Genomic DNA, 60,948 nt, shown 5'->3' on the forward strand with positions numbered 1-60,948 from the left:
ATTGGCATTAAAGGGACAGCACTAGGCTGGTTTATCATATTTATCAGATAGATACCAGTTTGCTCATGTCCATGGCGTTCCCTCTTCATACAGTAAGGTTAGCCATCGAGTTCCACAAGGTTCTGTACTTGGACCAATCCTTTTCACCTTGTACATGCTTCCCTTAGGAAACATTATTCGGTAGCATGGAATAATTTTTCATTGTTATGCTGTTGACACTCAGCTTTATTTATCCATGAAACCAGAGGAGACAGAGCAGTTAGTGAAGCTCCAGACCTGTCTTAAAGACATAAAGTCTTGGATGTCTTCAAATTTCCTTCTCCTTAACTCAGGGAAAACTGAGGTCATGGTGTTTGGTCCTGAACCTCTCAGGGATAGATTAGATCACATGACCACAAGCCTCCTCTCCTCTCCTCTCCACCAAGTAGACCAGAGATGTTATTTCTTGTGTAGTTTTTTCTGCGCCCCCCCCCCCCCCATTCATCTACAGGTAGCATAAATATTTCTAATGAAAATATGGACAGATTAAAATCAAGAATCCTGAAAATAATCAGAAATCAGGGAAGGAACTCAACTGATTTGTGGGTCTTTCTGTTCTCATCAAGTTATCTCAGGATTCTTTGCATGCTTCCTTTTTAATGTCCTGCCAAGGAGAAAAAAATGACAAATAAAGCAACAACAAAAATAACATGATTATTATTTTTGTCAATTTGTATTTGAATGTCACTCCCTTCAATTCATTTTTTGGTTTATTTTTCATCTTCAGTAGAGACAACCAGGATATTATAGGATGAGTTTAGAGATTAGTTGGTCATGTGAGCTGGCTGATGGTCCAAGTCTGAGATTTTAGCTTTGCCACATGACTGACCTGATCAGGTTTACAGCTGTTTGATGGAACTTTGGTATGAACTCGTGTTGATGATAATCCTCGAGAGGAGTTCAGATTAATCCAGTTAGCTCAAACCTCAAGAGAAATGTGGTGACATGTGACACAGGAATACTGCTCAGACGTGTCGCAGATCTGTTTTGAATTGCTGACAATGTATCACTTCTCTAACAAAAAACAGTTTGGGACTTTTTCCTAAACGTATATTTAGTTTAACAACCATAACACGTTATCCAAAATTAAGTCATCAGCGCGATTAATGAGTGTGTGTCATTGAGCTATTTCCTTTGTTGAATGCGCCCTCTAGTAGAGATGTGTGGAAATGCGGGGGAAAATCCAGAAATGTGGGGAACTTTTTTTTCTACCACAGTGACTGACACGAGTAACAGTAGCGTACGAAGAACACGTGGTATGAAGAACACGGCGAGAGGCTCCATTTCACATTTTACATTCATTTGTTGTGAATGAGGAAGTAAGAAAATCCGCCGCTGCCTTCGGGTGCTGTTGGCATTTCTGCTTTCACCATCTCCACAAAGCCGGAAATTCGAATTGGTAGTCTTAGTCCGTCACAACATCTTATCAAGTTAATAACCTAGCCTATTTTTCATCGTTAACTGAGCAGGATTTTCAACCTGCGTAGTCGTAGGATTCCAATCTGCTGTATTATCGAGGACTATGGCCAAAGTTCCGACTTTTATTATGAATATGAATGCATCCTGAGCGCCGCGAGTCAGCCCCGATAAACAGAAGCGAGTTGAGACGGAACATTTGGAGTTCGGGCGGATCCGATTTGATCATGAACGGAACGGGCAAGGTGAGAGCGGAGAACGTGTTATTTGAACATAAAGTCTGTCGGCATATTATCCAGACAGAGAGGGTTTTGTGTGTTGTATTTATGTCCACCTCACCAACTTTGGGACTGTGTTGGTATTTAATACTCCTAATTCTGACCTTCTATTGTTGTTTTATGGACATAAATGTGTTTTTGACGTCATGCCCTTCCCCCTCCAGGGACTAAATTATCGATTTATAAGTTTTATTGATATACAGTCAATCAAGGTCACGTTTGTTTTCCAGCCGTGAATGAAAAACGTTTTGGCTTTGGTTCTGAAGCAGGAACTACCAGAACTTTCATACCATCTTGTGTCAGAGAGGTGAGTGACCCAAATAGTATTTGGGTTTTGTATTGAATATCCAAAAAAAAAACAGCAACCGGTCAGTATTTCAATTCAGTAATCTGGTTCAATTCCAACATAACGTCATCCAACCTGTAAAGGTGAAGGTGGTGTGTGCCCATCATGTCCACCATGTCCAACCCCGAGGAGGCTGACACGCTGGCTCCCGAGCTGCCCGCTATGTTTGATGGCATGAAGTTGGCTGCCGTGGCAACCATCCTCTACGTTGTTATCCGCTGTCTGAATCTGAAGAGCAGGACAGAGCCTCCACAGGTCACCTGCCAGGACACAGTGCTGAGCCGCTACCTGCTGAAATCCTGCCCCCTGCTGACCAAAGAGTGAGTTTAACCCGTGGCCCCGCCCACTTGATTGATTAATGAGGGGTCCCACCTGAAACAGAGAACTTGGCCTTTATGTAACAAGACAGTGAGAGTTAAGAAAAATGAGAAGGCTGAGAATACAGGAAACCTGTTGTTCAAACCAACCTCATTTTAAGCAAATGACCGTCAGTCTTTCTCCTCAGATACGTTCCTCCATTACTGTGGGGGAAGAGTGGACATCTGCAGACCGCCCTGTATGGTAAGATGGGACGCATCAACACTCCAACACCACGCGGTGTCCGAAAGTTTCTCCCAATGCCAGATGGCGCTACAGCAACCTTTGACCTGTTTGAAGCACTGAGGGAGCACAGGACCGGAGGTAAACTACCAGTCTAATGAGGTGCAACAAAGACTGATTGTTGTTGTGAGATGTTTCTGTAAATCTGGCCAAAGTCCACCTTAATCCAAGAGCTGGTTCTCTGGACTGAGCCACTTTTCTTTGCTGCGTGATGAAATTTCACCATCTAACATCTGAGAATCACTATGTTATTTTGAGCTGAGGGTTGTCACCGTCCTCTTCGCCTTCAGATGGTTGTTGATCAACAGATTTCCTGGATCAAGAACAAAGTCAAGTAGAACTGAACCAACGGTTCCCAGATCCTGGTTCTTGTTACAGGAAAAATTATCTTTGGAGTTGCAAATGGATGCTAACCAACATGCTTACATTCATGCATTGCGGATCATAAAAGGTTAAACACAAAAGTCACATGGTCCACATTTACTTCAAGAAGTTGTGAATCTTTCTGTGCATCTAAACCAGAACCTTATTTTTGGACCAGAAATGAATCCTAAATCCACGCATGTAGAACAAAAACAGGGTTGTAAATGACAGTTGAATATTGTTGTGTCGCCAAATCATCACTCCCATTTTTATGTCTGTCTGTCAGGTGATGTTACCATGGTGATCTGCCCGGGAATCGGTAACCATAGTGAGCACAAATACATTCGGACCTTTGTGGATCACTCCCAGCGGCAAGGTTACCGCTGCGCAGTACTTAACCACCTGGGAGCTTTGCCTAACTTGGAGCTCACTGCGCCACGCTTGTTCACCTACGGTAACATTGGCAACAGGCCGTCACACACACAACAAGCTGCTGCCTCATCAGACACAATCATAGACATCAGACAGAGAAGAAGAAACATCAAAGCAACGCAGTGACAGGACATCCTCTTTGATTCAGGTTGTACCTGGGAGTTTGCGGCAATGGTGGACTCTGTCAAACAAGCCTACCCCCTCACACTGCTGGTGGTCGTGGGCTTCAGCCTTGGAGGGAACGTCGTCTGTAAGTTTCTGGGTGAGAACCCGTCCAACCAGAACCGAGTGATCTGCTGCATCAGTGTCTGTCAAGGTTACAGCGCTCTCAGGTGGGTAGAGGGAAGAATGCTGCTGGCTCTGGAGGTGTCAAGAGATGTGTAGGTGTTCCTCGGACAGGTAAAAAGTCACGCCTGAGTATGTGTGTGTAGGGCCCAGGAAACCTTCCTGCAGTGGGATCAGTGTCGACGGGTCTATAACTTTATTCTGGCCGACAACATGAAGAAACTGATCCTGTCACACAGGTGAACAAACTTCCTGCTGTGGTTTTGTTAGCCAGTCGCATTTCTGAACTGGTTTGTGTCCATTAGGAGTAGTTTTCTCACCAGCTCCAGTAGCATTGGCGAAGTCGAGCTCAGCAGGTTGTTCGCAGCCACGTCTTTGATGCAGATTGATGACGCCATCATGAGGTGAATGTCTGTAGTTTGGTTCACAACCTTCTGAACTCTGATGCATCACTTTTATTTCCTCTCAGGAAGTTCCACGGTTACAGTTCAGTAAAGGACTATTACGAAGAGGAGAGCTGTGTGCAGTACATCCACAATGTAGGAACCGCTGTACTGGACTCTACTTTATTGTACTGTAGCACTGTACCTCTCCACTCCAGCACTTTAACTATACACTGTAACTCTGCACTGTAGCACTGTACCTCTACAATATAGCACTGTAGCTCTGCCCTGCAGCTCTATAGTGATGCATTCTTAAAAAGTGATAGAAATAATAAGACAAATAAGGTAAAAAGAGTGAGTGACTGATAATTAGTTTCTACTGCAGCTGCTGGTTTAGTTTTTGATTTAGTTCCGTTGATATCCAGCTAAAACTGTCAGGCAGGATTAGCCAGCTGTGACAAAACATATATGCAACACCAATATATGAACAGAACTATTTTTATTTAAATTATTCTATCTTTTCAAGGAAGAAAAGTGCCAATAAATGTTTAAAATCTATCCAACTAACAGCTTTCATGTTGCAGATCAATGCTCATACTCATCTGGTCTTAATCAGAATAGCAGCGGATTAAACAATCTGATCTTTCATGTCCAGGTTAGTGTTCCTCTGCTGCTGGTGAACTCCTGTGATGATCCACTGGTTCATCCATCACTGCTGGAGATCCCTCATTCACTCGCAGGTTGTTGTCACCTCATTCTGGGCAGTCCTGGATTAAATGACAGACACCGTAGAATAGAGGTGTCAAACTGAAATACCCAATATCCAAAATTCAAAATTAGAACAAACACTGATATTTATTGAAAAAAAATCTTCTTCCAGCTATAACACGGAACTTTTGATATGGACCCAAACTAGTTTTGCTCAAGCAAAGCTTAACACAATACAATATATAATTCATTATTGCACATACGCAAAATTGAAATTCAAATAAAAAAACACATCACTGGCATTAATTTCTTCTCTTTTAAATTTTAACAGTAATCTTTTGCCATTGTAAGTTAATGTAGTGTAAATGTAATGCCTTTTCATCTCTTCTACTTTCTGGCACCTTTGAGTCATTTCCAGGTGTTTGTGCTTGTCTTGGTGTTGCATTTTATAGCGTCATCTGTTGTTGTTCTCCTTGTAATGTACATTGGCTCCACATACAAGACAGACAGGTTCGTCTTTTACATATCTAAACAGATATTCTGCCTCCTACCTGTTCAGAAAGGTCTTATTGTCTGCCTTTCCTTTAATCATTTTTCAGAGGGGTAGTGCCAGAATTAGCATTAGCATATAAGGTCGCTATGACTACTTCCTCTCTTGGTGGTTAGCAAGCCACATACTGGTGCATTACCAGCTCATGTGGACTGTGGATTTTCACACAAAAACACTAGCAGAGCATTCTGGTAGTTGCAGTATTAGCACATGCGCTTTAAGCGATAATACCGGCAGGCCAGCTCTAATAGTCAATTGGTATGTCTTCACGGGCCAAATATAATTACATTGCGGGCCAAATTTGGCCCACGGGCCAGAGTTTGACACCTATGCCGTAGAACATTAATCTGAGTTAGCTACTGTCATCATGTGTGTTACAGCAAAAGTTGAAAGCATTTTTAGTGTTGGTCTGTAAAGACGAACAAATGTGTGAAGCTAAAAATTCTTGTGTGTTCATGTTAAAATCAATGAGGCAAGAAGACTTCAACGAAGCCCCTATCTCCCAACTCTCCACAGACGCCTTTGAGTATGTTTTTATGGCAACAGAGAAATTGTTTTGGAACTCGGACTGTTCTTGAACAGGAACAGTTTCAGAGAACAGACAACAGTGTTGAATTTTTCATGGACATGTGATCTGAGTGTGTGTGTGTGAGTGAGTGAGAGACGTAATCCTTCAAGAACACATGAGCTTGTTTTCTTGAATGTTCTGACATTTCTAATAATTGTAAACAAAATCTGACTGGCATGTGTGGTGGAGGGTTCTCATGTTTTTGGTGACATTGAGGTCCCTCCCCTTCTAATGACCCTTCCTTCTTCCCCACAGAGAAGAAACCCAACGTGATGTTTATTCTCACCCAACATGGGGGACACATGGGCTTCTTCGAGGGAGCGATGCTGCTTCCTCACCCTCTCACCTGGATGGACAAGGTCATTGTGGAGTGTGTCAATGCCCTCTGCTGGTGGGAGGAGGAGCGGCCAGCATGTGAGAACCAGCAGAAGGATTTGAGAACTTCAGATGTTAGCTTAACTCCTGGTCTCCGGGTGATCGAGTCAAACTTGATTGAGGATATCAAACTCAACTCAGCATTCAGAATCTGACCAAAGGTTCTGAAGATGCATGGACTCATGTTTTCCACACAGCTGTGGGAGAACATGAAGAAACACCACGCCTGAGGATGTCGGTTCTGCTCACTGATCTTGATTTATTGATCGCTAAGCTGGTTGACAGTGAAGATCCCTGCTGGGTTCTGCTTAGGTTCTGTCTTCACTTCTGGCACTGATGTCATCATCATTAAACATTTCTGACACTGATTTTTGCTGTAAAATCATTTTTTCACAATGTGTTGTCTGAATAGTCACCAGCTGGGATGGCGGAATCCAGTCCTCATAGGCCATAGGACTGGTTTCACACCAGTGAAGTTCTCAAGTGTGTGTGAGACGACCTGACTACCCTTTGATTGGGTGAAGGAGACACACAACAAACATCAATTTTAAATAGGATTTATTGACATTGTTGTTAGCGCACCAGGAGGGGAAGAACAGTCAGGCTGTACTTGGACAGCACATCTGGAAAAACATCACACACATGCATAACTTCTACAACCATACAGTCTGAGGGCCTCTGATTGGCCCACACGGAGAGGGGGCGGGGCTTCAGTCAAACAGCTTGGCAGCTGTGGCCTTCCCGTCGTACTTGGACCCTTTTCCATCAAATTCGGCGGGAAGGATGTCTGCATCAAACTCCTTGTAGTAGTTTTCCAGCTCATCTCCATGCACAAACACCTTTACAAGAGGATGATTTGGTCAAATTTCAGAGTACCGGTAAAAGGTTTGAAAGGGGCGAGGAAGAAGGCCTCTCACCCTCTCTAGCAGCTTGCTCTTCATCAGCGGTTTGACCACATTATAGGTGGTGGTGAAGTACCAGGGCTGATGGATGAAGTGCACAGCCTTGAAGCGCGCAGGAAAGGAGTCCTGAAACAGGATAAACAGGCAGGCCGTGAAAATACCCCTAAGCACACGGCATCAGAGGGTCCAGGTCCAAGTCTCACCTGCAGCATGTCAACCATCTTCTTCAGCTCGGTGGGTTTGATGCCCGATGCCTGCTGCATTGTGAAACCTTTGAAGTTCTCGATGATGCAGAAGCCGTTGATCTGGGTCTCCTCGTTCTCCAGCAGCTTCTCCAAGATGACGCAGTACGCCCGCAGAATCTGACCCCCCAAAAAACACACACACAAATGTGACCTTACTCAAAAACCCTGAGATCAGGGATCTACAACGAGCCACTCACTTCATCAAAGGTGATCTCCTCATAGTCCCAGTTCTCGATGTTGAAGAGCAACACAATGCGGCCATATTTATCTCGGCTTGACAGGATCCCTGGGTACCCTGCCTCGATGGTGCTGCGGACCGCCTCGGGGGTCAGGTTCTCAAAGAGCTCTGGGTACTCCTTCCTGAAGCGCACATAACCTGAAACAGGAAGTGATGGGAATGAGAGGAATGGCCACAGAGTCGCCAGCAGGAACTGTTTCAGGGTCTCTGTTTCACACACCCTTCATCAGGTCAAAAGCTCGGGGAACGTCGTACTTCCTGGCTCGGATGAAGCGAACCAGCAGACCATCTGGTTTTTCACCAAATGTGTCCTGAACTGCCTTGGCGAGATCATCGCCTCCGTCCGCCTTCTCCTTCATCATTCCTCGCAGCTCCTTCACCGCCGCCTCTCTCTTTTCATCTGTCTCGTTCAGCTCGTCTTTAGCCTGCAGGGGGAGCCAGACCAGTCAGCCAGCTTCGGTTTTTCATTTAATTTCATCACTAACTATTTCAACCACCTTCTGCTTGGTGTGGTCCGGCAGGCTGGCGCACGGTCCAAAGACTGGTCCGTGGTCCTTGACAGTGAGACGCTCCAGTTTGGCCCTGAGAGCCTGCTCCTCCTCTGACACCATGCGATAGGTTCCACTCTGAGCATGAAGAACACAAAACACAGCCATGGATGATGTCTGACAGACATCCCAAAACTTTGAGGGACACTCCACTCCAGCAGAGAACGTTAAGCTAAGGCTAAATCAAACACCAACACCTTCCATGTCACAGTTGGGATGATCTGATTATTTCATATTCCTTTAATAGCTTTTAGCTGATAATCAATCATATTATACCATTTAATCAATACTCCAAAAATACTCTGGAGTGCCGACTTGCATTTTTGACCCCACTGTCAGCTGAACGTTACCATGTTTGATCACGATGTTTTGGTGTTACACATCATAAATCTGAAACAATAGTCTGTTGTTGAGTCTAATCCAGACAGAATTTCTGTCAATAATCAATAGGCCTCAGTGTTTGATTAATCTCCCTCACATGAGGCCACTAAAGCCTGTAAACACAATTACACAGATTAGCAGCAGCTAACGCTAACAAAAGACTTCAGTGTACAGAATAGAACAGGTTCAGGGACTCACAACCACGGCCATTTCTGCTGCTGGTTCTGTCACGATGTCTGAAAAACACAGAACGTCCATCAGTCCACGTGTTCCGTCATGCAGAAGGGGGATTGGCTTAAATTTAGCACAGCAGATTTAAGCTCTGCCGTTTTATCATCAAATTGGAAACCTTCTAAATACAGTATGAAGACTTCCACATCTGGAATCTTTTAATCAAATCACTTTGTCAGGATACAAAATACACCAAAAACCTAATTTCTGAATTTATTACAGGCTTCTAAATGTCTGAACATCATTTGTATCTTCTGTTGGAATTTCAGACAGCAGCAACAAAAGATGAAAAACACAGATAATTCAGGCTCAGAGTTATTAAAAAAATTAGGTTTAAAAAAAAAACCACACAGAATAACACTTGACAAAATAAAGTTGAAAAAAAAACAGGCTTGGATCAACATGGCAGCAGCAGCAGATCAGATATCAGCAGGGGGCCGTTGGGGGCCACTGGACTCTTACCTGAGATGAAGCTGAAGGTGCGGGTCCGTATGGAGGAACCCAAACCAGCACCGGTGATTTGTACTGTGGGATTAGTGGCGTCACACCAGATTACAGCCTCCTTTCAATCTGCACAACGGGGGGATGATGATGGCAGTCACGTAATACTGAACCTTAGCTGGTTTTAATGAGGGGGGGATTTCATGGGATTCCAGGGAGAACAGCCACCATTGTGACGCTCACCTTCACTTGAGCAACGTGATGGTGAGAAGAAAAAATGTGATCACAGATCCTCTCGCATGTTCTCCGCTCACAGACCGACCAAACCTGAACCCGCCTTTAATCAGCATCCTGCTCCTTTTAACTGCTCCATTAGCTGTTAGCATCATCTATCCACAAGTTGTACACCCCCCCTTCCCCGACCAGATTTAATTCATCTTCCTCTAAATCTTGTTCAGAAACATTTACTAGCTACAGCAGTTGTTGGGCTTTTAAGTGATTACTGGTCACTAAATGATGCATTAGTTCAGCTAAATATCTTACACACTAATCTATAGAAGAACTAATCATTGACCTTATTTCTCTTATCTGTTTTAGCATCAAGATGAGGGTTACGGCAGCGTTCCTCAATCCAGCAGGTTTTCTGTCGGACCAAGTCAACGTCCCAGCTGAGAGCGGTCATCATCCTGGTGGGTCAGAAAACCAAGCTGGATTGTTGCCCTGAAACTGTCAATCTTTATAACACTCTGGCTGGTCAGGTGTTTGGTTACCTGGCCCTCAGGGGAGAACCCATCTTCTATGGTGTTCAAATTTCCTCTGACCTCAAGTCATCGTGATGTCACCAAATACACATTTCCCCTTGGTGCAACCAGGAAAGGGCTGGTTGGGTTGTAATCTGCTGAATCGGTTCTAAACTGGCCAATAAAGCGATTTAGGGAGCAAAATTATAAGGATTATTGTGAAAACAATGGAGCTCTTATTCTCCGTTGGCAGGCCGAGCCAAGGGGCCACATCCAGGGTTTAGACTGTGACCCCCAGGATCAGGTACAACAGAAGACTATAAACAATCAAAATATCCAAGAAACTCATCAGAGCAGAAACTCGTCCAGTAGTTGACAATTAACCACCTTCATAGTTCAGAGGGAACTTTTTTTATTAAATATGTGATCTGACCCTCCAGGTGGAGCTATGGGGTTAAAAAAGCCATTGCTGGGATTTCCCTGACTGTAAAAAGAACCAACCTGTTTCTGAAATGTTTAGTGATGAAATTATTTCTATTCTCTCTTCATCTTCCAGTTAAAGTCGAATCTGAACAGTTTGACGTTGTTAAACCAGAGCAGGAAACCTTGACACCAATTATTAATTTAAATATTTTATTAGAACACTGAAGGTGAGGTCATGAAATGCAACATAATTATAACATTGAGGCAACAATTCTACACATTTACGGATCTGACAAGTATTTATGATGAACAAGAAAGTTCAACATGATTTTAGAGCCTCAACAATGTGTTGAGGTTATAATTTGCACAGGGAATACCAGATTACTGATCTCAGATCAATGTGGAGAACAGAGGAGACTCTGAACATCCTGGTAGTTTGTCTTGGGTCTGCCCGTCTATAAAATAACCCTGCAGCCCAAAACGGCCTGTTTTCACCTGAAGAGGTATGGTCAGCCAGTGATGAATGTTCCTATTGGCTGTTGAAAATGACATCACTGGGCCAGTATTGGTCCTGCATGTAGTGGCTGGAGGAAGTGTAGCTGGGCTCATCTGAAACGTTGCCAACCCTTAAAGTTGTCTGAACCTCCCGCTCCCACTCACCCTCCACCAGTTTATACAGGTCCAGGGCAGCCTGGGCGTCCTCCACTGAATTATGGCCCTGTCTCCCACCCTGCCATAGGATAAAAACAGCCAATGAAACCTAAAACCCCCCACAACCTTCACCATCCTCAAACATCTGCTCCAGAAGAAAATATCTATAACCATAAAAGACTCACTTGTATTTTCCTGTTCAGCAGCTTACTGGTCAAAACTTTAAGTGAGCGTTTGCAGGAGAAACCAGCCAATTGGCTGAGAAGAGGACTCATGCTGGTGTCCCTGACCATGTGAGGTGGGTGGTTGATGTCCAATACTTCAAAATCATTGTAGACCGAGTGACCGATGACAACTTTACCCTCTAGTGTGGCGAGAATCTGCAGAGACAAGAGAGGACCAACTTAAATCTGTTCTCACGATCATTTCAGTTGAAAAACATTCAGCACTGAAGATGGTGAACACAATGCAGGTTCTTTATTTTAACACTCAAACATTTAAAGATTAAGGTGTCAGCGTCATCCTTACCTCCTCTCTGGCCTGGGCAAACGGCGTGGCATCCAGCAGATGATGCTTTTGTATTCCACTCCAGGGAGTTCGGTAGTCTGTTACAGGCCGACAAGGCTGCACATATTTATCGTATAATATGTTACCATGGTAACCCACGATGCTACAGCGGGCTAGTTCACTATAGCGTCCACCAGGTCCAGTACCCACCATCTCACAGTCCAGTGCCACCACTGTAGACAGACATGAACTGGCACACGGTGAACTGCGGCCACTAGCAGAAGGACTAGCCTCAGAGGAGAAGCCACTGTCCACCTCCCAGCTGTCTCCAGGTCTTGAGACCAAACCAGAGAGTCTAGGTCTTGAGACACAGCTGCTGGAGCTCTGAGGGAACTGCATTTCTCCATCTAGGTGATCAGATTTCAATCTTCTGACAAGCTGAGTTGTCCACATTGAACCATCGTGCTGCTCTTTTAGTATCTTTTTGAGATCAGTAATTCTGCTGGAGTTTTGTTGGATTTTCCTCTTCACTCCAGCAATCTTCTTGGTGTGAACCATCAAAACTTTTCTGCAGGAGTGGCGGTGGTTACTGAGAAGTCCACCCGAACTGGCATAACTCATTTTTGCTGATGTTTTCCATTGCAGAGTAAAAAAAAGTTACCGTACAAGAATTTCTGAGAGAAAAAAAAGACGAAAAACAATCATCAAACAGAATAGCAGCAGCAACAATCTCATGATGTAAAACACAAATAGGTTGGAATAAAAATGATTCCAATGTTGTGGTCACACTATAACCTATAAAACCATTAAAGGTCAGGCATTGCACCACCCTAGAGATCCGAAATATATCGACTGCCAACTAAAAACTCATGACGTCCCAGGGATTTCACTAGAAAAACAGCAAAACAAAGATTTTAAAATAACTATTCAGTCAGTTCATGATGCGAACGACTGCTAACTCCCCTTCCTTCAGTCACGAAGCTCAAAAATAGCACTGAAATATCCGTTGAAAATGACATAAGAGAAAAACGACAGTAAACTATCAAAGGTAAGTAAAACAACTGCTATTCATTCTAAAAGTTAAAACGAAATAAAGATTTTGAAACACACCGTCTCAGGCAGCACGTGTGAAGACTGAACATGTGAAGACTTAGGACGCCCGCTGATTGGCTCGTTGGCTTCTTCTTCTATTGATCAGCACTTGTTTCGCCCCCTACTGGCTGGGGCGACTGAATAAAAGGCAGCAGGTTCGTAAAGCCAACAAAATTAATAGTTACATACATCTTCTCATTAAATGCAACCATAAGTGCACCAGGAAGAGCATTCGGTGTAAACCGAGGCCAAACTAAAAATACTACTCAACCAGATGAATTTTATCCTGGATCGGTCGAGACCCAGGTTAACATCAATGTCAATATGAGTCTAAAAAACAAATTACAGTACCTCTATTGTCAAAGTTAATCTTGAAATAAAAGAGAGGCACTTTGAATACTTTTGCAACTGGATGTGTAAATATATCATTTTGTCACATCAAAATAAGTGACTATCATCACAGCTCTTGGTCAGACTGGTTCATCTACCTGCTGCACAATCTGAAAACAGCCATGAAACACCTAAACCAGTTTGGTTGAAAAATTCCAGAAATTATATGGAATCAATCACTTTTTATTTATATAGCATCTTTTACAATCAAAATTGTTTCTAGGCGCTTTACAGAATCGCAGGGCCTAATGATAGTCAAAAGTAGATTAATCAGCGAGCATCTGAGTCCTGAACAGCAGGTGACTTTATCACAAACCCACATAAACACCCGATTGTCCAGCAGAGGCTGAAACCAGAGATTCTGCAACGGTGGCCATTTAGCAGGTGTAACTCAGCTCCTTCTCATCAGGAACAGTTTGTCTGAATCTCATCTCCCAACTCAGAACCTGACTGCTCAGTCTGGGGTTCAGCCCATCTGCCACTGAGCAGCTCCCAGCATTACTGAGGTCATTAAATCTGATCAGGTTAGGGTTCAACAGCAGGACACAAACTCAGGCTTCAGTTTGGTTGGCCTTTTAATTTCATGATCCTTCCAATGTACAAAAAAAAAAGACAGGTACAAAAAGGAAAAACAAAAAACTCTGCAACGACGACAGAAATCCAGATGATCAAACAGACCTCCACTCATGAAAATCTAATTAAACAGCCCCCAACACAAGTGTCCTCCCCAAGTGTGTTTAAGTTTTAGGCAGGCCCTGGACACCACCTCGCCACCCTGGGAAGCAGTAATGAGGCCCCACAGAGGACGTTGCGTCTGTCCAACCTGGCTCAGAGCGTTCAGAGTGAAAAAAATTCAGTTCTTTCTTGGCGTTTGGTTCTCCCTGTAGGAACATTTATAACTCCACCCTCTTCTTCTTCTTCTTCTTCTTCTTCGTCTCTTCCTGCACAACTGGAGCATTGGTGGCCTCCCTCTTCAGGTAGGACAGGAAGTCGCTGACCTCACGACCCCCCTGAAATAAGAAGCAAGCACGTTTAATACTGGGCAGGGAACATTTAGTTATTGTGATTGTTTTTATGTATCTGATGACATGGAAACATCGAGCTAAAACATATTTAGAGTTAAAGAAACTCGCCTCGTATTTCTTTGGATTCCTCTTCTGTCCAGCAGGAGAGAAATACAGAGTTGGGAAACTGAAGGAGAAAAGGTTAAGAACATTAATTGAATAAACATTTTAATACATGTGAATTAGGGAGGGGGTAGAGCCACTCCAGCTTCTGATACTAATGTAAGTCACAGATTCACTAGTTGTGTCTGCTGAAATTACTCCACAACCAATTCATGCCAGCTAGCCAGTCTGTTAACTGGAGGACAGATCTCTTGAATGGAGGCTCGTGTTTAGAGAGAAGGCACGCCATTCTGCAGTTCACAGCCAGGCTAGCTTTGATTGCACTGGGTTAGGGAAAGGCTGCAAAGCAGTACAGCAACGTGCACTGTTTACAAAGCCGTTATTCTAATGGGGAAGCTCCGTTGGGACGTATGATAGTGATAACATATCAAACGTTTGAAAAAGCACCATAGGAGAGAGCCTCAGATACTGTCATTTTCCGAATTTGGGACTAACGTTTCATCCCGAGTCAAGGGTTCATATTACTGTAGAAACTGAAATGCTTCAATATTGGTGTTAAATGCAAGATTAACGCTCCCCAATGACCTCAAATTAAAGATAAATGACTGAGTCTTTTAGATTTACCGACAATTTACTCACCCGCTGACTTCATAAGGAGACGGAACATCGTTGGCTGTGGCGTCCATTTTGGCGATAACGATGTTTGGATCATCGGCGAGCTGAAGAGCGGTAGAGTTATTTTATCATTCTGAACATCTACTAACATTCAAGAAAAGACATTTAACAGTGAAACAAAGCTTGTCCAGGAGAGGAAGTTCAATCCAATTCATTTTTATCCACTAAAAATCAAGCCAATTCCTGGCTTGTGCAGTTTTATGTGAACCTTTGTTCCCTACCTTATAAACGCCCCCCCCCCACCACCACCACCACCACTGTCTAAAATAGTCACTGGTAATCTAAGACATCCTGGTTCTGGCCCTCACCTTCTCGCCCAGCTCCTTGTACTTGGGTTCCAGGCTCTTGCAGTGGCCGCACCATGGAGCATAGAACTCAATCAGAACATCTTTGCTGTCGTCATTGACGATGGAGTCAAAGTTCTCTGCCACCACAACCTGCAGACAGGAGACACTCGTTATGGTAAAGCTTCAGGTGCGCTCAGCCCTTGAGCTTGATAGCGGTCTCACCTTGACAGGTCCATCATTGTTCTCTGGGATGGGCTCCGACTTCAGGTAAGGCTTCAGGGACCCATCGAAGTAGCTCAGCAGGAATCGTTCCAGAGCTTTCCCGTCAGGTCTGTGAATATGTTCAGCATCATCACCTTTTATTTTTAGCCCATATTCTGTTTCCCATGAAAATATGACGTCATTGCTGAAGGATGCTACGCTGTGTTTGGTCACATGCACCAGGACAGGAAGTTGCATGCAAGTTATAAGAGTTCTACAAAAAGTTCTCTGAATTATAAAACATGCCAATTAAAACCTTTGTTACTGAACAAGGTCAAGGATCAACTCCGACTTACAAGAACTCTTCAGTCATGGCGTATTTCTCCCCCTTGGCGGTACGGATGGTCACCAAAGGACCCGCTGATGAATGGTCCTCCAAACCGAATTCTGAAAGCACCGACATGAACCTGGCCTTGTTTGCCACAGCAAAGTTCAGCTTCTTGCCCTCATCCAAAAAGGTTTTGGCCACCTTCATCACCCTGGAAACCAGATTACATTTGGAAACAAGATTGGAGCTGCTCAGACTGTGTTAAAGAGGATTGAATTAGGCAGTTCCAGAGGAGCCACACCAACCTGTTCCTCCAGTAGTTGGAGCCTTTGGGGTTCCTCTCGTAGTCAACATCATAATAGGCTACCAGCAGGTCTTTGCCCATCAGCTGATCCTTGTTGTCCTCTGTCATGTGGGGACAGAAGCCTAAACTGAAACACACGACGGCATCAGCAGCAGAAACAACGTCGAGCCTGTGACGTTACTCATCAGTCTGATAATAACGGAGCTGAAGCAACAAGATAAGGATCTAAAACACATCTTGTGTACTATGGGGGTGGTCCTGCTGAACACAGGATCTGATGTGAGTGCAGGTCAACACTCACACGTTATCCTGGATGAACCTCTTGATTTTGTTGCTGGTGTATTTTTCCTCACTGTATTTCACACTGCTGTCTTCAAACTTGTTCTTGAGCGTTGGTGGACGGAACAGAACAATTCCTCTGCAAGTAGAGCATAATGAGGTGAGAAGAGAGGACATGCTGATGAATACCTGCTGCACTGAGATCTCCTCACTCAGGTCCCACATTCTGGCTCTTCAGGAGGACCTCAGCGTTTGTGTGAGCGAAGCGGTATTTGTCCCTCAGCGCGCTGGCGGCCTTTAAGAACTCAGCCTGTGCTGTGCTTTTGTCATCGGCAAAGAACCCTGGGGGGGTAAAAAAATTACATTTTTAGTCTTAATTACAGACCAAAAATGTTTCTACATTACTAGAGTTCAACTTCACTTCAGATCAGAAAAATTAAAATTTATGGAAAGTTTTTAAATACTAATTTTGTGGTATTTTTTTAAACTGAAATGAGTGAGAACTTAAAGACTCACCAACAACACTAGAGTCCTTTTCAGAAATAAACTTCTGAAGTTCTTCTTCTCCTGCGAGAGCCACAGAGGCTGGCCCAACTTGCTTCTTAAAGTAACTCACGATTCCATCTACAGACACCACAAGAAAACAAACACCCTCTCACCACCATACCAAAACTTAACGCCTCCCAGAGTGATGGCACAACACAAATACCTGAGGTTCGGGGACCGTCATAGGCACCGCTTTCCTCTCCATCCCTGAAGACCTTCAGGGTCGGGTAGCCAGAAACTTGGTACTTGGAGCAGATGTTGCTGTTGGATGTGCAGTCGACCTTGAGAGATAAGTGACTCTCTGTGAATAATCGGACCTCAGAAGGCTGCAGTCGACAAAGGTAGATGAAGGTGATTGTGCAATACCTTGGCCAGAGGGACGACACCTTTGAGGGCTGTGGCGGCCTTCTCGTACTCAGGTGCCAACCGCTTACAGTGGCCACACCTGTAAGACAGGACAGCCACACTTCATGTCAGAGTAATCAGATTACATGTCAGCCAGTAGAGAATAAGGAAAAAGACCACGACCAAAGAACAAGAGACATCTACCCTGTATCTACCGTATGCTCATCAGATTCCATCTCTGAAGGTTTACTTTTTTTTTTTTAAATAAACATTATGCTGTTCTTGCTCTTCACTAATTACTTGTACATTCTGCGTATGTTGTTTGAACGCCTGTAGTGTAAACTTTAAAAATATCAGGTAATCATAAAAATCACTTTAATGTGGTAAAATGCGTTTGGTCTCGATGTACAGTACTCCCATTTCAAGTTTGGTACGATGAGGCTACGTCACTCTGGCTCTGAACTAATCAGAAACAGCCACCAAAACTTCCTCGTCCAATTACAGCGTTACACAGGAGCGGACACGCCTCCAGCTTCCTAGCAGTTTTTTACGCAGATTAAATTACCTTTAAAATACTGCAGAATTGCTTCGAAAAGAGGTGAAATGTTAAAGCCGAGTTTAACCTTGAACGGATATTTTTGAAGCCGTGAAGACAAGACAGCTAATATTTAACTCCGCACTAAGATAGCATGTTAATATTTAGTCATTAGTATTTAAAATATTACATTTTCCGCTCATTGTGTAATTTCCAGAAAAGCAGGTTAATTTTACAAGTTATGCAGTCAATCAGTTGTAGAATTATAAACGCGTTTGTTGGCTGTCTTCAGTTTCTTTGCAGCCTAGCTAGTGCCAACATTAGCTTGGTTAACATTGTGGGAAATCAAGTAAATGTTAATTTAGAACACGAAAAATCTCACCAGGGTGCGAAAAACTCCACAAGAATAATTTCATGGTCTCCGATTTTACTTTCGAAATCGTTATCCGTGAACTCCAGCACATCACTGGCGGCCTGCGTGAAGCCGGTGAGCGCTGCTAAAAGCATTAGCTTGAGCATCGTAGCTCTTTTTCGGTACTAAATAGAAAGTTTCAGTCCTAAAAATGTTACAACCGCTAGCGCTCTGGAGACGTAAAAGCCGGGGATAAAAGTGTAACCGACGACGGTGGAACGCGGACAGGTCGACCAAGACAGATAAAGAGACGCAAGCGCGTAGATATTCCGCCCCGGAGCCGGACCTCTCCTAATCCCTGTGTGGCAGCTGTTGATTGGTCCAATTCATGGGTCACTCTGATAAGGAGAGCCAATCAACGCGAAGAACGGGAGACCTGGGCTGCTCAAAGCCAATCATAACCCGAGTGCCCGCCCCCTTTAGGAACCACGGAAATGAGTGTAAATCAACTGATTGGGAAAGGTTTGGATTGTTCCTGATAAATCGCCGAGATTGATGAAGCAATTTAAACGAATCACATTTTAATAAGCAAACACACAAATAGCAAATGCATAACTGATGATTAAAAGAGTGGATTTTAGATCAAGTTGAATCTTGTTTTAGTGTGAAACATCTATTTAATGTGTGTCAATGTGTTAGTCCAGCATATTAATAACTTTTACCAGATTAGAGTAATTTTCTCTTGATAACACGTTTGTTTTAAGGGAAGATCTTTATTTCCTTCAGCTCTTCTAATGTTCTGAACAATCTCGGCCCAGATGATCTTAAGGCTTAACCGTCACTGTTGTCAGAAAACTAGAGCCAGAAGGTTTTAAAGTTCCAAAGCAAAACAAGTTGTTCAGTCTGAAGACCCATTTAGAAAGTGGTGCTGCTTATTTATATTTTCAGATGCTACAGTTGCGCTCCTAAAGACAGGTGATTGACATTTCTTGGTGAAGATTTAAGGTCTCTGTTTTAGAGAGCGGAGTTATTGCGGGTTTGGTCCAACATCCATCACTGGTAAAGCAGCAGCACCTGTTCAGTTTACAGCCTTATAGATTGATGTTGATCTATGACCTTGAGTCAAACTGCTGCTCAATCATGCTTAAACGAGAACGTGTCGCTTTTAGCCCTTCTGGAAACAACAAAATCGAGCTGATCCGCTCAGGTCAGGTGATATACCGCTGTTGGCCACAGGTGGCAATGTATGGTCTTTTAATGGTTCTGACGTCATCTCCATTTTGTTTACTGGCGCAATTAGTTAAAACTGGAATGAAAGTTGGGTTGAAAGTAGAATGATTCCCTATCTAGGCGGACTGTGTTCCTGTATCAGTGTCTTGACAGGGCGTTCAAAAGCATGCTGGAACAATGCACGCATTCGACTAATTTTGACTCATTTTAAATTAACTCGATTTGTTTTGTTTTTTAAAATAAACATTTTTTGCCAAAATCAAACATTTTTTCTTGTATCGAATTAAAATCACAGATGTCTCAAAACTTCTTATTCTTAATTTAATTGGAAACCAATGTTTAATTTCAGATTTCTGTGTTTACTGTAGTCATATAATCCGTCCAGCAGGTGACGCCCCTTGTAACACAAATATTGGCCGTGAAAAAGGCTCTACCGCTGGATGGCGCTCGTTCTTAAATCGAACTGGCTTTCTGCTTTAAAGGTCAACCTGAGGGTGTTCCAACAGCAAGTGACACTCAGAACCAGGCTAGATCCAGGCTGTAATCCATAAAACTCCATGTCCAGAACATTGTGTGTATGTGTGTGTGTGTGTGTGTGTGTGGTGTGTGTGTGTGTGTGTGTGTGTGTGTGTGTGTGTGTAAAATGCTCTTTATTACTAAAGTGGGTACCTTTCTTTCCCTAGTTAAGTTGTTGTCATGACAACCCATGTGCTTCTCAGCTCTATGTGGAACAAGGACAGAAAAGATGGAGGAAGAGGAGAACCGCAGCATACTGCACACCAGACAGTACTGAAGTGTGTGTGTGTGTGTGTGTGTGTGTGTGTGTGTGTGTTTGTGTGTCCTGACAAAGACAGAAAGGCTCAGAACAGGACCCTCATGCCTTTGGACACCCTCACAGTTCAGCTGTCAGTAAGAGAGAGAGCCCCTTGTTCTCTCAAATGCAGAAAGACTGCAAACAATCACACTGTTCATTCACAGTCATACACACACGTGTGTACATGTCTGTATATGTTCACACTCACAGACACACACACATACGTAAATGGCTGCTGTGATCAGACCGAGACGGTCATATTTGTTGTGATCCTCCATAATGTGATATTCAGAGGATTGTGGGTAAGAAAGATTAGATACATTAAATTAAACTGGTTACAGAATGCTGCCCCTTGTGGCTGCACCTTTAAATCAGGGTTGATAAATAACAGTGGTTACGCAGCTTTTTATAAAAGTGATCCCGTGATTACAGGTCATTAGTGATTAATGCCTTCTTTTCCATCAAACCTTTTGGTTTTGCTTAAAAAAAAAAAAAAAATCGGGCCATTTAAGCTAAAGCGCCACACATGTTTGAAAGCTGGTCAGCCAATCAGAGCAACAGTCACAGAAATGTCTGTTAAATAGGTATTTTATTAAAGTGACATCCAGTGATTACAGTGGTTCACAGATAAACGTGGGAATGCTGTGGGAGGAATTACACATGCATCAGGACCAGATGAAGGTGGGGTTAATCCAGGTGCAGCAGGCAGGTGAGAGACAGACTTTTCTGTCGTGACCTCCAGCAGGTGAAGTCTTTCATTCATGTTTCGGTCATTTTAACACAAAAACCTTAAATAATCTGAGTGAAACAAACATCTGGATTATACAGATTAGTCATATATAGATGCAATATTTTTCATAGATAATTATTCATCAATAATATCTATGGCCACACAGTGTGTGTGTGTCTGTGTCTGTGGGGGGGGGGGGGGGGGGCTGCAAGATCAGTGTCTACTTAAACTGCTTTCTGGGTGGAGGCACCTTGATGTCATGGCCTCTCTCCAGCATCTTCTCACACTCGATGAGGTAGTTCACACCATCCACCACTGTCTGCACCAGCTGGACCTGAAGAGTTTACATCAAATATCAAAACACAAAAGAACTCTTACGTCTACCCTCACAAATCTACTCTCCACCCTCAGAACTATTCCTTCCACCCTCAGAACTCTTTTTTCCACCCTCAAAACTCGTCCTTCCACCCTCAGATTCCTCTCCACCCTCAGAACTCTATTCTCTACCATTTCATTTCTCCTACAGGTCTTGTACCTCAGATTGTCCCAGACGATCCAGGTTGGAGATGTCAAACACTCCGCCCACGGCGGCGGTGTCGACTCCACCCGTCCCTCTCTTCTGCAGGCGCAGGCTGCTGAGGATCTGGCTGAATCGAGGGTCCTGGGCGTGAAGAAGGTTGTTAACCTGTTATAAACTACAGTTGCAGCATGAGATGGGGGGGCTTTACCTTGCTGAGCAGGGGCAGCTTGACGTGGACCCCTGCTCTCAGACCTGTGCCCAGGTTGGAGGGACATGTAAGGACATAGCCAAGTCTCTCGTTCCACATGAACTCCCAGCCCTTCTCCTGGATCAGACGCTCCACCTAAAACACATCACTACTGAGGACATTTCTGCTTTCTCCACCTTTTTAACATCATTATCTAATCTGAAATTCTCCTATGAAGCTATTAGATGTAATCAGATTATTTCTAATCAGATTATTTTTGATCTGACTGCAGCAGGTGCAAGTCAGCATCTATCATCTTTCTGAAGCCCTTCCGACCCTGAACACACTGCCGGGTCACCACGGAGGTGGCTGTGGGTTTAATACAGCTGCCAGAGTACTGAGAGAAAAGTGGAATTATTGTTTTCTATCGAAGCTCCTGTCTGTCCCGTCTGTGATGCCCAGTTCAGCCAAACCTCACCTCTTTCAGACCTCTGCAGAACCTGTCAAAGACCCTCTTCATGTTCCCCCCTTTCTCCATGGAGATGACCCTGGTGTGATCCTCCTCATTGATCCAAACCAGAAAGTTCTTCTCATTGTTGTGCCTGTGCAGAAGTGTGAAACACTGATAAACTGTTACATCTGTAATCCAGTTAATCCCAGTTAACCTGATTATCACACTAACGTTGTTCCTGCTCTCAGATGTACAAACACACATCAAAGGAAGTTCTCCTTTAGTTGTAAATGGATATTTGTGGAGGTTGATGATATTAGCATAGAAAACTCTGATGATTTGATGATTGTTGGCCAGGAGTTCCACAGGGGTAGTACTAGGATGTTTGGAGCTGCTGCAGCTTCTGTCCCATCACACCAGTGCTGATCACACCAGCTGTCCAACAACACCAGTGGAGGATTTATGGGTATTATATGACTCACCAGATCCCCCGGGCATCTGGCCAATCACGAGCCATTCCTGCACAGGTGAGCAGCGGTGACACTGGCTTGTCAAACAGAAAGTGGTCCTGTTTTAAACAAAGATAAGATGTACTGTGGATGTGGAGCCAGTGTTGTTGAGGGGGTGTTGTTGGTGAGGGTGTGTTAGCATGTTGCTAATGATGTCGCTCACATCAATCAGCTGCTGCTGCTCCTTCTCTGTCATCTGAGTCAGACTGTAGTATCTCCCAGCCAGGTCACCCTTCAGGCCAGCCAGGGCGTCTACCACAACCCTCTCCACCTCCCTGCGTTCTGCGCGGGTGCAGGCGGGGGGGAGGCTCAGCCCCCGGATACTGCGGCCTGTCCTCACCCTGCTTGACAGGACGTAGCGCTCATCAAACTGGGCAGAGTGAACCTGGAACCATTTAAAGACAGACAGAGTCCATGAGTTCAGTTCATCAACACATCTGTGGAGCTGAAAGATGGACTCTGGAGTGTCACTTTGCTGGAGTCCAGGTCGGTGGGGTGTTTCATGCCGCGGGGATCGTAACCATTGTGCCGCTCTTTGATGACTGGATCCATCAGCTCTGCAAACACCTGAAACACAGAGTGAAGTCCAGGAAAGTCATTTGGACTAAACTGAGGAGCCCAAACTGAACAGTGATGGTATGCTGATGAAGAAGTAAAAGGACCTCGTAGGACTCTTCATCTCCGGCCACCAGACCCACAGTCTTGATGAAGGGGTGTCCTGGATTATCCACACCTGTTTGGATGGCCTGGTCCAGCGTGAAGCCATTGGGTGTGGTTTTATCGCACAGCTGGGCGTAAATGGCAGGTGTCAGGTTGCTCGCCATACAGTTATTGTGCTTCCGCAGGTCGGGATACTCTGCACTGCACAAACACAAGATCTGGACTTCATAGGTTGGATTCAGCTGCTTTCAGAATCTAACTGTTAAAATCCTAAATAACAACAACAACAAGGATTTATGTACACAACGCTGCCCATCTCTGCACTCTTCGTCAGCACTCTTCATTAGTGCTCCTATCAGCGCTCTGTATAAGTGTGTAGAGCGTTTATCCTTATTTGTCTGTTATTTTAGTAGTTGTATCCTCTTGTTTCCTGCTGCTGATTGTCCAGCTTTTTAGAGCAGCAGATAATGTTTGACTAATCTGAAAATCCTTTATGATGCACGCTGATATCTGCTAACTAAGTTCCAGGTGTAACTGCTCTGGCACAGGTAAAAATGGATGAATGAGCCTTTGTTGAGCTCCATCCACTTCCATCAAACAGTGAGCTCTTGTTTATTTAGAATGATAAAAGGGACTAAATCACTCTTTTATCATCCTACTGTGGAACTCCTAATCCTCTGATGTCATAACTTTATACAATGTATCAAGTTGTTGCTAAGAAACAATCATAAAACTGTGATAAGACCTGAGCAGAGGATTAATTATTTACTGGCGTCTAATTCTGGAAACACATTCTGGGATTAACGTTCTTTGGGTTCTGAGTTAAAGAGCTTTCTTTCAGCAGAGAACAGTCTAATTCAGGCATGAATTCACCTTTTGATGCTGTTTCCTGCTGATGACTGATGCAGGTTTAAAGTTCTGAATCACAGCTGGACACCCAGCGCTGCTGACCTGAGGTCAGATTAACATTAATATCAACCCAGAATGTGGATTCATTGCTCCATTCAGGAGGAAAATTTATAATTAAGATCTGCAGCTATCAAACAGGAGAGGATTTGAGTAAAATGTAGATACATTTTTAAAATGAATTCTGTTCATTTGCCTGTTAAATTTGCCTGTTAAATTTGCATCAATATTAAATGTTTTTCCATCTTCATGCTGCAAACATTCAGGAAAAATCTTTGACTAATTTTGAAGAATTAAACAGGTTCTTCCTCATCAGATGTTTGGTGGACCGTGCATATTCGCCATGTTCTCCATGCTCAGGTGGAGAACATGGAGAACATGTAGCGCTGCGGGATGATGCGGCTCTTTACCTGGCGGGGTACCTCCTCCGTGTGGGGCCGTCGGCGCCGACATGGTGCCGCTGCAGCAGGATCCCGGCTGTGACCGAACCCCCCAACAGCGACAGGATCCGGATGTTTCTGGAGGTCAGAACCCTGGAGAAGCTACTCGCCATATTCTATCGAACGTTTCTCGGAGAACAGTGAGAGATGATCAGTCTCTGATGGAACGGCGGAGGACAGTCGTTTCACCGGAGTGACGTCAAGATACTCGCAAGGACACGGAGCCACACCGGAAATACATCCCAGATTTCAGCATAAAAGCACAACTGCTGCTACAGATGACCAACACATTTGAGCAACTGTGCAAAACTTGACAGATTCTGAGAACAACTAGGTCAAACTCACCATAGAAACCATGTTTGATTTGATATCTGAGCCTTCAGAACCTTACAGAAAAAAAATTCAGATCGAGTCCAAGTGTAGATATGACAGCCGCATTTATTCACAACAACTTGGTGATTTAGTTGTTGAGTCTGCTTAAAGCTGAATGGGACCAATAATGGAGAACAGTTGGAATGTGACAGTTGTGATATACTATGTTGCTGTAAACAAAAGTTCCTTTGATCTTTGAAAGATCAAAATCAGCTTTACTGCTGGCTATGGTGCCCCCACCTGAGGCCTCATGTCCCTCACAGGTTGGGTTAGGGGTTAGGCCGAAGCTGAAGTCCACAAGTGGCAAAGACTTTGATCTTTAGGCTTGTTTGATCTCGTTTTCCAGCCAAAACGATAATCAGCGCAGAATCACGTCAGGGTCTCAAATACGATGTGCAGAAAAAATATTTGCTTTGCGATTTTGGCCTTTCCGGAAGTGATGTGATTCTGTCGAGCTCGTCGATGCGGGTCTGTGCGTGGTGTGACTGCTGAAGGACGCGGGCGGCTCACGCTGCAGCAGCGAGTCACGCAAGTCATTTCAAGACAAACTTAAAAACGAAAATAAATAAACAAGACATGAACGACGATTTATTGATAGGGCAATAATAATTTAATGAATGTCAGTGAACGTCATCTATCTTCATAAACCAAACTTACTAAAAAAAAAAAAAAGTTAAATCAAATTATTAAAAGGCTATAAAAGAAAAACCTGACGATAGACCAGGCCTGCGGCTGGTCAAAGGTCAGGTAGTCACACATTTACAGGAAGTGGCCCCGCCCACTGGATCCTTAAACATGAATAAATAAGCAATAACGTTACTAAAAATGGCGCAGATGAAGATGAGAATTGATCAAACTGAACGTGGCTCATGTGGCGATGGTGCCACCTCCCGGCCTACATCAGAACTGGCCAGAGAAATGTTGCTCAGACAACTCAGCAAGAGGACAGATTTGGTCCATGTCCCTCATAAATTGATGTTTGGTGAAATATTGCAATATATGAATACGATATCAAATGAGGGCTGAATAGAATACAGTTTATCATTGAAGTTAACTTATTTAATAAAAGTCCATCCTGTGGCGTCTCACGACCTTCAGACAAATAATCAAAGGTTTCCCCGACAATGATATCATTAGTTCTGAGATGATGTCACACGATCAATAACTGATAACCATAGAAAAAAAGTCCACAGCATGAATCAAAAATAATTAATTCAGAAAAAAATTTACATCAAAATGTGGCAAATTAAGATATTTACAGGGCACAAAAACAGTAAATAAATAAACAGGAGGCTCCTGATGAGTGAGTTCTGGACGCTTTTATGTCAGCAGACGTTTCCTGCTGAACGTCTTCCTGCTGCTGCAGCGTCTTGGCACAGATGTCTCCACGTCTTCATCCTCAGTCCTCGTCCCCCCCGATCCCACCTCATCTGTTCACAACAATAACAGTTAGTCTCCAAACAGTTAGTAAAATTCAGAACAGACCACAAAAACAAGTTGGTGGCAGAAATAACAATAGATAGACGTATGAACAGGGCCAGTTCTCACCCAACAAACAGGTCCCCTTTGTCCCTGCAGACCCTTTGAACAACAGTGGAGAGTGTGTGAGCGCCAAAATCCCACTGACTGACACTGTTTTTCTTGCCCTCGAACTAGGAGTTTCCGCTGTCAGTGGAAAAAAATTTTTTTTTTTATATCGTTCACAGCCTTAGAACCAGAGCAGCACAGAATATATATATTAGCCAACAACAAGGTCACATGTGACTCCTCCCAGACACCAGGACCACATGGAGACTCCTCCCAGACACCAGGACAACATGGAGCCTCCTCACAGACACCAGGACAACATGGAGACTCCTCACAGACACCACGACAACATGGAGCCTCCTCACAGACACCACGACAACATGGAGACTCCTCACAGACACCACGACAACATGGAGACTCCTCACAGACAGCAGCTGATCAGTGAATCTTCACTTACACGCTCTGGAATCTTGGATGACTTGTTCTTCTGCTCTTGGAGGATCAGTCCAGTCAGCCTGATGAGGCAGATGATCCAACCAGTAGAAGTCTTCCAGTGGAGACTGGGCAGCATGAGATTTGCCTGACGATGTTGTGGAGGCAGCTGGATTGAGGTCTTCCACATCTTGCAGTTTTGCCACTCCCAGGTCTACTTCATCTACAGACTCTATCAGTCCACAATCTGGTCTCTGACTGCGGTCCTTTCCTCCTGCCACAAGTTGGGCTCGTTTCTTGCGAGGCCAACTGTTGAGGTTGTCTGGCATTACCTTTCCAACACTCTGAGGTGACGGAGTCAGGGCGATGATCTCTGCCACAGCCATCGGGGGTGCTGTTCCTCCTGGGTGGTATGTTGGGGTGTAGGACTGACAAATGAATGTCTGAAGACCTTTTCCAGGCGTGCCCTTGGCTGGTGTGATGTGAGCACACAGAGATGGTGAGACACATCCAGGTTCTCTTTGCTTGGAGAGCAAAGCTTTGGGGCTTTCCAGCTGTGACGGTCTGAAGGCAACAGCTGGACTCAGTGCTGCTGAATCTGCTGCATTCATAGAATCTCCGCATTTGATTTTGAGCTTTGGCACTCCGGATGTCTGCAACTGCATCTCCACCTGGTAGGTCAAAAGGTTTGGAGAGCCTGTTTCTTTTTGCTGACGAGGTCCTGCAGCACCTCTTGGGGTAGAGAACCGAGGAGGTCTGTTTCCGTACCCCAAACGAGCTGCAGCCTCCCTCTGCTGGCGGTCGGGAGTCTGACGGAAGCCGTAGCTCCGGCCAGGTGTGCTTACAGAGGATACTCGTCGTTTAGGGGACACTATTCCGGACACCACATCTTCAGATTGTGAGTTCTTGCGTGAGAAACTGATGTTCATTTTGAGCCCCCCAGTAAACTGGGTCTTTGTAACTGCCGCTTCCACAATGTCCAGGCTGTCGTCTTCTGTGGAGTTCAGCTGAGAAGAATCAGACTCCCCTTCTGATGTTTGAGAGTGTTCTGACAGGACCTCTGTGGGACATGTGTCAGAGTAGTTCAGGTTCTCAGGTGAACGTACCCTTGAGCCATTTCTGGTTCCAACCTCTTGATTGGACCTCCTCTTCCTCATCAGGGACTTTGGAGAACTGACTGTAGAAGCATCAGCTCCCTCTGGTTTCCATGAAGATGTTCTCCTCCTGCATGAAGATCTTCCAGAGCGAGTGTTCATGTGATGAGGAGGACCTGGGCTCCTGGGTTCAGGTGAGGTTTTGGGATGTGGAGGTTCCAAAGACTGGAGAGAAAGAGCCCGTTTGATTGGTTTCTCAGGTGTTTTTAGGAGACATTCTTCAGAGAAGCTCTCATTGCTCACACCTTCAGGCTCTTTCACAGCAGTCATGGTGCTTTGCTTCTCAGGGGTCCTGGAAATGGTCCTGTTAGCGTTTGCACCCTCCACTGGACTACTCGCACTGGATACTGGTTTCAGCCTCTGGGAAGTCTGAGGTGACTGTGGCACCTTAAAAGCAAGGTCACTGAGTGATGTTCCATCCCTCTGATGATATGGAGACCACGTGACACTCTTCTTAGGAGTTCTGGAAAATGGACTATGGGGGTGATGTAATCCAGAAGAAGAGGGACCATTGCCCAAGTCCTTGGTGGGAGTTCTGAGGATCCCCTTAAGCGGGCTCTTCAGATGCTTGGTCGGTGTCTCAACTACGATGGATTGTGATGGAAATCTGAAGGGACTTTCTCTTACAATCATCTGCTGGTCACATGAACTGCCGGAAGGATTTTCGGCTATAGACAAAACTCTGGAAGAAGGGGTCCTTTTGGGGGTCCTAGGAGACCCGGATGTTCTGGGAGTCTTCAGCGAGGTGGTGCGGTGGACATTTTGTCCACGTGTGTCAGGTGATTTTGTGGGAGTTTTATATGGACTCTAAAACAAATGGAAAAAACTCAAGCTTTACATGTATTTATGGTATGCGGACGACATTTCGCAGTCAAGTAGCGCTACCTCAAAGACACTGGAATCCGTGAGCAGCCGGGAGCTGGTGGGCCAGCCGCCATGGTTGGATTCAAAAGGACGAACCGGAGATTCAACTGCCCCAAAAAGAAGAAGCATGGGGGAAGTGATGCGTGTTACTTTGACCCGAGCATCAGACAGCTGCGTTGCAGACAGCGCCCGGTCCAGGTTACGAGAACGAGCCTGAGAACTAGAGTAGAACGTGCTAGAATGTCTCCGAGCAAACTTCTTCAACCTCGGGCTCCTCCTCAGGTCTGTGAGAAATTTACAGAAAATATATTCACAAGTGAAGCGTTCATCACCAAATGCTTTTATCAGGAACAGTTAAAACAATAAATGAGGTCCTAATGCAGAGCTACAGAACAATAAGCAATTCTGGATTTAACAAACAAGCATGAAATCATCACCACCAACCATCTGCAGGTTTGACTGGAGACTCTTCTATGATGCATTCCTCTGTTGGGACAGATCTAAAGACAACAAATACACTATTCTGATATTTGGTAAAAAACAAACATCATATGGATAAAAGTGTGAAAAACAAACACACCTTCCCATCTTCTGATGGTGGAGGAGGCGGTTCGACACCTGCTTGTGTCGAGGAGTCTCATACACCGTTTTAGTCAGAAGTCTGTGTCCCTCTGAGGAAAAGAAACATCAGAAGCTTCGTGATACAGTTGGGAAACAAAAACTGCAAAAACTATAGCAATTGTCCAAATATCTGGTTCATCTGTAGTGGTTATAAAAGGGATTTATTCCTAAGAAGGATGACAAGACCAGATCTTTGATGTGTTTGGTTGTACTTCTGTTGCTGAGTGACAGGAAGTATCAACTGATGGAGATGGGATGCTGCACCTTCAGTTTCTTGACATTTGTGTTTAAGTCCTTCCATAGCTGAAACAGAATGACTTCTGGGCATCTTGGCTTTCTTTGAGGGGGAAACCAACTCCTGATTGAACAGGTTTCTTCTCACTTTTGTCACCTCTGATCCTGAAATTCACCATCAGAATGTGAAACAACCATATCCACTCAAACATGGGAATGTTTGGAGACGTTTGGGTGCAAGAGCAAATGAAAAGATGAACCTTGTGATGCCTCTTTCTTTCTTTCTGCACCAGTTTTCGCCGCAGAAGAAACTTTTAATTTGGCCTTTTAAAAACACAACACAGAATTAATTTGCTCATTGGAATATTCTTCAACTCATCCTGAATTCTCTAGTGCAGAAAACTCATATCTGACCACCTCTTTAAACTCAAGTCATATATATTTTGAAATATTTATCACAACATTTTCTTACAGCTCTCGTCGTCTTTGTGGGCATCTGTATTTGACGAAGACTCTGCGAAGACTCGGTCATGCTGCGATGACGCGTCAACACGCCGCTCCTTAGAGACAGAACCAGAGAAGAAGCAGCAGCTTCAGAGTCACGAAATATATTGTTACAAACCCTCTACTAAGCAATTCCTCTGATGTTGACCTTTAGCTTCCTTATAATTGCAAAGTCAGCTGCCACCCACCTCCTTTGATTGGCTGAACGATCTCGCAGGTTTTGAAGTTGATCTCCACCATCTGAGAGCAGACTGCTGACGGAGTGACCCGCTGAGGGGGCCGACGGGGAAACGCTGTCCTTGGAAATGGACTCGTCGCTGAAGAAATCTGCAGGAAGTAAAGCTAACAGGGCTTCTGGGAGCTGAGTGCCCAGACTGTGGTAGATTTCGGCAAGAATGCAGGGAATCCCAGCGAGGAAACTGGCGTAAAACACAAACGACGAAAGTTAGACGGCTGTTTCAGTCGGATATAACACAAAACCTCCCCAACACCCCTTGGTGTTCACAGAAGAGCAAACACAAATAATCAACATTTACTCTCATCACTGCTATTAATAAGGCAGGATTCTATGAAAGGCTTTGATTAATTGCTCTGACAGAATCAGTTTGTCTGAGCAGCCACCAACTTTACACATAAAAAGAGAAAACATGATCAGAATCATTTGGACATAAGTGCTGCGAAGTTCCAGGTCAGGATGATATTTTAGCAGCAGTGTCATAATAAACAAGATTAAGGAGCATTGGTGATTAGATCTTCTCACCCTGGCAGAATATCGTCTTGAAGGAACCTCGCCAGGTAAACTGGATCCTTGGTCCTGGAGATAATCCGGAGCAGCTCAGCAACCTGAGGAATCACATCATGGGTATGGCATGGAATCCCACACAGGTGGATAAATATGTCTTAAGATGGTGCCAATTCAGCAGCCAAGGGTGAAAATGTAACTTTCAATAGGAGTAAAAAGGCTTCAGAATTACAAGCAGACCTCTACCTCCTCCGATACATGATCAATATCCAGCTCTGATGAGGACAGATGGCATAACTCCAGTCTGAGCAGTGCCTGAAGCTGGCACCTACAGGAGGAGCCCCACAAGTTAGGAAGCAAATATGGATGGATGGATGTGAGCAGATGACTGGTGGAGTGGGAAAAACTCACTCTCTGACTTTATTTTCAGCAGCAGCAGCAGCTGAAGCACAAATCTGCCGAATACTTTTGCTGGATTTGAGGAGATGCTGCCGGATGAAGCCAGTGTGCCGAACCTGCATTTGTTTACAGGGAAATTCATCCTGAATCACTCATGCGTGCACTTTCCTGACATGGAAATGAACGGTGTGTCTCACCAGCATGTCTGCCTCAGCACTGAAGAATGTTTTGGCAGTAGACAGAAGTTGCCGTGCAGCAGCCAGGAGGCCCGGTTCTCTCCCAGATACAGTGGTGTCATAACTGGACTTCAGGTAGGACAGCAGCTCTTCTTCACTGCTGAAATCTGCACAAACATCAGTATTGCCTTGAGAAAACAGCTAAATATTTCACAGACTCAGATGCTGCTTTGTCACTGACTGGTTGTGTTTGTCTCTCTGTGTTTGTTCCTGTATGAACATCTTCTCGCTGGTCTATCTAGGACTTCCCGCTCTTCCACCTCAGATTGGTTCTTATGGGCTTTGACATTGAGCCGGGCCACATTCAGCATCTGCAGGGAGCGGCTCATGGTCTTCATCTTCTGTTTCACTGGAGTGCGCTGGGCCCCACCTGCACATCAGTATTTGGAGAAATCAATATGATTCCCTTTCATGACCTGTCAGATCTGCCAAGAATCTAGAAGGAGCGTGAAGAAGTTTAATACAGGGAATGGAAGCCTCCTCACGTTTCTGGGGCTGCCCATCGCCTCCATTATGAGATGTCTGATACACATCAGCCAGACCAGAGATCAGCTCCAGGTCCAGGGCAGATGAGTCCACTACCTGCTGCTCTGGTACTGCATGCAGCAACCTGAGTAACAAAGGTCAAACATCAGTTTTACGACATGATCTAAACCTTGGCGAGACGGGCAGCCTCACCTCATTGACTCCATCAAGTGAGAACTGACTCCTGACTGGTCTGACAGAGGGAACCAGCTCTCCAGCACACCACAGCTCAGCGAGTGCACTATGACTTCCTGTTGAGCCCACTCTGGAACAGGTGGATTGCCTAGAGGCACTGAGGAACAAAACAAACTGTAAACAGACCTTCCTGTTTGTTAGGAAGATAAAACAGCAGAACGCTACATTGTTCTATACTGGGAAAACTGGACATAATAGGTATAGCCAACAGGTCAGAGCATTTTCAAGGTAAAATCGTGATCATTTCAAGGCTGAATATCAATAATTCCCTTCCTCACCATCCATCCTGTCACTGTCCTCCATGATGCCATACACAACTCCCAGAACACTATTGACTGCATGAGGTAGTTCGGACGAACTGCGCTTAGGTGCAGAGGTAGTGGTTTCACTGGTCAGAAACAGATGGTGGTGGGAGATGTCAGGATCCAGGAGGCTCAGTAGGGCAGCAGAAGGTGACAGAGGATCGAGGATGGCCGTGCTCAGTAGCCCATGGTCATTCACCTCACACAGCTAAAGCAGAAACCAGGAGATCCAGACGTCAAGAAGTGTTGAAGTTCATTATTTTTTATAGTTTAAGATTTTAACTACGAAACACACACTATTCTCTTGTTTGTGCACATCATAGGGATGGGCATCTGCTGACTGTTGCAAAGTGATGCGAGTGTGCAGAGGCCACTTAATGGCAGTGGTCACTTTTGTCCATGTGTCAGTGTGGTTTCATGACAGCTCAACAGTGAATAAAGCTTTAGTCTCAGCCCAGTATGGTGTCTGTGCCTCACCACATGCAGACAGCCAGCAGACAGCTCCATAAGCAGGTGCTGGAAGGCCTGGGCTTCTGGAGCAGATTTATTGGAGCTGTGAAGCACCCAGGACTCTGAGGTGGTTCGTGTTAAAGAGGACGAATCCCAGTCCTGCAGCACCGCTGTCAGACACACAGAAACACACTCGGGCAGCAGCTTTTGCCTGCGACACACCGGCTCCATCAGAATGTGGCAGCACTGGGTCCTGTCACCTGAAGCAAAAGAAGGGAAGATATCCCCAAGGTCATCTCAGGTGCTCACATCAACTCGCATCAGCAAACATTTCAATGAATGCATGAGAATCACAACAGCTGTGAATAACAGATCAGCAGAAGAGAGGGGGCAAATATCTATGAAATATCTGCACCATGACAGCAGCACCACACAAAAACACTTAAACCAACATGTTCGAGTAGAAAGGACTCATTTTCCATGTGAACTGTGCCATTTTCTGTCCATCTTTACTTTTGACAACCAACCTTGGTTCCACTGCAGAGTTCCAGAGACAACAGGAAAGGCCAGACGGTGGACGTTCTCAGGAGACAGCAGGTATGCGATACTGGACTTTAGGGCCAAGTTCTTGTGACTGGAGCTGAGATCCAGCATAGTGACCAGGGGGACTATAGAGCCGTCTGACTGAGCCAGAACTTCTGAGAGTCGCTCAAACCCGAGATGATCGTCACAGCTCATGACCTGCAGTAAGACAAGACTTTTCATCTGCTTACAGGGAAACTTGAACAGGAAGCTGATCTTCAGCTGTGGTTGGATGTTTTGGATGTCTAGAATGCAAGATGTCTGTGTAGAATGATGCTGTCGAAACATGCAAGTTTTAGAACTATAAATTTCTAAATAGACATGTATATCGGATAGAAGTGATCGTAACGGATCACACTAATATAAATATGAGACTTTGCGGTTTGAAGAGAACATATGGTTTAGATGTCCAATTTTAAATAAAACTTCCCTCTGCAGATGCTAGAATGTGACCACATGAAGTAGCGTCAGTGTATGGACGTGTGCATATGGATCCTGCAGGTGTAACAATCACCTGTTCACGTGACCTGCTGTCCACCCAGTGCAGCACCACCCGCCGCTGGAGCAGCAGGTCTCGGAGACCCCTGGGGAGAATGTGTTCTGTGGGGTCTACAGGCAGCTCCTGGTCCCGCACAGAGAGGTACGCTGAAAGCTGGGTCCTGGAACAGGGACAGTCCGAGACCACGAACACCGCATTCCGGCAACTGCTAAACGCGTCGTCCTCATGGGAAAGGCTCCGGCCGCCGGTCCAAGTGGAGTTCCGGGGTCTCAGCGACAGTTTAGTGGGGGAGGTGATGTCTGGTCGGTCCCACTGGAAGTCCAGGAGAGTTTCTTTGAGGGCGTTCTGAACGGAGGCCGCCCGGAGCGGCTCGGCCTGGTGGGACAGAACCGCTCGATCTTTGGTGTCGAACTTTGCTTCAAACTCGATCTCAAAATCCTCAAAGGTTTTTTGGCAAAGTTCCTTAAAGTCCGACGCCCTCGATACAAGCCGGAGGTTTCGACCATTCCTGGACTGGAAAAATTTGTATCCCCAGCGAACTTTGTCAAACCCGAACCTGCAACCGCGAAGTAACAAAATGTGCAATATCCCAAGTTTCAAGAGGTGGTTTTTGACATCCAGCTGGTCCTCTGAATCCTGAGCTCCATGATCCACGTCAAGGACAAAAACCAGGTTGTGTAACGCCATGAGGGGACACCAAGAGGCGCCTTTTAAAGAGGATCAGACCGCAACCAGGCAGCTCGGGCGGGTTCATCTGTAGGGACGCACGGACGCCATTTCTCTTTAATACGACACGTTCTGCCCTTTAGCTTGTAACATATTCCGAAATTGGATATGTGGCTTGTAGTCAGCCGCCCCAAACGACGAATTTTGATAAAATGTTAGATCTAAAAGAAGAAAAACAACAGTATTCCTACTTACAACAGAGGATACACTAAGTTCACCATTTTATTTTTGCATTCCGTCTCTCAACAGTTCGCGCCTCTCATTCAGTGCCCCTCCTTCGTCGTGATTGGTTGTTTTACTGAGATAAAGGGCTTGTTGATTGGTTGAAAATGAAATCTTTTCTTTTATTGGATAAATTCGCCATCAATCAAATTTGAGAACGCTCTGAAACCAGGGGGCGGGGCTACAACGGAGCTCGTCGCATGAATTCGATACAATATAGACGTCACAAAAGATAGAGCCACATACCTTAAAATATACCGCCGAACAAGAAACGCTTTGAATAGATAACCGGAATATTTAAGTGTTTAATTCAATGATGAATTTTGATCATGACGTAATTTAGAGAAAAAGCGAAAAGACGAATAATTCATAAAGCAACTGCTTTCAATCCGGCCTTTTCAAATGCAAACCATATGAGCCAGTGCTACATGAGAGAGGTCAGTTTTGGGGGTAAAAATTAAAGAAAAAAAATAAATAAAAATTAAGAATCTGAAATGAGAGAGATGACCAGATATGGTCAAATGAAGAAGCTGGACGTTAGTCTACAGCAGTGACATTTGTGATGGGACTGAGCAAACCACCAAGAAAAACAGCTTAAACTGTTCACAAATGTCTGCAATGTGGGAAAAAGAAAACAGGACGACACAGAGTTTCTTTGAAAAAAACATCCTCAATGACACTTTTGAAATGCTCAGAAATTGTTATAATGTCAGAAGCTGTCAGAGGCGGAGGACGCATGAGGATACACTGGCTCACCAGGAGCAGTCATGCCTTTGCTGCTGCAGCAGGAGGAGACGAGGAGATGAAGGATGGATTTTGTTGAAGGTCAGATGGACTCAGAGGAACTCTGCTACTAAGGTGGCAGTGATTAAGCCGTTGCTTAAAAAAACCATCACTGGATCCTGACGTATTAGCAAATTATAGGCCAATATCCAACCTTCCTTTTATCTCTAAAGTTCTTGAGAAGGTGGTGGTGACTCAGTTACTGGAGCACCTGCAGAGGAATAGCCTGTTTGAGATGTTTCAGTCAGGCTTTAGAGCTCATCACAGCACAGAAACGGCACTTCTTAAAGTTACTAATGATCTTCTCATAGCTTCAGCTCATGGACTGGTCTCTATGCTGGTTCTGCTGGATCTCAGTGCTGCTTTTGATACAGTTGATCACAGCATCCTGTTACAGAGACTGGAACATGTGATTGGGATTAAAGGGACAGCACTAGACTGGTTTAGATCATATTTATCTGATAGATACCAGTTTGCTCATGTCCATGGTTTTCCCTCCTCATACAGTAGGGTTAGCCATGGAGTTCCTCAAGGTTCTGTACTTGGACCAATCCTCTTCACCTTGTACATGCTTCCCTTAGGGAACATTATTCGGCAGCATGGGATAAATTTTCGTTGTTATGCTGATGACACTCAGCTTTATTTATCCATGAAACCAGAGGAGACAGAGAAGTTAGTGAAGCTCCAGATCTGTCTTAAAGACATAAAGTCCTGGATGTCTTCAAATTTCCTCCCCCTTAACCCAGGAAAAACTGAGGTCATGGTGTTTGGTCCTGAACCTCTCAGGGATAGATTAGATCATATGATCACTCTAGATGGTATCTCATTAACATCTAGTCTCTCTGTGAGGAATCGAGGAGTAACTTTTGATCAAAGTCTCTCCTTCAACTCACACATTAAATTAGTCTCTAGAAGTGCCTTTTTCACCTGAGGAACATCACAAAGATTAGGAAGCTACTGACGCGGCATGATGCTGAAAAGTTAATTCAACTCTTTAAGAAGCCTCCAGTTGATCCAAAATGCTGCAGCCAGAGTTCTGACAGGTATTGACAGAAGAGATCACATAACTCCTGTAATGGCGTTGCTTCATTGGCTGCCCGTTAAATTTAGAATAATTTTTAAAACCCTTCTTTTGACCTACAAGGTCGTCAGAGGCCTCGCTCCATCCTACCTGGAGGAGCTAGTGATACCTTATCAGGCCAATAGACCGCTCCGCTCTCAGAATGCTGGTCTACTTGTGGTTCCCAGAGTTTCTAGGAGTAGAATGGGGGGCCGAGCATTTAGCTACCAGGCCCCCCTGCTATGGAACCAGCTCCCTGTCCAGGTACGGGAGGCTGACTCCATTTAAGATCAGACTTAAAACCTACCTCTTTGAAAAAGCTTATTGTTACAAATTCTGTAGTTCCAGTTACTATCATAGATAGACAAATTATCGTACTTAGGGGGTCGTCTAATCATTAGGTCACATCTTAGTTATAGGCCAAGGCTGCCGGGGTCTGGAAACATGATCACCTGACAGGCCTCTGTCACCCCACTAGGTCATGGTTTCCTCTCCTCTCCTCTCTCCTCTCCTCTCCTCTCCTCTCTCCTCTCCTCCTCCTCGTCAAGCAGACTAGTTATGCTGATTCCCCCCCCCATTCATTTACAGGTATCGCCGCATTCGGAGCTGCATGATGACCTCCAGCCCCGCTGACCCGTTGTATAGTGTATTTTTGTTTGTGTTTCTGTGCCCTGTGCCTCGCCTCTCCCTCTCCTCCTCCTCCTCTCCTCTCCTCTCCTCTCCTCTCCTCTCCTCTCCTCTCCTGTCCTGTCCTCTCCTGTCCTCTCCTCTCCTTCTCCTCTCCTCTCCTCTCCTCTCCCCCTCCTCTCCTCTCCTCCTCCTTCTCCTCTCCTCTCCTCTCCTCTGGCCATCAGCAGGAGGGTCTCCCTACATGAGCCTGGTCCTGCTCAAGGTTTCTTCCTGTTAAAGGAGAGTTTTTCCTTGCCACTGTTGCTTGTCTGGGGTTAGGCCCTAGGATTCTGGAAAGCGCCTTGAAACAATTTTGATTGTATAAGACGCTATATTAATAAAGTTTGATTTGATTTGAAATGATGCTGCTGCCACCTGGTGAAAAATATTCACCAAAATCACCCTGACCCCAAACGCATTGTTTGGGGTCAGGGTGATTTTGGTGAATATTTTTCATGTTTCCCCAATTTTTGAAAACAAAATTAAGGATTTAGAGATTCTGCTGAGAAATTCCACCCAAACACACACACAGTCAAAACAAACACAAAGAAATATTCCAAATGCGCAGATTTGAAAACGGGACATTTTCATGATTAAACACCTTTTGCAGTTATGTAGTAAACAATTAGTCTGATCTTAATTTGAATTCTGACCCTTATCTTCAGGATTCCAACATTTATTTGGGTTTTATTGTCTGATCATGATTAGCTGATCAGGTCATGCAGTTTTTCTTTATGTGGCAGTTACCCTGAAGACAAATGATCTTAAAGTTAAAAATTCTTTAATATCAGAGTTTGGTTTTAACTTCACCTCACAAATGAACAATAAACCTTAAAAATATTTATTAAAGCACATCTAACAACATGGTAAAACATAAAGCTAATCAAATATACAGTAGAAAGAGTTCTGAAGTCAAGCTGAATTTGTGAAAGTTAGATAAATAAATATAAAGTTTAGAAGAGAATGAAAACTTTTGTCCAATAGAAAAATCTAAAGATAAATACAACTTTAACATGAAAAATAGATTCAGTCTGTCCTCCATGTAGAAAAACATCCATCTGTGCATTACAGCTAATCTACAGTTACACAAACATTAGTTGAAATGTAAAAAAGACCAAAACGATGAGAAATATCAAGAGTGAATATGTGAAGATGATGAGTTTACGATCTGTAAGAAATTCTGGAATCAAGGAATCATACGAGAATAAGACATTCCATTATCATTTCAACAGACACACAGTTTGGTTCCGGTCATCTGGAGCAGTGACACCTCTCACTGGGTCGAGTCAGAGTTACTGGAGTCCGGACTGGTGTTGGTGGACATGGTGGTGCTGCTGTGGGCCCCTGGAGAAAAGTGGAAGGTCTGGGTGCTCCGCCTTAGGTTCTCCAAGGACTGCAGAAAAGAACGCTGTGCACGCGCCTCCTCCAGAGGTGAGGAACCTTCCTCTTCCACCTCTGCAATCTCAGCGAAAGTGACAGGCTGGGTCTTGAAGCGAGCATCACGGGAGCGGCGGGGGTGGCTTCGGCCTCTGACCACACCTTTGGGAACAGGCAGCTGCTGTGGGAACTCCTCCATGGTGGAGGGAATGAGGTGGGATGGGAGGATGTGGAACCCAGAGCCGAGAACCATCGGGCACACGGCAGCCATCACTGGAACAGGTTCTGTCTGTGGAACTGAAGCCTGTAAGGTCCAAGGACAAGCTGAGACACCTTCTGAAGAGGAATGATGATGATGGTCAGCCTCAGTTCAAGAACGATAGAAAAAGTTCTCTCAGTTAACAAATGCTGAAGATATTCACTGTTGGCTCAGTTCGCTCACATTTAGAGTTCCTGCTACCTGATGAGGTTCTTCTGGTTCATATCAAAGTGCTGTAAATAAAAGCACAGCTCCTCTCTTATATAGTCCTCTCTCACTCACCCTCTCTCTCTGCAGGCTCCGCCTCCTCTTCGTCATGGTTTCACCCTTCACCGTTCTCACTCCACCAAAATAAACATGACAGAATATCTGGCCTGCCAGTGGGAACTTCTTGGGTGTCAGTGCTTACTGGATTTGAGTGTGTGTGTGTGTGTGTGTGTGTGTGTGTGTCAACTGATTAATTTACATAGAAACAGCACCAAATATTCCTCAATAGGTCATTGCTGGGGAGCAGGAAGATCCTGACAGTATCTGCTGAAGGGAAGACCAATAGAAGATGCCTGTTCCGACCGACTGTTCTGACTAAGGGTTCTACATTGAGAGAGATCAAGATTTGATCTCAGTCAACCACTGGACACTGAGCAGGGCAGAGATTTTCAGAACCAGAGGGGCAGAGGAAACATGTTTCCTGTTTCACTTAAAGTCACACTGATGGTAAAATGAAAACTACAGAAGGACTCTGTAACCATAGTAATCCGCATGTTGTCATCACCAGACAGCATTATATCATCCATCATACGGTCGCTCATTCTGACATGTCGGGGGTTCCTCCAAGGTTTCATGATGACGTGATGGTCTAAAGTGGCTCTGTGAAACCTGAGGAGGGCCCACTCCAACAAACACACGAAACATACACACACCCTCCCACACACAAACACATATTCAGAACAAATCAGAACATATTTACACCTGTCTGAATTTGTGTTTTATCTTCTGCTGTATAAATAAAACTGCTCACAAACTAATTCCCAAAGGACTCCTGTGGAGGAGAAAGTCCATTATCTGGGTCCAGTGGATCAGGAGGTGAGGAACACTCCGCAGGAAACATTCCTGGACCAGCACATTATTATGGACCAACTGCTGAGGGACGCTCCGGTTGTCACAGCAACGCAAATGTCAGGAAAGGATGGGAACAATAGTTCAGGTGAAGTTTGGCTTCTTGTACTTCAAACACCTTTCAGTGCTTAGCAGGGCCTCTTTTTAAGACCTTCATCCAGTTTGGCACAGAACACAGAACATTGTAAACATCCTGCTCAGAGATGAAGGTTCAAAAAGAACCACTTGAGCTTGACAGGCGAATGGGTCGCCAGTGATGAGAGTGTAAATCACCATATTCTTGGTCTGAAGGTGTCACTTACAGCTAACGTAAAACAATTTGAGCTAAATGGACCACTGCTTTAGTTTGACATGTTCTGAAAGTTGATCTTACCAGTTCTGACCCAGCAGAACTGGAACCATCGCCAGTTCACTCATCACAGCCTAGAAGAACAAGAAATGAGCTGAAGTCCAGTCAGAATCTCGTGGCTGTGCAAAAGAGTTCCAGACCGTTGTCAGGAAGGAGAAACCAGCCAACAGCTGCTGAGGAGGTGACGCCAGAGAGGATCAGGTTTCAGTCTTTTGGAGAGGCCAACCCCAAACATTGAGCTGTGTTCCAGCGCTGTTGTGTTTGCGTTCTGAATGTCCTGACCCGTGTCTCTGGAGGTGCATTAACAGGTCACAAACGTAGTTCACTGTGAAACTCATTCTCCTCTGCACCCACACATACATCTTTGTACTTCTATCGTTGTGAGGACTGAACCTGACTAACTCACCCCTGACCTCTGACCTAAAGCCGGCTCTAACCTCGACCTTGAAACCAGCCAAAATGTCCTTACTTTGCTGGTAGAATGAGGTTTGTGGTACATGTACAAATACAAGAACACACACACACACACACACACACACACACACACACAAACAAACTCTCCCTTTCTGTCAGCCTTCAGCACATTCCCAGACTAGAGTCATATGGGTCATCCACAGATGTTGTCATGGCAACAGTGACGGATGGAAGATGATTTTAGTTGCAGCATGTTTACAGGGTATCTTTAGGGTCAAGTGGTGTTTAGTTTGACACCCAGAACTACAGTGCAGGTTCCTGCCAGGAGTCACTTGGGTTTTCCAGCTTATTCAGCCCATCAAAATTGTTCTCTACAGATGGGAACCAGAGTCTGGACTATTTTTAACCGCATTATAAGATTTTCAGCTCTGGTATCTATGTTGAATGAGGGAAAACATGGACATGATCCAAGATACACTGACCTGGTACTGACCCAGAACCTGCTAGTCAGATCAGCTGAACCCAGACGTTAAAGTTCTGCTGGGTCAGATTAGAACCTTCCTTTGTCCAGGTGGGATTCATGAGAGGAGGAAGAGGTGACAGCGGGAGAGATTAAGGAGTATTTGCTTTTAAACTCTGATATCAGCTCTTTGGGATGCTTGTGTGAGGGTTTATGGACCTTGCTGAGCTTTTGGATCATCTTTAACCAGACCTGGCTTGTTTTTATGACAAACTTATTCCCAACCATAAAAGTGCTGACAGAAAATGTGAGTTTTATCTCTAAATTTCCTGATTCTGAAACAACAGAAGAAAACTGACAGAAGAAGGTGAAAAATGAAGTTTAAACCAGATCAGAGAGAAATAAATCCTGACTCAGTTCTTCTCCTTAAATCTGCTGCTTTATAATGATATCCTGATGGCAACAGTCACCATAGCAACCCCAGTCAGGTTACTGCTTTTGTTACTTGTCTCAAAGTTGTGAAATGAAGGCAGATTTATGGAAATTTGGATTCTAAATTGCAGAAATAATAAACAGGTAAATAGAGAAGTGACTACGCCCGCTAGCACAATCTGAATATTATATATTCTGAGAAGTATATTGTATTCACCCTCTGTACTATGTACAGGGGCCGAGTATCCATTTATCTGGATTACTGTAAATATACATCCTCTTTGTATATTCTGAATTTTATTCTATTCTATTTTATTTTTATCTTAATTGTCTCTGCGTCTTGCTGTTGTTGCGCTGTAAATTTCCCCATGTGGGACAATAAAGGACCTGAATCTGAATCTGACTATTGTTTGGAGGCCTTTTGATCATTCACTTTAATGAAATGTTGATCTTTGTCTGCCAGAAAGTGATGAATAAAAGGGATTTATTCAAGTCCAGCGTAGCTTTGCCCACAATGTTCTGAAGGTCACCGGAGGTGATTGGAGGGCAGCACGTGATGCTGATTCAGGTTCTGACTCCTACCTGAGGAGGAACATTCTGGATTTAATGATCTGGACCTGTTCCTGGCCCTTCAAACCCAGTCTGGTGTGGGTCAGTTTCCAAGACCTGATTCTGATGCCTCTCGGGGATGCTGAACTGTGAATCGCAGCTTAGTTCCGGCTCTGTGGCCCTCCGGCTCCTCGTGGATGGTTCTGAAGGTCAGGTTGACACGTGGACCTCGTTCATGGTACTCCTTTGCCACCCGATGCTAGATGAAGCACAAATATTAATTTTTCGGAGTTCAAATTGAAAAATCAGTTGATAAAAATGGGTAAAGATTTTTCTAGCTCCGGAACCGTCTTCTCCAGAAACCTTTGAGAACCCCAAGAGTTGTCTCTGAGGGGTGTTCAATGGATGTTATTTATACTTTATTCACATGTGATCATTGAAAAAATGGTGCGAAGGTTGAGGTGCTAAAGGTTCCCTTGGATATTTCACACTTGTGTCTAGCTGGTTTAATGAGGTCCATCAGAACTGAAGAGAACTGATGGAAGCCCAGATCTCTGCTCTGGGCTTTGCTCTTGTGCCACTAAAAACAGAAAAACTGAGACTCGTCAGTTATGAGTCACATCAGCATCTTCATGTTAATATATTTAAATGTAATTTGTTCACATTTTCTAGAAATACAACTAAATAAAAAGTCATTAACCTGCCAAACCTTCATCAATAATTCAGGATTCCATCTTCTTGACTTGTTAATAAATAAAAGAAGATCCTGCTGGCTCCATTTGTAGATAAGGTGACCTGAGATCCCTTCTGCACTGACTCTTTGTGTTTGATTGGTCGATCCTACCTGCCAATCATCCTGTGTGGATCCTGACATCAGCAGAAGTGAACCGTGGCTTAGCGGAACCTGGATCCGATCCACATAGGTGTAATCACCTTCATCCTCCTGAATCACAGACAGGCAACAACATGCTAACAGACAGGAAGTGACAGGCCACGTGATTAAACTTGTTCTCGTCTGACCGGTGGAGGAATCTTGCGGAGGCTGAAGACTCGGGTGTCGCCCAGACTCAGAGAAGCAATGGTGGGCTTGTGGCCAAGTGAGGCCTCGTCGTCGCTGTGCCAGCCGATGCTGTCACGGCCATCTCGATATAGGTTACAGAGCAGCGAGTTGAAGCTACAGCCGCTGCGTCTCTCCACAGCCTCACGGAGCTTCAGCAGGAGCGGATGCCACTGTGGCGGACGATGATTAAACAAGCTACATTCACAGAAAAGATCTTTCAAATAAATTTACACTGTGGTGGGATTGAATAGCTGCATCAAACCTGAGTGTTAGAAGTCAAACTGGAGCGAGCGTAGGTGTAGGGCAGCGCTCCGTACCAGCAGGTCAGCCTGGGCTCCTCGTATGCCTCCCCTGCAGCAGCAACAATGCTCACATCTTTCAGCTGCTCATGTGACAGCATTTCCTGTGATGTGACCTGGTCACCTTGAATCACTGGCATCATCAAATACATGACTGACAGGAGGGTGAAAACAAGGCAGAACACAGGAAATGGCAGTAGTGATGGGAGGATATCATTCTAACGTGACCAGTGTTAAGAGTCACCAGACTCTTAACACAGGACAGAACAGATGATAAGGAGGAGGGAGAGGAGGAGGAGAAGGAGGAGATGAAGGATGAAGAGAAGATGGAGGGGGAGGAGATAAATGATGAAGAGAAGAAGAAGGAGGAGGAGGTGGAGGAGATGGAGCAGGGTTCCTCTTTAACCCATTCATCAGGCATCTGAGATGAATAAAAAAGCCTCCTGCACATCAACAGTCTGGCTACAGTCAATTTAGCAAAGCATCATAAATCACAGACCCAGATAAAACAGCTCAATATCAGCTTCAAATAAAGGCAAAACTAAAAGATGCCATGATGTCATGCGATCTAGGGAAAACCTACCATGTCTGTAGTTGGTCTTTTGAGACCAGGGAAGTTCTGCCAACAGCTTACTGTAGATCCAGTCAGCCTCTTCTGGAGGAAGAAATCCAGGAACCAGCAGGAGTCTAGACCCAGGAAAAGAAAAAACACAATCAGTCACTGTCAATGGATAAGACTTTCTTTTCAGCAAAACATCTTATCTTACACTGTGTGTCTGTTCCCGACACAGGTTAGAGACCAAAACTTAAGATGCATTACAGCTTATTTATATGTCGCTCATTTAAAAGTCTACACAGCTTGTCCGAAATCTTCCACTCAGGATCTCTCGTGCGATGGCACCATCTAGCGGAGGTTCAACACAATCATAGGTTGAGGTGGGTCCTGAAGACATCAAACCTTAAGTTCCTAAACGGGAAGACTCACCTGGACACGCCGGAAGGTCCATGACTGAGCTCATAATCACCTTCCTTTCTGTTAAAAAAAAACGAGCTAAGTGATGAAACAACCGCAAAAGGCTTTTACAGAAGCCAGAAGAGTCACTTACTCAAGGAGCTTCACTGGTGGAACAGCTTGAACGAGCTACAGACAATGAGTGAGAGCTTCTACAACAGAAACTACAACAGTTCCATCTAAAGAGATCAATGATTGTAACAGTCACCTTTGCGGGAGGCTGAAACTCAAAGGTCTTGGGAGTTTCCTGTGAGCGGATGCCCCAGGAGGCAGAGGCAGAAGCTGTGTTGGCTGTGGGGAAGGGTTGCTGGTTGAGGCCAGGGCCTGCTTCAAAAGATACATCATTGGGTGTGTCATCATTATTAGGGGTTACAGCTACCCAGTACGGTACCTCTCGGTCCCGCCCGCCTGGCCCAGCAGCCCTGGACTCTGGCCTGCTGACGCTTGTCTGTCATCACACCTGCTGGAGGGGGTGACATGGTTTTTCTTTGATTTAAAATTCTTAGATTTAAAATGGAGGGTTATTTCGGATATTCTATGTCATAATATTTAGGTCGAATGCTATTTTTAGAAACTTGATTTTAGTTCAGGTATCATTTCTGCTGCAGCCTGTCAACAGGTTCCGTCTCGCCGAGTTCTGTCAGCTAATTTTACATCTATAAACAATTACGGCCAGTAAATACACGAAAACAGGTTTGTCCTTTTAATGGCATTAGACACATAAAAAAAACTTACCTAGGAATCCGCTGAAGGTCTCAAAATCGATTTGTGTTTATGGAGTTAAACGTCATCGAAAATAAATCCGACCATAAACTGGAGTTAAATATGGTTCCGCCTGTTGTCCTTGTCCGCTAGTGTAACGCTTAAAATCTTCCCCAGTTTGCTTTAAAATGTCAGTATATTGTACATCTTCTACACACATGGAATCTAACAGAGTTTTTATAAAGAGCTCAACACTTTCCAGCTACGAGCTATGTTGTATTCACGTCCGGGTTAGCGTAAATGTGTACGTCTGGTATGTTGAGCCTTTGGTGTCATAAATGGCGGATGCCCGCCGTCTTCTGTTTAAGATGTGAACACAAAATCCACTCACACATTAGGTAAGAACAGACCCCTTCCTCATATATATACTGCTCACAAAAATTAAAGGAGCACTTTAAAGAAACACATTAGATACATCAGATCTCAATATGAAGTTGGATATCTATACAAATAACGACAGGGCAGTGTCTTAGGAACAAAAGGATGCCAAGTCTTTTAATGGAAATAAAAGTTTTCAGCCTACAGAGGGCTAATTGTGTAGACACCATAAAATCAGAGTGAAATGAAGATGTGGCAGGCTAGTCCATTTTTTCCAAAACTTAATTTCTGCAACTCAAAATGCTTTTCAGTATCTTGTGTGGCCCCCACGAGCTTGTATGCATGCTTGACAACGTCGCAGCATGCTCCTAATGAGACAACGGATGGTGTCTTGTGGCATTTCCTCCCAGATCTGTGTGAGGGCATCCCTGAGCTGTTGTACAGTCTGAGGAGCAACCTGGCGGCGCCTAATGGACCGAAACATAATGTCCCAGAGATGTTCTATTGGGTTTAAGTCAGGGGATCGTGAAGGCCATTCAATTGTTTCAATTCCTTCATCCTCCAGGTACTGCCTGCATACTCTTGCCACGTGAGGCCGGGCATTGTCGTGCATTAGGAGGAAACCAGGACCTACTGCACCAGCGTAGGGTCTGACAATGGGTTCAAGGATTTCATCTCGATACCTTATGGCAGTCAGAGCACCATTTCCTAGGCAATAGAGGTCTGTGCGTCCCTCCATGGATATGCCTCCCCAGACCATCACTGACCCACCACCAAACCTGTCATGTTGAACAACGTTGCAGGCAGCATAACGTTCTCCTTGTCTTCTCCAGACTCTTTCACGTCTATCACAGGTGCTCAGGGTGAACCTGCTCTCGTCTGTGAAAAGTACAGGTACTGTACTACTGTAAAACCAGTCCTGTTTTGAGGGTTTTCTAATTGTTGCCACTGAAGTGCACCAGTTGTTAATTCCATGAACACCAATACAGCTGAAATTTATTAACGAGGCCCTCAGCTGCTTAACCAACCAGAAAATTATCAGACAGGTTTAATTCAATTCATGCCAGGCCCAATAAAAAGTGTTCCTTTAATTTTTGTGAGCAGTGTATATGGTTTCGTGTGTGCGTGGATATAGAGAGCGCTAAATATACGTTACACTGGGCGTTCCGTTACATTCCTGCGGATTCTCTTCATAGTTAAGGTTATGCATTTTAAAACTACAAAACAAATCTATTTAGAACTTCACACAGGCCTTTGCCAGAACTTTTATTAACAAATCATATAAAACATGTTTCCAGCAGTAAATGCCGAATTCACTGAACAAGTAGACACAAATTTTAATTTCCAACAAATTAAAAGTCTTTTTTAAAGAAGTTTTGTGCAGGTTTAGATTAAAGGCTGAACATTTGAGGAAAGTCCGACTGATTCCACAAACAAACAATCAATACCTGCTCATTTATCTGATCAATACTACTAGTCAGGTTCAAAGAGGCACTTCTATTTAATGCAGCAACAAATAAAAATGTTAGATGTGATGCATTGGTGCAAAGACAACCCACCACACAGAATCACTTAAATATTCAAATATGCAACATTGGAGCATTGAGAATTAGAGAGACCAGGGTCTCAGGTCGACACTCATGTTCATACAGATGTAAAATAAATAATCACACATTTTTATTTTAATATAAAAAAAGCCCACCACCGTGTTTACTGCTTATAACAGCAGGTTAATCAGCATTTCTTTCACCAGTGTCAGTGAGTCAATGTTGGAAGTCCAAACAGCAGCAACTCACAACCATCTTGGCTTAGCTGGACTGTCGGCGCAGAGCTGAAATCTTTGGTACAAAACACATCCGTCCTCCTCAAATGCTGCTCCTGACCTGAAGCCCTCACTCACTCTTCAGCCCAGTGCCGTTCCTTTGCTCCCGAAGCCGCCGTCGCTGCAGATATCCGGTCCTCTGCAACCGGTTCATCCTGGCTCCCAGGAAGATGACGATGCTGCTCGGGACCAGCTTAGTGGTCACCCAGCCCTGCCAGAACACCACACCTCCTTTACAACCCCTTTAAACTGGAAATGAATGCAAGTGTTTTGGCCTGTGCCAACTCAAGCTGACTAATCAGACATTCAGAAACATCACATTTTCCACAGTAAAAAGCTTAATGAACCTCTAAATTCTACATTAAAACACCAACATCAGCAGCTTTCAGTTAAAACAAGTCTTTACCATTATGGCGTGGGGGAAATAACCATTCGTCTGGCTCTGCAGACCCACGGTGCTGAGCTCGGCAGCCACGTAGCGATCAGGGGTGGGTTTATCAAGGGTGGGCTTCCTTATACGAGTCATTTTGGTGGCCACAAAGAAGGGCAGCACGCTCTGGATGGGATAAAGGGGAATGTACAAATCAGCACCATGTGGCTGAAATCTTACAAAGATGTCAAACTAAGAATTCACTTAAACATGTGTGGTGGGATTCTTAGAACAAATCCTTTGAGCAGACCCATCAGTGCTGGCGTTTATGTATCCGCAATGCGGCCACAAGGTGGCGCCTGAGCACCTACAGGTCTATTTTGGTCGCTGTTAAATATTCCATTCAAAAGTTTAGATATAACATCACACCAGTCCTTTAGGTGGAATTTTGGAACCTTTATGCTTAGTTTGAGTGAGAAGATCTGACAGCAAATGTGATAAAAGGAGCCAAAACAGGCCAGAAGCAGGATTCTGGTCCGGGATTAACCTGCAGCTCACCTGAATGATGATGCCCTGACGTCTGTACTCCTCCTGAAGACCACGAGAGAAGAAATCTACAAAGGCCTGCAGACACCTTCAGATTAAACACACATAAATGCACACAGTCTGATTAACCAATGTCATGAACAGTTGTACCTTTGTGGCAGAGTAGACTGTTAGCAGAGGGACGGGGTACATGCCGCTGGCTGAAGAGATGTTCAGGATCACTCCTTTGGACCTGCAAAAAAAAGAAAAAAAAAAAGAGACTGAATTCTTATTGTTCTTAATTGTTAAATTATTCTGTCTGTTAAAGTGAACACAAAGATGCTTCTGGAAATTTGAAACCTTAAGTTGGATCATCGAACACGTCACCGAAACTGCAAATAATCTTTCAATGGTTTTACAGCCTGGATACACAGTTGGGGATTCTTGTGGAATTCCCCTTCTTCTTATCTTAACTGTAATCCTCCCAACAAACCTGACCTCTGACCTCAATCCAGTTCTAGTTCCAACCTTAAAGCCAGGTCTGAACCCTCAAACAGTCCTTTGAAGTTGTGACGAGCAGCCAAAATGTCCTCACTTTGCTGGTATAATGAGGATTTTGGTACTCAGTATGTAGCAAATACAAGAACATGCACACACCAACATGCATGCTGTGCCCATGTGTTGCCATGGCAACCTGTTGCTGCAGCAATTTATTGGAGTGACGCTCCAGCCTCACACGTCTCTAAATGTGCCTGTGCTGCTATAGGAGGGGCACCTCACGTGGACGCAGCAGCCAATGAGCTGGGAAGATCACTTGGTGTAAACTGAAAGATCGTCATCGCAGTGAACAAAAGAGGAGATGCAGTGACCGACACACAGACAGGAGACTCCTACAGCACATCAAAGCATCCATCTCACCTCTCGGCCATTCGCGGCAGAACCAGGCGGGTCATCTGGAACAGAACCATCAATATCTCAATTATCCAGATCCAGCTGACATTTGGCAGCTATTTATGTAACAAGTGTCCAGAAAGGCAACAAAGATAACAGATGAGAGGATGGACAGAAAGACAAAGAGAGGGATGAGGAGAGGAAAGCGGAGACAGCCTTGTGTGGGAGGAAAACAGACAGTATACCAGGTTATGGAACAGCTACAGGTAGAACACATACCTGGCAGACTGAGGTCATGTTCACATTGATCATGTTGCTAATGAACTGAAAGCAGGAAGACAGGAAGTCAGAACATCATTTCAGCTGCAACATCATGAACAAACCTTTCACACTCACATTCTCCAGGTCCGGAATGTGCAGGTAGTACTCAGGATAGGAGTACGACACTCCCACATTGTTGACTGCAGAGGACAAAGAAATCATAAGGACCAGTTAGACCGTAATTCCAATCTCCTCCCTTTTCCACCAGTAGGTGACAGCAAAAGCGAAGGAGAAGCCGAACCAGCCACACCTCATCTTAAAAAATAAGGGAAAAACAGGACAAAGAGTTCTGCAAACTATAGAGGACAGGATGAATTGAACCTCAGATATCTAGAGATGCAACCAGAACACCACGCAGCTCAAAAACATGCATCTGCACAGTTCAGAGCTGCTGTTACGAACAGGCTGCGATCTGTATCTTAACTCTGTGGCCAAGTCTTTGATATCGTCAGTATTGACAGATCTCCTCAGGGTTTAATGAACATGGAACACCGGTTCCAACATCTCCACACCCTGGAAATGCCACCTTCCCCCACTCGTTTGTATGTTCTGCAGATGAATGTGGCTCTACTGGCTTCAACGTCCCCCTTTCTGAACAAACAGCTTCTTACACTTCACACCCTCAAAAATCAGATGACCTTCAACTTCAATTGCTTTTTGCTTTATCTACAATCAAAGCTCAAACTTTGCATTTTTCTTTAATGAACAACCAAAATGAAGACAATCTGGCTTCAGTTTCATAATAAAATTTAAAAAAAAAAAAAAAAAAAAAAAAAAAAATTGACCCACGAAGAAAGCCTGAAACTGGAAGTGTCCTTACCCAGAACCCCGACTTCCAGACCGGCCAGGGCCGCCTCAATCCTACAGTAGATGTCGCTCTTCCCGAAGTCAACAGCAATCGTCTTGGTTTCCACATTATAAAGCTCCTCTGTGGAGGCAGAAAGAGCTTTGAACACATGCAGAAATGAGTGTTCAGAAATCTGAGGGGGAACGATGCCCAGAATCGAGGCAACAACATGCAGCCATTTTCTCTGCAAAGCCACACCCATCCCAGTTCAGGTCACTTACGGAGCGTCCTTGCCACATCATCCAGCTTCTCTTGAGATCGACTGATTAACATCATGGCGAAACCCCGACGAGCCAGCTGCGGATGGACAGACAGAGAGACAATCACCACCTGAGGGCAGCATCATCAGCTCTCAAGTCCAGCTAACGTGGCAGCACCATGATAATTAGCTTGGTTGCCAACAGGGTTTTTATTTTGAAAGCAGCTCTCACCTCTTCAGCATAAGATTTCCCAATTCCATCGGTGGCTCCAGTCACAACTGAGAAGAGAAGAAACCGATGTTAGCATCATGTTAGAGACCAGACACCGGTCCAAACATCTCACCATGTGGTAACAAAACAGTTTATTTTTTGTTTTTGTTTTTTAAACCCGCAACAAATACCAGGAACAATCACAATTAACAGAGGCATTAAAAACCAGGGGCGACATGAGACTGGTTAAACTGGGCCAGAGGGGGCATAACGAGACTGGTTATACTGGGATTCTCAGGATTGATGTTCTTTCACAGTCAGACTGGATTGGTTTGACAGCACTTGGCCCCACTGGGAGATGGCAGAGAAGTTGCCATGATGTGAAGCAGATCAAAGAGCTGATTCTGCAGGTCGCCTCTTAACACTTCAGACTTGTCCAGTGAAATCAAACCTCTCAGGTCTGAAGGCCTCTTTACTTCATCAAGAAAGTGTTGCTCCTATCAGCCCCACCTTCACCCTAGTCAGGCAGATTAAGGAGGGGCTGAAGATGGGAAACAGGCTATTCAAACAGGAAATAATAGATTAATAGAGGAAATTCTGCAGAAGAGCTGGAAGATGAGGTTGGAGAGGATGACGAACACAAAGCACGAGGAGGGATGTGAGGAGGGATCCTGAGGGTGGCTAAAAATAGAAATGAGAGAAGCGAAAAGACAGAATGGGGAGGGGGTGCGTCAAACCCCCCAATTTGAGAATGAAACAGTCCACAGGAGAAACATTTGAATAAGAATCAAGCTCAACCAAAGTGATGGGGGGGGGGGGGGGGTTCTAATTGACTAAACTGCATTCATTTGATACCAAAATGCAGCGAACTATGAGGACCAATGCTCATGACGAGCCAAGACCTGAACATATCGACCAGATGTGTTGAATCTGTTCCTAAATGCTGCAACCATCTGGATTCATGTTGGCTGCATCATAACCACACACACACACCGCCTGTTCAGCTCCGTTGTTCCTCACAAACTTATGCTCAGCCCCTGAATGATGACCCTCCCCTCGATTATATAACAGCAGCCTTTTCTCTATAAATTGCATGTTTGTTATAAGCCCTCAGAAGATCATTAGACCTTCTCATACATCTTTTATCCAACATGACATTTGTTCCTCCTGGTTTTATACCAGTGCTGAGGTGGTTTACATGGTTCACCACTGTGCTGGCCGAGATGTTGAGTTGAAACGCACCCTCATCATCGTTGCCACCAGTCTCTCAAAATCAGCAAGATTGGACGTGTGAATTAAATAACACAACAGCCGAGCCACATGAGCTGGAAGAGACAGAGCAAGCAACCACGTGAGCGCACGCGTGCCAGTGTCGTTTCCCATTCATTCCCAGCAACAAGCCCCCCCATTTAGGTGTGTGCTCCTTCTTGGCCTGATGGTGGCGCCTGTGCTGCACCCACTTTAATGCTGCACATGATGTCCAGAAGAACCTACACTCCTCAGCAGCAGAGAAGCCCCTGCCTCTGCCTGCTCACTATTCCCAGTCTAAAAAAAAGCAGGAGTAAAAATAGCAGTGAGGTGCAGAGTCGTCTGAGCCGCCACCCAAACCAGCAGCAAATAATTCTCCAGTCTCCGTCACCCCCAAATCCCTGAAGTCTCTCAAACAGACCCTCAAGATTCAGCTGGAGGAGAGAGAGAGAGAGAGAGAGAGATCCCCCCCCCACACGTAATCTGTTGCACCTTGACTGGAGACAACAAATGGTCATGCCCACCACCACCGACCATAGAAGTGAGAGAAGAGGGAAGAATGGAGGGAGGATGAAAGGTGGAGGAAAGGGTGGAAGGAGATAGGGAAGGAAAGAGGGAGGGAAGGGTGGAGGGATGTAGCAGAAGATCCAAACAGACATTCTTTCCTCCCACACTCAAAGGCAGCTTTAAATAGTAGCACAGCAAAGTCATGTGGGTAAAAGAAAAGGACAAAAATAAAGCTCAGAGGAGGAAGCAAGAGAAAAAAAAGGGATAACGTGTCCTTCAGAGCTCCCCAAGATAGAAGCAGCATCTATATTTGGGATCTTAAGGAGTGAAAACGCCTCAGTCATATGGCTCATCTAAAAAAACGTTTGAGCTGTGAAAAACAAGAGCAGCAATTTTCACAACAACTTCACCATAAACCAGTCACAGCACCGGAAATAAATGAGCCTAGTTCGTGCTCACCTCCTCCACATCATGTTGGCAAGGCTATGTCACACGACCACCACAAAGCTCACGTGACACCAGTGGTAATCAGGTTTATATCCATCGTCCTTTAAAACATCATTCACGGGTTTCAATCTTCTGTTGTATCTTCATGTCATGCATTTTGATTTTACTGTAAAACAGAAGTGACTTTCTAATGTGAATATATTCAGGGGATCCTCAACTGGAAACAACTGGTTTTACTGGGACAGAACCGGGTTGGCGACAGTCCACACACCATTAGCGGGTTCCCTCGTGTGTCACCTGGTTTATCAGTTAGCTTTTGTGATTGTAATATGAAAGTAAAAAGCTGAATCAGATGCTGCTGTAGCTCCTCTGAATGGTTCTTTTCTAGTATTTAACAGTTTGAACTCGAGTCCATCAGGTTATGACTAGAAATAAAGAGATACAGAGAAGAGAGGAAGACAGTCCCGCTACACAGCAAGGACAGGAAGTGGAGCGATGAGGGCTGAGATGGAAGCCATGCAGAGGCGATGTTTACCTAGCATCCCCGGCGTCAGCACATGGCCCTGACCTTGTGCTACACCAACAGCCATGTGCGCACACACACTCACAGAATGAAGGTCTTATCAATTTACAAGAACAAGTTTGTAATAATTATCACTGACCTCAAAGCTCATCTTTATCCCTCCTTCATCCTGTTACGCAACCACAGCATTTTCTCAATAAACTGGAATGTGGAAAATGACGACAGTCAACTGTACCAAAGAGCGGGAAAAAGGAAAAGCTCCTTTGGCCAGATGTAGACATCTGGAATGCCATTACACCCTCACACACACTTATCTAACATGATCTGGGGGCAACTGTCTGAATACAACATGTAAATAATGATTGTGTTGAACATTAAAGGTCGCAGTGTGAACCCCCCCCAGAACCCAAAGTTTCTGCAACCAATCAACTAATATCAGGGAACTTTAGCTCATGGGCAGCCACCTCTGTTGACCTTAGAGATATTTCAGTGATTTAAAGTAAAAAATGTCCTTTGTTCCAGCAGCCACAGATTGATTCCAGGCTGGCCTGGGAACGTTAAACACAGTTAAACCAGTCCCACCAGTAAATTCCACCTGTTACACCATCACATAAGTGATGAGCAATGAGCCGAGTCAGCAAACGTGTTTTTCTAGAAAGCTTTTCAATCTAAGAACACCCGGACATCAGGAGTTCAGTTCTTAACAAAACCTGATTCATGTTCTTTTAATCTGGCTGCCATTGAAAAAGGAGAGTGTAAGATTTAAAAAGGTAAGTATCAAAGCTTTGCTCGTCCACATGTGGCTGACAACCACGTCTGAAGGACATTTCAGGTACAGTGTAATGGAGAAAATTGACATCTCCTGGGCTGTAGGGATGCCTTAACAACTTCAGCATTGTCATGACGAAGTTTAAGTGTTATTTTGCAGCACAGGCACATTCCTAAATTCATTCTTTTTAAAAAAACCAAAAAAATCCTGAACCTTCAGTTAATCAACTGATCTTTAAATGAAGAAACAATCAAATTTCATTGAATTATGATTAAAATCTCCATTTTCCTCTTTGTTCCTCCAAGGATAATTAGTTTCATTCAGGTCAGGTTTTTTTTTTTTTTTATCCCAGTTAAAGAATTAAAGAACCGTTAAAGAATCCAGCGAGATGGGGCGGGGCCATGTGAGTGACGTACGTCCGGCAGAGAATTCACCCCACTGCTGAACCTGGTCAGACCTGCACGTCTGGTCCAACCGGCCCACTTAACGGTGGTTTAACGCTGAGGTCACAGCTGCGGGTTTCGGGGAGTGTCCCGAGACTTGAGCGGGACCAGACCGAGGCTGTTTCCGAAACTACACACTCTTTCACTATTCACTACTCGCTACATGGGGGACATGGATTGAGTGAACTACGTAGTGCACTCAATTTAAAGTTAGTATTCGGACAATGGTGTCATTTACGGCGCACGTAAAGTGACGTCATGGTATCGCATAATAATTACGAACCGGTCGCCGGATAAAGTGGCTGGCGACCCGGTGTTCTTAGATTTATTTTAACCCATCAGAAATACATTCAGCGGTCATTTTATGAAAATATTTTACCCTATAATTGACTTTATATAATAAAATGAAATATTAATGTCAATAATAATTACTTATTACCTAAAATAATTAGTGTCCCTTGACATTTTCAAGCCAAGACGTGATGGCACAGTCTTCAGTCATATTCCGCTGTAGTGAAAACATTTAGTAAAGCAATTTTTCATCAAAAAATGGATCCAGAGCTACTTTTCATCTTTGTAAATATTATTTTACTGAGATTCTGTCGCCGGGTGAGGAACAGACGATTCCGAAGAACAATTTTAAGTGAGGGGCGGGGGGGAATCAGTGAAGAGATATATCTATCTATCGATCGATCGATATATATCTATCTATATAGATATAGATAGATATCTATATAGATAGATATCTATCTATATCTATAGACATATATCTCTATATATCTATATATATAGATCTATATATATAGATCTATATATAGTAACATTTTAAGATGATCATATCGGACCTCTACTGGGAAAAAAAAATATTTAAAAAAATTTCATATATCAAACCGCACAGTAGAAATTACGTTAAATGTATCCCATCAAAATATATCCCGTAAAGGCTGACGGGATACATTTTCCGAGTTAGGATGCTCGCTTGTACACTACTTTTCGCAGTACGTTGTGGGATACATTGAGTGCACTACATAGGGTACAGCGATGCTCACTAACAATTCGGGCACCATTTCAAAATGGCGTCCACACTATTGAGTGCGCTATGTAGGGTATAGGTGTGGTTTCGGAAACACCCCAAGTCGCTCTGCACGAATCATCTTAGCTGTTAGCGGACCTGACGTCATTGTTGCTGGAGAACACAGCAAGTGAGGTACAAGCCAGATCTACCAAAGCGGAGCCGTCATGCCCACGCGGCGTGCGCGCCTGGTGGGGGGTGGGAGAAATCACTGCTTCTGCGTAACCGACAGATGACGAGGTGAGGAAGCAGCGCATGACTCATTACCGGTATTTCTCCGCACATTCGCACAAAACCTCCATCTGCGGCAGCTCACACGCATTTCTGCGTCACTGTCATCCCGCAATGGCGCAACGTGAAACAGCCCAGAATAATCATATAGGCGCACCACGTCACACAGTTATGTCGTATGGGGAGTGTCGGAACCTGCAGTCCGATGGGAGGACTGAGGACGGTAGAGGAAGCAGAATTGGGTCACAGTCACATCTGAACCCAAACCGTCACTATTGCGCCGACACGTACAGCCAAATGACTTCTGGTTTAAATGTGGAGCACCCTGTACGAGACAAGCGCCAGGAAACTAGTGAAACCACCAAAAAATATATCACAAACACGAGGTGGAAGAATGTGGAGCAAAAACTGGGTGTCGCACCTGAGACCGGGCTGGGATGATCGAGATATAGGTCACGTCTTAATTGGACTGACGCGGGCATCCTCCACCAGGCGCAATCATGTGCCTTAGCACAAAACTGCGCACTTTGGCTCCCCAAACAGGGCCAAACATTGCGCTGAAGGATGAATCACACAATCGGATCAGAACCCGATCATAACATCATCCGTGTCACAGCTGCTGGACCAGCGCGCGTTACACAATCACCAAATAAAAATCTGGGTAAAGAGATGTCAAAGTTTGAGTCCAGTAGCCTGATTTCGACACCTGCCCCTCCCTCCGCTCTTACCCGCAGACGCTGACATGACCCGACTCACCTGCCCATTTGCCCAGCTTCGGAGAAAGCAGCTTCCCGTTGCCCAAGACCCAGATTCTGAAGCCCGACAACAGCCTGTAGACCAGCCAGAGTGCCAGGGAGGCCACGGTGAACGCACCGACCCAGAACAGAGGTTCCTCAGCCCCGCGGAGCGTCTCCTCGACGTTCATCCACTTCATGACGGAGAGTGTGTGTGTGCGTGCGACAGTGCGCGTGCGGAGACCTCACTTTTAAGCTATCAGCTCTAATTTCAATGTGCGAGCGCCTCTTTATAAAGAGGTTGTAGCATCACACTCACACCCCCAACACTTGTCTGGCCACATTTAAGGAGCCCCACCCACCTGACACTGACCACGCCCCTCCCTGCCGCCGACTGGCTGCCGCCGCCTGCTATCAGCCCATCCGCCTAACCGTTGGCGCGCCAGGACGTCAATCCGCCGCACGGCTTTACCCATTCATCTAACTGGGAGTATGAATGGGGAAACTGGGACGTGCAGCAATTGGAGTAGGCAGTTGGCAGTTCCCATCCGGCTGCCCTGATTGGCCGCCGGTGGAGCAGGTTTGCCGGTTTCGCTCGGGATTATGAAACCTGCCAAACCCAAGCACTCGGCACAAACTGCCCACCCCGCTTTATGAATGAAGCCGTGCGCCCATTGGAGAGTGAGCCACGGCAGATAATTGGCTTCAGAGGCACAAGTGTGTAACGTCAGCGAGGTGACTCAGCGCAGGATTCTCAGTGTCATCATCATCATCATCACCATCATCATCATCATCTTTTTCTTCTTCGTGATGCGATAACGGCGCGAGGAGTCAGCAGGCCCCGAAACTACAAAAACTACAACCCCCAAAATCTCCAACCACTCTCGCGAGACCCTCGTTTTAAGTTCCCCGTGTGTTACATAAGCGAGGCATGATTATTTTTATTTCTTCATCTTTATTTAAATTCTTTTTACATGACAAAAAATTATAAATGCTCATACACACGCGCGCACACACAGCAGCTGCAGCTTCATCATTCCCCCCTGTCGTCATGTTCGTCTCCTTCACACGAGTCCAGATCATACATGAAATGCAGCCGAACCGAACTTGTTCGAGCTGCAATTAAACCGGTTCTGAACTCAGCGGAGCATAGACACTATGAAACTGTGTCATTACACGTCCTGCTGGGCCGGAGCTGCCTGCAACTGTCGGCACAAGAGGTGCTCGGTACAGTTTCATCAAAACACTCTCTCTCTCTTTCTCTCTCTTTACTTTCGGTTCAAACCAAAGGAAATGTCGAGCTTCACCTTCATCCGTAATTTCTTTTAGCTGAAAACAAAAACAGAAAATCAAGTTCAGTGTATGGAGGGATAAAATATTTAACACACACATAAACACACGAATTTAACAAAGATATTTCCTGATCAACGCCAATGATGCGTTCTCTTAACTACATACATATTTCAGATAAATATTTTGCTCTAAATGCTCAGAAGGGAACAAATATGTTTTGCTACAGTTTTATCATTTATTCTGTAGGATGTCATTTAGAATGTGTGTATGACACTATTTAAAACACCATTTTTTGAAATTTATAACATCCCTTTAGCTTTCTAGCAAGTCTTGAAAATGATTTATATCTAAAACTTTTAGGATTGAAAACTAAATCACAAAATTGAAAAAATCAACCACTCTGATATTTTGAAAAGATGAAATCTAATTTTCACAAAGATGTAAAAAAAAAGAGAGATGTTGATAAAAGAGCAGCTCAGGAAGGTGAGAAGTTCCTAAATCTGTCAAACATGAGGTAGAAAATGGAAAAATTTCTCATTTGTTTGGAGGATTTAATAATTTAAAATGAAATTATTAAAAGTGATCAGTAATGTGCAGTAATATGGTTTTCTCTTTTGACAAGGCAACATACAGTACGTCTGAAACTCCGCTGAGCCAAGGAGGACCCGTCTGAACCTTTTCTGAACCGTCTCGAACCACCAACGATCTGGACCATCTGAACCATCTGAACCATCTTGGAATCATCAAGGAGCCATCAAGGAACCATCTCAACCATTTCTGAACAATATCACGCTGAGACAAGCTGCAGAGAGAACATGTAGCACCCGTGGTGATTCGCACACGTCATCAGCATGTTAAGAGGGAAGAGTTGCTCTTTTCATTTGCCATCCAAAATTAAAATGTGTCCAGAGGAAGTCAAACGCCAACTACAATCTGAAAACACCCCATTCTAAAAGATCTCACATATGGTAACATCTTGATAAAAATGACAATAAGACCATTTGGTTGTCTTACCATCAGAACCTTCAGGCTGCCATGTGATTTAACCTCCTGAGCAAAGACAGTTTTAACATCTTTAATTTTGGTGAGAGTGGTGGATGAAAAGTTTGAGAGGCAAGTTTGTGACCAGGAGGTCACTGGTTCAAACACCAGATTAGCAAAGACCGAGAAGAAAAGCACTGGACTCGGAGTGGGGGCGAGGAAGCAGACAGGGGTGCAGCACCCCCACCAACTCTAGTCGATAATGCCACTTTGGGCCCTTGAGTAAGTGCATGTGTGTATGTGTTCATGTATGATGGGATAAATTCAGAGACATAATTTCATTTAAGGTTTGGAAGGTTTCCACATTTGCACCCACTGTTGGGCCCCCTGTTGGCAGGAACAGACATGGTGCCAAATTGGAGCATTTTTAACAGAACATTCTGAGCTTTTGGACAAAGTGATTGTAGCGATGTCACCTACCAACTATACATCCCCACAGTCATAAAGAACCAGAACACTGTTCATTTGGGCTGGGACATTTTACACTTGACAAGAAACACCTCTGCAGTACTCCTGCATTAGGCCCCTCCCACTGCAGCACAGGTCAGTTTTTGACACGTCTCACAAAGATATCATCTTTTGGGCCGAACGCATGACAATCACATGTCACATGTTTGACTCCACTTGTTGCAAAAACACAATAGTCCATAAATTTGTTGATCAAGGTTAACCACGCTCATTCCACATTTCTCACCAATCATACAGTAGTTGTCAAACTCCAGATGAGGGTACGCTAGCCTTCACTCACTGTATACTGTATAAAGCCTGCTTTCCGTCCCCTCCTCAGCACCAAACCGGCGTGAGTTAAAATCACCAACAACCTCCTAGCAGCTTTTTCTGGCTTACTCGCCCTGCTCATGCCTCTTGATAGGACTGTGGCCGTCGACATCATGTGTCTCTCCACCCTCCTTCTTAGAATTTCCTCCATTGGCAATACTCACATGGTGTATTTCACAGTCCACCCCTCCCTCTGCCCTGGGGCCCATCCTCTTCAACATTCATCACCTCCATCTTGGCATTATATCCCATAACTATCCATTTCCACTGCTATGCAGATGACACCCAGTTCTAACTCTCCAGTAAACCCAGCTCCAACCTCCAATCCTCCTCCCTTAAAGACTACCTGCCAAAGTAAAATCCTGGTTCTGCCTCAATTTCCTCAAATTAAACATCAACAAAACTGGTTGCCATTATTGGGACTAAATGTACGCTCTCCCAAACAGTCACCATTCCTATTGACAGCCACAATTGCTCCCCCCCTCCACTCTCAGGTTAAGATAACTTTTTGATCTCATATCCATAAAATTACTGGGTCCACATACTTCCATCTATGCAAACACCTCCTCTGACCCCCTCCCTCTTCTCTCACCCAAAACTAAAGCAATTCTAGA

General features: G+C 44.6%; 9 protein-coding genes across 21 annotated transcripts; 1 reads left to right on the forward strand and 8 right to left on the reverse strand.

Moving 5' to 3' along the window:
- Positions 1-1,360: 1,360 nt before the first annotated feature.
- On the forward strand, positions 1,361-6,711 carry LOC130535713 (monoacylglycerol lipase ABHD2-like). Of its 3 annotated transcripts, none has more exons than XM_057050913.1 (11): positions 1,361-1,700; positions 1,964-2,040; positions 2,120-2,399; positions 2,585-2,760; positions 3,329-3,496; positions 3,623-3,806; positions 3,906-3,998; positions 4,065-4,163; positions 4,229-4,298; positions 4,798-4,882; positions 6,224-6,711. In XM_057050913.1, exons 3-11 carry the CDS (start codon positions 2,185-2,187, stop codon positions 6,496-6,498), a joined length of 1,365 nt encoding a protein of 454 aa, XP_056906893.1. In that variant the 5' UTR covers positions 1,361-1,700; positions 1,964-2,040; positions 2,120-2,184; the 3' UTR covers positions 6,499-6,711. The 3 variants fall into 3 exon arrangements, with proteins under 3 accessions (XP_056906893.1, XP_056906894.1, XP_056906892.1); XM_057050914.1 differs by having other exon boundaries at positions 1,362-1,700; positions 2,163-2,399; positions 4,071-4,163; XM_057050912.1 differs by having other exon boundaries at positions 1,365-1,700; positions 2,163-2,399.
- Positions 6,712-6,884: 173 nt separating this feature from the next.
- On the reverse strand, positions 6,885-10,429 carry rlbp1b (retinaldehyde binding protein 1b). Its single transcript, XM_057050919.1, has 8 exons — positions 9,351-10,429; positions 8,856-8,893; positions 8,226-8,354; positions 7,949-8,153; positions 7,688-7,866; positions 7,449-7,607; positions 7,261-7,371; positions 6,885-7,182 (listed from the first exon to the last, which is right to left on the reverse strand). The coding sequence occupies exons 2-8, from the start codon at positions 8,865-8,867 to the stop codon at positions 7,054-7,056; spliced, it is 924 nt and encodes a 307-aa protein (XP_056906899.1). The 5' UTR covers positions 8,868-8,893; positions 9,351-10,429; the 3' UTR covers positions 6,885-7,053.
- A 256-nt stretch (positions 10,430-10,685) lies between these two features.
- Positions 10,686-12,863, reverse strand: isg20 (interferon stimulated exonuclease gene). 2 transcript variants are annotated; one of them, XM_057050918.1, is made up of 5 exons: positions 12,761-12,863; positions 11,861-12,324; positions 11,672-11,767; positions 11,329-11,523; positions 10,686-11,222 (listed from the first exon to the last, which is right to left on the reverse strand). In XM_057050918.1, the coding sequence occupies exons 2-5, from the start codon at positions 12,269-12,271 to the stop codon at positions 11,022-11,024; spliced, it is 903 nt and encodes a 300-aa protein (XP_056906898.1). In that variant the 5' UTR covers positions 12,272-12,324; positions 12,761-12,863; the 3' UTR covers positions 10,686-11,021. The 2 variants fall into 2 exon arrangements, with proteins under 2 accessions (XP_056906898.1, XP_056906897.1); XM_057050917.1 differs by having other exon boundaries at positions 11,672-12,324.
- Positions 12,864-13,689: 826 nt separating this feature from the next.
- On the reverse strand, positions 13,690-18,463 carry pdia3 (protein disulfide isomerase family A, member 3). Its single transcript, XM_057050909.1, has 13 exons — positions 18,142-18,463; positions 17,246-17,324; positions 17,043-17,160; positions 16,850-16,957; positions 16,546-16,675; positions 16,356-16,472; positions 16,056-16,181; positions 15,779-15,961; positions 15,444-15,552; positions 15,243-15,371; positions 14,899-14,978; positions 14,266-14,323; positions 13,690-14,142 (listed from the first exon to the last, which is right to left on the reverse strand). The coding sequence occupies exons 1-13, from the start codon at positions 18,276-18,278 to the stop codon at positions 14,026-14,028; spliced, it is 1,491 nt and encodes a 496-aa protein (XP_056906889.1). The 5' UTR covers positions 18,279-18,463; the 3' UTR covers positions 13,690-14,025.
- A 2,262-nt stretch (positions 18,464-20,725) lies between these two features.
- LOC130536303 (creatine kinase U-type, mitochondrial-like) lies at positions 20,726-24,803 on the reverse strand. Its single transcript, XM_057052152.1, has 9 exons — positions 24,529-24,803; positions 23,215-23,413; positions 23,024-23,119; positions 22,716-22,937; positions 22,526-22,611; positions 22,071-22,194; positions 21,614-21,748; positions 21,421-21,546; positions 20,726-21,219 (listed from the first exon to the last, which is right to left on the reverse strand). The coding sequence occupies exons 1-9, from the start codon at positions 24,669-24,671 to the stop codon at positions 21,106-21,108; spliced, it is 1,245 nt and encodes a 414-aa protein (XP_056908132.1). The 5' UTR covers positions 24,672-24,803; the 3' UTR covers positions 20,726-21,105.
- Positions 24,804-25,517: 714 nt separating this feature from the next.
- Positions 25,518-35,186, reverse strand: ticrr (TopBP1-interacting, checkpoint, and replication regulator). Of its 4 annotated transcripts, none has more exons than XM_057052151.1 (21): positions 34,212-35,186; positions 33,643-33,856; positions 33,143-33,375; positions 32,642-32,873; positions 32,322-32,460; positions 32,129-32,253; positions 31,825-32,013; positions 31,605-31,750; positions 31,420-31,523; positions 31,255-31,336; positions 31,027-31,109; positions 30,455-30,685; positions 30,235-30,322; positions 30,023-30,086; positions 29,793-29,927; positions 29,488-29,578; positions 29,352-29,407; positions 28,929-29,191; positions 26,915-28,850; positions 26,479-26,595; positions 25,518-26,360 (listed from the first exon to the last, which is right to left on the reverse strand). In XM_057052151.1, the coding sequence occupies exons 1-21, from the start codon at positions 34,881-34,883 to the stop codon at positions 26,251-26,253; spliced, it is 5,310 nt and encodes a 1,769-aa protein (XP_056908131.1). In that variant the 5' UTR covers positions 34,884-35,186; the 3' UTR covers positions 25,518-26,250. The 4 variants fall into 4 exon arrangements, with proteins under 4 accessions (XP_056908131.1, XP_056908130.1, XP_056908129.1 ...); XM_057052150.1 differs by having other exon boundaries at positions 31,249-31,336; XM_057052149.1 differs by having other exon boundaries at positions 32,108-32,253.
- A 3,234-nt stretch (positions 35,187-38,420) lies between these two features.
- On the reverse strand, positions 38,421-41,907 carry c13h11orf96 (chromosome 13 C11orf96 homolog). Its single transcript, XM_057051321.1, has 2 exons — positions 39,476-41,907; positions 38,421-39,369 (listed from the first exon to the last, which is right to left on the reverse strand). Exon 2 carries the CDS (start codon positions 39,302-39,304, stop codon positions 38,930-38,932), a length of 375 nt encoding a protein of 124 aa, XP_056907301.1. The 5' UTR covers positions 39,305-39,369; positions 39,476-41,907; the 3' UTR covers positions 38,421-38,929.
- A 137-nt stretch (positions 41,908-42,044) lies between these two features.
- On the reverse strand, positions 42,045-46,022 carry alkbh3 (alkB homolog 3, alpha-ketoglutarate dependent dioxygenase). 7 transcript variants are annotated; one of them, XM_057051317.1, is made up of 11 exons: positions 45,719-46,022; positions 45,375-45,443; positions 45,192-45,274; positions 45,078-45,112; positions 44,957-45,004; positions 44,555-44,658; positions 43,935-44,125; positions 43,633-43,842; positions 43,457-43,555; positions 42,730-42,871; positions 42,045-42,645 (listed from the first exon to the last, which is right to left on the reverse strand). In XM_057051317.1, the coding sequence occupies exons 2-11, from the start codon at positions 45,436-45,438 to the stop codon at positions 42,590-42,592; spliced, it is 1,032 nt and encodes a 343-aa protein (XP_056907297.1). In that variant the 5' UTR covers positions 45,439-45,443; positions 45,719-46,022; the 3' UTR covers positions 42,045-42,589. The 7 variants fall into 7 exon arrangements, with proteins under 7 accessions (XP_056907297.1, XP_056907296.1, XP_056907295.1 ...); XM_057051316.1 differs by having other exon boundaries at positions 45,375-45,446; XM_057051315.1 differs by having other exon boundaries at positions 45,192-45,307; positions 45,719-46,021.
- A 1,291-nt stretch (positions 46,023-47,313) lies between these two features.
- On the reverse strand, positions 47,314-57,550 carry hsd17b12a (hydroxysteroid (17-beta) dehydrogenase 12a). The gene is made up of 11 exons (XM_057051320.1): positions 57,246-57,550; positions 51,271-51,317; positions 51,061-51,136; positions 50,813-50,920; positions 50,068-50,132; positions 49,951-49,995; positions 49,699-49,733; positions 48,952-49,033; positions 48,814-48,879; positions 48,292-48,441; positions 47,314-48,096 (listed from the first exon to the last, which is right to left on the reverse strand). The coding sequence occupies exons 1-11, from the start codon at positions 57,421-57,423 to the stop codon at positions 47,956-47,958; spliced, it is 993 nt and encodes a 330-aa protein (XP_056907300.1). The 5' UTR covers positions 57,424-57,550; the 3' UTR covers positions 47,314-47,955.
- Between the last annotated feature and the right edge of the window lie 3,398 nt (positions 57,551-60,948).

Source organism: Takifugu flavidus, chromosome 13 (assembly GCF_003711565.1).
Source record: "Takifugu flavidus isolate HTHZ2018 chromosome 13, ASM371156v2, whole genome shotgun sequence".
NCBI classification, from domain to species: domain Eukaryota; kingdom Metazoa; phylum Chordata; class Actinopteri; order Tetraodontiformes; family Tetraodontidae; genus Takifugu; species Takifugu flavidus.

Coding starts and splice junctions, on each gene's coding strand:
- LOC130535713 (XM_057050913.1), top strand. CDS start 2,185: ATGTCCACCATGTCCAACCCCGAGGAGGCTGACACGCTGGCTCCCGAG. Junction 2,761..3,328: donor GAGGGAGCACAGGACCGGAG/GTAAACTACCAG, acceptor TCTGTCTGTCAG/GTGATGTTACCATGGTGATC. Junction 3,999..4,064: donor AAACTGATCCTGTCACACAG/GTGAACAAACTT, acceptor TGTGTCCATTAG/GAGTAGTTTTCTCACCAGCT.
- rlbp1b (XM_057050919.1), bottom strand. Junction 8,154..8,225: donor CGGACCACACCAAGCAGAAG/GTGGTTGAAATA, acceptor CTCCCCCTGCAG/GCTAAAGACGAGCTGAACGA. Junction 7,372..7,448: donor AGATGGTTGACATGCTGCAG/GTGAGACTTGGA, acceptor ATCCTGTTTCAG/GACTCCTTTCCTGCGCGCTT.
- isg20 (XM_057050917.1), bottom strand. CDS start 12,271: ATGAGTTATGCCAGTTCGGGTGGACTTCTCAGTAACCACCGCCACTCC. Junction 11,524..11,671: donor TTGCCCAGGCCAGAGAGGAG/GTAAGGATGACG, acceptor TTGTCTCTGCAG/ATTCTCGCCACACTAGAGGG. Junction 11,223..11,328: donor TGCTGAACAGGAAAATACAA/GTGAGTCTTTTA, acceptor ATCCTATGGCAG/GGTGGGAGACAGGGCCATAA.
- pdia3 (XM_057050909.1), bottom strand. CDS start 18,278: ATGCTCAAGCTAATGCTTTTAGCAGCGCTCACCGGCTTCACGCAGGCC. Junction 15,553..15,778: donor GCCATGACTGAAGAGTTCTT/GTAAGTCGGAGT, acceptor ACATATTCACAG/ACCTGACGGGAAAGCTCTGG. Junction 14,979..15,242: donor ACAAGGAGCTGGGCGAGAAG/GTGAGGGCCAGA, acceptor ACCGCTCTTCAG/CTCGCCGATGATCCAAACAT.
- LOC130536303 (XM_057052152.1), bottom strand. CDS start 24,671: ATGGCGAGTAGCTTCTCCAGGGTTCTGACCTCCAGAAACATCCGGATC. Junction 23,120..23,214: donor GAGATGAAGAGTCCTACGAG/GTCCTTTTACTT, acceptor TCTGTGTTTCAG/GTGTTTGCAGAGCTGATGGA. Junction 22,195..22,525: donor CCAGATGCCCGGGGGATCTG/GTGAGTCATATA, acceptor ACTTCTGCACAG/GCACAACAATGAGAAGAACT.
- ticrr (XM_057052148.1), bottom strand. CDS start 34,883: ATGGCGTTACACAACCTGGTTTTTGTCCTTGACGTGGATCATGGAGCT. Junction 31,751..31,824: donor CAGAGAGACAAACACAACCA/GTCAGTGACAAA, acceptor ATGTTTGTGCAG/ATTTCAGCAGTGAAGAAGAG. Junction 29,928..30,022: donor AAAGAAAGAGGCATCACAAG/GTTCATCTTTTC, acceptor GGTGAATTTCAG/GATCAGAGGTGACAAAAGTG.
- c13h11orf96 (XM_057051321.1), bottom strand. CDS start 39,304: ATGGCTGCCGTGTGCCCGATGGTTCTCGGCTCTGGGTTCCACATCCTC.
- alkbh3 (XM_057051313.1), bottom strand. CDS start 45,438: ATGACAGACAAGCGTCAGCAGGCCAGAGTCCAGGGCTGCTGGGCCAGG. Junction 44,659..44,956: donor GGACCTTCCGGCGTGTCCAG/GTGAGTCTTCCC, acceptor TCCTGGGTCTAG/ACTCCTGCTGGTTCCTGGAT. Junction 42,872..43,456: donor CCACACAGGATGATTGGCAG/GTAGGATCGACC, acceptor TGCTTCATCTAG/CATCGGGTGGCAAAGGAGTA.
- hsd17b12a (XM_057051320.1), bottom strand. CDS start 57,423: ATGAAGTGGATGAACGTCGAGGAGACGCTCCGCGGGGCTGAGGAACCT. Junction 50,133..50,812: donor TCTGGAAGTCGGGGTTCTGG/GTAAGGACACTT, acceptor TGTCCTCTGCAG/TCAACAATGTGGGAGTGTCG. Junction 48,880..48,951: donor CAGTCTACTCTGCCACAAAG/GTACAACTGTTC, acceptor AGGTGTCTGCAG/GCCTTTGTAGATTTCTTCTC.